This window comes from Lolium perenne, chromosome 7 (genome assembly GCF_019359855.2).
Source record: "Lolium perenne isolate Kyuss_39 chromosome 7, Kyuss_2.0, whole genome shotgun sequence".
Lineage (NCBI taxonomy): Eukaryota > Viridiplantae > Streptophyta > Magnoliopsida > Poales > Poaceae > Lolium > Lolium perenne.
In genome coordinates, this window is record NC_067250.2 from 133,647,133 (window position 1) to 133,718,922 (window position 71,790).

General features: G+C 42.1%; 2 protein-coding genes and 3 long non-coding RNA genes across 9 annotated transcripts; 3 read left to right on the forward strand and 2 right to left on the reverse strand.

Annotated features, from left to right (window-relative positions):
* Positions 1–7,579: 7,579 nt before the first annotated feature.
* LOC127301674 (lipid phosphate phosphatase 2) lies at positions 7,580–14,359 on the forward strand. Of its 3 annotated transcripts, none has more exons than XM_051331948.2 (9): positions 7,580–7,772; positions 7,902–7,990; positions 11,099–11,320; positions 11,419–11,506; positions 11,580–11,689; positions 11,803–11,896; positions 13,369–13,539; positions 13,651–13,710; positions 13,797–14,359. In XM_051331948.2, exons 3-9 carry the CDS (start codon positions 11,105–11,107, stop codon positions 13,967–13,969), a joined length of 912 nt encoding a protein of 303 aa, XP_051187908.1. In that variant the 5' UTR covers positions 7,580–7,772; positions 7,902–7,990; positions 11,099–11,104; the 3' UTR covers positions 13,970–14,359. The 3 variants fall into 3 exon arrangements, with proteins under 3 accessions (XP_051187908.1, XP_051187907.1, XP_051187906.1); XM_051331946.2 differs by having other exon boundaries at positions 7,582–7,772; positions 13,351–13,539; XM_051331947.2 differs by lacking the exon at positions 7,902–7,990 and having other exon boundaries at positions 7,581–7,772; positions 13,351–13,539.
* Positions 14,360–16,017: 1,658 nt separating this feature from the next.
* LOC127301675 (uncharacterized) lies at positions 16,018–20,533 on the forward strand. The gene is made up of 2 exons (XR_007852322.2): positions 16,018–19,751; positions 19,947–20,533. It is a non-coding gene; the product is annotated as an uncharacterized lncRNA (long non-coding RNA).
* An 8,379-nt stretch (positions 20,534–28,912) lies between these two features.
* Positions 28,913–47,625, reverse strand: LOC127301676 (protein ENHANCED DISEASE RESISTANCE 2-like). 2 transcript variants are annotated; one of them, XM_051331949.2, is made up of 22 exons: positions 47,265–47,624; positions 46,470–46,544; positions 46,312–46,365; positions 46,158–46,223; positions 45,128–45,183; positions 44,950–45,026; positions 43,087–43,212; positions 41,418–41,452; positions 40,638–40,738; positions 40,420–40,515; positions 38,635–38,699; positions 38,490–38,561; positions 36,358–36,522; positions 36,068–36,276; positions 35,900–35,966; positions 34,153–34,328; positions 33,639–33,740; positions 33,372–33,419; positions 32,009–32,152; positions 31,799–31,894; positions 31,425–31,526; positions 28,913–29,306 (listed from the first exon to the last, which is right to left on the reverse strand). In XM_051331949.2, exons 1-22 carry the CDS (start codon positions 47,550–47,552, stop codon positions 29,220–29,222), a joined length of 2,307 nt encoding a protein of 768 aa, XP_051187909.1. In that variant the 5' UTR covers positions 47,553–47,624; the 3' UTR covers positions 28,913–29,219. The 2 variants fall into 2 exon arrangements, with proteins under 2 accessions (XP_051187909.1, XP_051187910.1); XM_051331950.2 differs by lacking the exon at positions 33,372–33,419 and having other exon boundaries at positions 47,265–47,625.
* Positions 30,527–31,418, reverse strand: LOC127301677 (uncharacterized). Its single transcript, XR_007852323.2, has 2 exons — positions 31,056–31,418; positions 30,527–30,973 (listed from the first exon to the last, which is right to left on the reverse strand). It is a non-coding gene; the product is annotated as an uncharacterized lncRNA (long non-coding RNA).
* Positions 47,626–48,866: 1,241 nt separating the features above from the next.
* Positions 48,867–51,086, forward strand: LOC127301679 (uncharacterized). 2 transcript variants are annotated; one of them, XR_007852326.2, is made up of 5 exons: positions 48,867–49,262; positions 49,436–49,487; positions 49,605–49,770; positions 50,026–50,109; positions 50,986–51,086. It is a non-coding gene; the product is annotated as an uncharacterized lncRNA (long non-coding RNA). The 2 variants fall into 2 exon arrangements; XR_007852327.2 differs by having other exon boundaries at positions 48,867–49,487.
* The last annotated feature ends 20,704 nt before the right edge of the window (positions 51,087–71,790 follow it).

The window sequence follows — 71,790 nt, forward strand, 5'->3', positions numbered from 1 at the left end:
ATAGATGCATCCTGGATAGCGGTCTATGTACTTTGTCGTAATGCCCGATTAAATCTCACTCTACTCATCATGATATGTATGTGCATTGTTATGCCCTCTTTATTTGTCAATTGCCCAACTGTAATTTGTTCACCCAACATGCTATTTCTTATTGGAGAGACACCACTAGTGAACTGTGGACCCCGGTCCATTCTTTTACATCGAAATACAATCTACTGCAAACATTGTTTTTTACTGTTCTTCGCATACAAACATCATTTTCCACACCATACATTTAATCCTTTGTTTACAGCAAGCTGGTGAGATTGACAACCTCACTGTTAAGTTGGGGCAAAGTATTTGGATTGTGTTGTGCAGGTTCCACATTGGCGCCGGAATCCCTGGTGTTGCGCCGCACTACACTCCGTCACCAACAACCTTCACGGGCTCCTTGACTCCTACTGGTTCGATAAACCTTGGTTTCTTACTGAGGGAAAACTTGCTGCTGTACGCATCACACCTTCCTCTTGGGGTTCCCAACGGGCGTGTGCTTTACGCGTCAACAAGCTCTTTTTCTGGCGCCGTTGCCGGGGAGATCAAGACACGCTGCAAGGGGAGTCTCCCACTTCCAATCTCTTTACTTTGTTTTTTTCTTGCTTTACTTTATTTTATTTACCGCTTTGTTTGCTTTCTTATATCAAAATACAAAAAAAAATAGTTACTTGCTTTACTTTATTTACTGTCTTGTCTGCGTTCTCTATATTGAAAACACAAAAAAATTAGTTACTTGCATTTACTTTATCTAGTTTGCTTTATTTACTATTTCTAAAATGAGTAATCCTGAAGTTGAAGTTCGTTCGTTTAAGCAACAAGGGGGAGAATGTTTAAAAGATGCTTGGTATAGAATTAGTGATGCTCATAATAGGTGCACTAAGAAATACTCCACTATTATCCTACTCAGGAATTTTTATGTTGGTATCTCTAGCTGGAATAGGTATGTTCTTGATACTCTCGCAGGAGGTAATTTCCTAGGCACTCCTGCTTTAGAAGCTAGTTGCATTATTGAGAGTCTAGTTGGAATACCACCTGTTAATGAAGCTTAAATTGAAATCTCTCTTGAAGATGTCATGAAAAAGTTGGAGACCATAGAGCAAAATCTTCCAAGTATTAATACTAAATTGGGAATATTACTTAATAGCACTGATAAACTTCATAAATCTCTAGGTGGAATTAATGAGAGAATTGCCGTCTTAGAAACTTGTGCTACTCATGATAATCAACCCCATAGGATTAGTAAAGTTGAAGAAGCTATGGGAACCTTGGGTTCAACTTTTTCTTCTCTTAAGTTTAAGGAGAAAGCTTATGTGGGTAAGGAGCAAAAGTTCATGTATGTCTCTAAGGTGCCTAAGCCAAAAAACTATTATAGGCCTAAAATTGACAAAGCCCTTAGTACCACTATAGATAATGGAACATCTAAGATACCTATTGTGACAAGTTGTGAAAATTATGATGTTGATGCTTCATCTCTTGATAACACTTGATTCACACTTTCTGCGCCTAGCTGAAAGGCGTTAAAGAAAAGCGCTTATGGGAGACAACCCATTATTTTACTTATGTACTTTTGTTTTATATTTGAGTTTTGGAAGTTGTTACTACTGTAGAAACCTCTCCTTATCTTTATTTTATTGCATTGTTGTGCCAAGTAAAGTCTTTGATAGTAAAAATGATACTAGATTTGGATTACTGCGCAGAAACAGATTTCTTACTGTCACGAAATTGAGCCGCCCCCTCTGTAGGTAACTCAGAAAAATCTGCCAGTTTACGTGCGTGATCCTCAGATATGTACGCAACTTTCATTCAATTTGAGAATTTTCATCTGAGCAAGTTAAGTGCCCCAGAAAAATTCGTCTTTACAGACTGTTCTGTTTTGACAGATTCTGCCTTTTAGTTCGCATTGCCTGTTTTGCTATGTTTGATGGATTTCTTTGTTCCATTAACTTTCAGTAGCTTTGTGCAATGTCCAGAAGTGTTAAGAATGATTATGTCATCTCTGAATATGTGAATTTTTGATTATGCACTAACCCTCTAATGAGTTTGTTTTGAGTTTAGTGTGGAGGAAGTTTTCAAGGATCAAGAGAGGAGGATGATACAATATGATCAAGGAGAGTGAAAAATCTAAGCTTGGGGATGCCCCCGTGGTTCATCCCTGCATATTTCAAGAAGACTCAAGCATCTAAGCTTGGGGATGCCCTCAAGCATCTAAGCTTGGGGATCCCCTTCTTCATCGACAACTTATCAAGTCACCTCTAGTGAAACTATATTTTTATTCCGTCACATCTTATGTGCTTTACTTGGAGCGTCTGTATGTTTTTATTTTTGTTTTTGTTTGAATAAAATCGGATCCTAGCATTCCTTGTGTGGGAGAGAGACACGCTCCGCTGTTGCATATGAACACATGTGTTCTTAGCTTTACTCTTAATGTTCATGGCGAAGGTTGAAACTGCTTTGTTCATTGTTATATGGTTGGAAACAGAAAATGCTTCATGTGGTAATTGGTATAATGTCTTGAATAATTTGATACTCGGCAATTGTTTTGCTCAAATAGATCATGTTTAAGCTCTTGCATCATGTACTTTTCACCTATTAATGAAGAAATACCATAGAGCTTGTTGAAATTTGGTTTGCATGATTGGTCTCTCTAAAGTCTAGATATTTTTTGGTGAGGGTTTGAACAACAAGGAAGACAGTGTAGAGTCTTATAATGCTTGCAATATGTTCTTATGTAAGTTTTGCTGTACCGGTTCATACTTGTGTTTGCTTCAAACAACCTTGCTAGCCTAAGCCTTGTATTGAGAGGGATTACTTCTCGTGCATCCAAAATCCTTGAGCCAAAAACTATGCCATTTCTGTCCACCATACCTACCTACTACATGGTATTTCTTTGCCATTCCAAAGTAAATTGCTTGTGTGCTACCTTTAAAATTCCATTCTTTGTCTTTGCAATATATAGCTCATGGGAAAAATAGCTTAAAAACTATTGTGGTATTGAATATGTTGCTTATGTATCTTATTTCTTATAAGTTGCTTGTTGAGCGGTAACCATGTTCCTGGGGACGCCATCAACTATTTCCCCTTTGTTGAATATCATGTGAGTTGCTATGCATGTTCGTCTTGTCTGAAGTAAGGGTGATTTATCATGATCAAATGGTTTGAGTATGCATATTGTTAGAGAAGAACATTGGGCCGCTAACTAAAGCCATGATCCATGGTGGAAGTTTCAGTTTGGACACCAATCCTCAATCTCTTATGAGAATATTATCTGTTGTTGAATGCTTATGCATTAAAGAGGAGTCCATTATCTGTTGTCTATGTTGTCCCGGTATGGATGTCTAAGTTGAGAATAATCAAAAGCGAGAAATCCAATGCGAACTTTCTCCTTAGACCTTTGTACAGGCAGCATAGAGGTACCCCTTTGTGACACTTGGTTAAAACATATGTTATGCAATGATAATCCATGTAAATCCAAGCTAATTAGGACAAGGTGCGGGCACTATTGGTATACTATGCATGAGGCTTGCAACTTATAGGATATCTTATGCATAACACATATGAATTATTACTACCGTTGACAAAATTGTTTCTATGTTTTCAAAATAAAAGATCTAGCACAAATATAGCAATCCATGCTTCCCTCTGCGAAGGGCCATTCTTTTACTTTATGTTGAGTCAGTTTACCTACTTCTTTCTATCTTAGAAGCAAAACTTTTGTCAACTGTGTGCATTGATTCTTACATACTTGCTTATTTGCATTCATCATATTACTTTGTGTTGACAATTATCCATGAGATAAGCATGTTAAAGTTGAAAGCAACTGCTGAAACTTATATCTTCCTTTGTGTTGCTTCAAAGTTTTCTACTAAGAATCTATTGCTTTATGAGTTAACTCCTATGCAAGTCTTATTGATGCTTGTCTTGAAAGTACTATTCATGAAAAGTCTTTGCTATATGATTCAGTTGTTTATTCATTGTCTTTACCATTGCTTCGAATCACTTCATTCATCTCATATGCTTTACAATAGTATTGATCAAGATTATGATAGCATGTCACTTCAGAAATTATCCTTGTTATCGTTTACCTACTCGAGGGCGAGTAGGAACTAAGCTTGGGGATGCTTGATACGTCTCAAATGTATCTATAATTTCTTATGTTCCATGCTACTTTTATGATGATACTCACATGTCTTATACACACTTTATGTCATTATTACGCATTTTCCGGCACTAACCTATTGACGAGATGCCGAAGAGCCAGTTGCTGTTTTCTGCTGTTTTTGGTTTCAGAAATCCTACAAAGGAAATATTCTCGGAATTGGACGAAATCAACGCCCAGTGTCTTATTTTTCCACGAAGCTTCCAGAAGACCGAAGGGGATACGGAGTGGGGCCACGAGGGCCCGTACCCATAGTGCGGCACGACCAGCATGGGGCCCGCGCCGGCCTATGGTGTGGGGCCCCTGCGCCGCCTCCAACCCTGTCCTTCCGCCTACTTATAGCCTTCGTCGCGAAAACCTCTGTACCGAGAGCCACGATACGGAAAACCTTCCAGAGACACCGCCGTCGCCAATCCCATCTCGGGGGATTCAGGAGATCGCCTCCGGCACCCTGCCGGAGAGGGGAATCATCTCCCGGAGGACTCTTCATCGCCATGATCGCCTCCGGATTGATGTGTGAGTAGTTCACCCCTCGACTATGGGTCCATAGAAGTAACTAGATGGTTGTCTTCTCCTCATTGTGCTATCATGTTAGATCTTGTGAGCTTCCTATCATGATCAAGATCATCTATTTGTAATGCTACATGTTGTGTTTGTTGGGATCCGATGAATATGGAATACTATGTCAAGTTGATTATCAATCTATCATATATGTGTTGTTTATGATCTTGCATGCTCTCCGTTGCTAGTAGAGGCTCTGGCCAAGTTGATACTTGTAACTCCAAGAGGGAGTATTTATGCTCGATAGTGGGTTCATGCCTCCATTAAATCTGGGACAGTGACAGAAAGTTCTAAGGTTGTGGATGTGTTGTTGCCACTAGGGATAAAATATCGATGCTTTGTCTAAGGATATTTGTGTTGATTACATTACGCACCATACTTAATGCAATTGTCTGTTGTTTGCAACTTAATACTGGAAGGGGTGCGGATGCTAACCCGAAGGTGGACTTTTTAGTTATAGATGCATGCTGGATAGCGGTCTATGTACTTTGTCGTAATGCCCGATTAAATCTCACTCTACTCATCATGATATGTATGTGCATTGTTATGCCCTCTTTATTTGTCAATTGCCCAACTGTAATTTGTTCACCCAACATGCTATTTCTTATTGGAGAGACACCACTAGTGAACTGTGGACCCCGGTCCATTCTTTTACATCGAAATACAATCTACTGCAAACATTGTTCTTTACTGTTCTTCGCATACAAACATCATTTTCCACACCATACATTTAATCCTTTGTTTACAGCAAGCCGGTGAGATTAACAACCTCACTGTTAAGTTGGGGCAAAGTATTTGGATTGTGTTGTGCAGGTTCCACGTTGGCGCCGGAATCCCTGGTGTTGCGCCGCACTACACTCCGTCACCAACAACCTTCACGTGCTTCTTGACTCCTACTGGTTCGATAAACCTTGGTTTCTTACTGAGGAAAAACTTGCTGCTGTACGCATCACACCTTCCTCTTGGGGTTCCCAACGGGCGTGTGCTTTACGCGTCAACAAGATTATGTTTTCAGATTGTGTTGTAATCATTATGCCTCTGATCCACACCATGTTTGGCACTTGTGAGTAGTTCCCAATGTTTCTAAGGGCATATGATGATCTGGCTTGCTATGATTCTATATGATGTGCAATGAGTATTTGGTCAAGTTTTTTATCTTTTATACTGCTCTATTATGGTTTTGTGCGAACGTCAACTGCATATTACTTCACATATATGGGCTCATAGGACATCACTTTAATGTAACGATGAAGGTTGGAAGGGACAATGACAGAAACAGTTTTACAATACTTTGAGTTGCATTAGAAGGGTTTATGTCGAGGACCCATGAACTAATTGCTCTGATGTGACATTTATGTCTTAATGATTCCTACACTTTCTCATAAAATGGCTCTAGGATCCATCATAAGGGATGTACTTCCTCATATCTTTGGCTACACCTAATTTAGGCTCCGCCTCTAAGAGAATGAAACTTGACAAGATATTCACCATGTTGTGTAGAAATCTAAATGCTAGTAAATCTATGCCGTCCTCAGTAACACTTGTCAAATATAAACACGCGCGCACACACATTTAAGCTTGTCCTCTTGGTGCATAGAGGATTGAGCTTACTCTCATTGAGAGCATTTGTTTATTGCTATTTATTTTAAGTACTTATTTTATTGTAAACTATACACTCAAAACACCAAAACTATTGCATCATTTTTATTGTTTACTTATCAAACTTGCTAATCAATACATTCATCTTCTCGTGGGTTCGACAACCTTTCTTTTGAAAAGTAGTAGAATTGATCTTCTGTAGTTGGGAGCCATCATCTATCTTATTGGAGTGCGACTTAATCCTACGTTAAGAGAGTACACCGAGATTGCTAAATCCTAGTTAGGAGAGTATAAGGGTGTTGAGCATGAACCTTGGGTTGTCTATGACGACTTTCTAGAGGCGAAAGCAACCTACACAGAGACATCGGCCCAAGTCGTCGGCGACTCCTTGGGTCCAAAGCGAGGCTAGAGTCCATCGGCTCACGTGATCTCATCCTCACAATGAAACACACTTTCGATCCGACGTCGCACGTGAGTCCACCAGATAAGGTCTTTTTCAGAGGAAGTGATGTTTTGGCTCTTAGGTGCATATGCTTCCTTTATTTTGAAATGCATCTTTGATATATTTTGAAATGGTAAAAAGTTCCAAACGAAAAAATCGCATGTACATCTTCACATGATATGTGCGCACATTATTTCCATGAAGAATGGACTTATCATTTGGATGGTGCAAAAAGACAAAATTTAGTGCTAAAGTAACGCTTTTATGCGACATGTTTTTTCCATTTTAGATCGTGAAACCGAACGTACATAGGTTGATGAGATGTACATGCAGAAAAATTTATCAGATATTTTCAACAATTAGAAATACTCCCTTCGTCCCGTAGAAGTTATCCAAAATTTATCAAAATTTTAATATATCTAAATATTATTTGGTATATAGATATATTATATATCGACAAATCTCAGGTGACCTTCCTGAAACAGAACGGAGGGAGTATGTTTTTTAGTTGGAGGGAGTATATACAACCCCGAATTGAATTTTTCTCCCGTCGATAGCGAGACGCCTATGGTAACTTCGTCAATCTCAAGATCCGCTAAATCAGGTCTTCAACTGTCTTTTGGAGGTGCTCATAGGGATATGGTGTGCGTGTGTGCGTTCATAGGGGTGAGTGTGTATGCGTATGTATGAGCGTCTCTGATTGTAGTGTGTTTCGCAATTTTTTTTTCTCTTTTTCACACCTGTTTAAACATAGATTTACCCTAAAAACAAGTAGAGCAATTTGGTTCGGGTTTATCCTGAAGAACGTGCGGCTGGGACTGGTGTTTGGAATTGCCTCGGCTTCCTCCTGTTTCGAACTCTCGCTAGCGTCGCACTCTAGTCCTCACTCCCATCCCCTCCCGCCTTCTTTCCGTCTGTATCACCGAGCATGATAATGCGATCTATGCCCAGCACCGGCGCCTAGAAACCTCAGGATTCCAGGTTCGAATATGCAAATCGTGTCCCCATGAGCACGCGTTTTCCCTTCCAATTTATTTTGTTTTTATATGTCTCCGTACAAGATCCATCTTGCAAATAGCTTTAGGGATTCTTTTCTTTATCCCCTGGCAGACCAAGGGGCGGAGGAGGCGCCGATCTGTGGCGGCGCCGGGCGTGAGCTCGAGGAGCCGTTGGTTTCTCACCGCAGGGCGAATATACCTGTTAGTTTTTGATTTTTTTTCTGCTCCTTTTTTTTTCGAATTTTCGTTCTTCCATGCGAAATTTACGGGAGTTTTAGTGCTTGCTTCGTTTCTGTGGTGTAGTCGGCATCCATTTTTAGAATCATTTGGTGATTTTCCTTTGGGGTGGTTCTCTAGTACTACTTTTGTGTGTTGTGGTTTTCTCTTTCTGTTATTTATATACTGTATTTTCTTATTTGTAATACTGCTATAAGATAGTATAAGATGGATAATGATATTCACTTTTTGGTGGATGCGGTTTGGACTTGTGAGTGGGTGGATGATCAACTCTGTACTATATCCGTTATTCATATACTTCGATGATTCGACATTTTGACTAGTCTTCAGAGTAAAGATGTAATTCGTGTTTCTTAACTAATCCTGCTAAAAAATCGTGGCGCACTTTTTATTTTATTCATAATTCCACTAGAGAATGGCCAGACGGGATGGCACAAATTAAAGATGATGAGTTCATCTCTGTTTGGAACGAGAGAAAATTGTGACCAGCCAGGTGCATCTTGACATCAATTAATATTCAAATGTTAGTAGCTTGTTTAGGCAGTGAACTATAGGCTAGTTACCTTTGTAGCTTGTTTAGGCAGTGCATCTTGACCAATCTCACTTCTCAACTCCTGCCTGAAGCTTCTAACTAAGCTCCGTGCCGACCGCCTTCAAAAGGTGATTCTCAACATCGTCCATCAAAACCAATATGGTTTCATCAGAAGTAGGACAATTCTGGACTGCCTCGCCTGGAGATTTGAATTTCTTCATCAATGTCATAAATCCAGAAGAGAGATCATCATCCTCAAACTTGATTTCACCAAAACTTTTGACATGATTGAGCATGATGCGGTCCTAGCTATGCTAAAACACTATGGTTTTGATGACCTTTTTATTGGATGGATCAACTCAATTCTTTCTTCAGGCACCTCTTCAGTCCTACTTAATGGCGTACCAGGGAAAACTTTTCATTGCCGTAGGGGTTTAAGACAAGGAGACCCCCTCTCACCTCTCCTTTATGTCACCACGGCGGATCTTCTCCAAACAATCATCAACAAAGCCTGCCAGCTTAACCTTCTACATCACCCCATCCCGCCTGTCAATGGAGACTTCCCGATAATCCAATATGCAGACGATACCCTCCTTATTAGGCAAGCCTGCTCCCGCCAACTTCTTTTTCTTAAAGGCATCCTAGAAGCCTTTGCACAATCAACAGGCCTTAGGGTTAATTTCGCGAAGTCATGTCTCCTCCCCATTAATCTCGCTAATGAGAAAGCGGCTCATCTGGCTGGTCTTTTTGGCTGCAAGCTTGAGTCCTTCCCTTTCACTTACCTTGGACTTCCGCTTGGCCTTACCAGACCCCGAATTAGAGACCTTGGTCCCCTCTACTCAAGGATCAACCATCGCCTTACAGCCACTGCCTCTTTTCTTTCCCTTGATGGACGAATCATGGTGGCTAAGGCTATCCTTAGCTCTCTGCCCACCTTCTATCTCTGCACTCTTAAGTTAGCTGATGTAGCTATTGGAATTGTGGATAAGGCTAGAAGAATTGGCGTTTGGGGCAAACTGGAGAATTCCAATAAACCTAAATCCTTGGTGGCATGGGACCTTGTCTGTAGGACAAAATCCAAAGGGGGTCTTGGTATCACAAATCTAGCTGCCCACAATGAGGCCCTTATCAAATTCTTACACAAATTCTTCAATAAGGAAAACATTCCTTGGGTCCATTTGATTTGGAGGAGTTACAACAACTCTTGTCCACAAAGCACCAACATCTCTAGCTCTTTTTGGTGGAGAGACATTGCCAAACTCTGCTCAAAGTTTAAAAGCATTGCCTCCTGCTCCATTGCATCTGGTGATACTGCACTCTTTTGGAGCGATAATTGGACTTCAGATCTCCCAATGATAAGGTTCCCAAGGCTCCATTCCTTTGCTATTAACAAACTTGCCTCAGTAAAGAACATCCTTGACCTGAGTGACCCCATTGATGCTTTCCACCTTCCTTTATCAAACCAAGCTTTTGAGGAATTCCATGAATTTAACCACCTCATCGAACAAACAAGGTCTGCTAGGAATGCGGATGGTAATGACATTTGGTCTTATAGATGGGGCAATCATTTCTCTGCCAACAAGTTTTACAAGCTGAACTTTGAGCACATTCAAGCTCCAACTTTCTCTCCTTGGATATGGAAATCTAAATGCACACCAAAGATAAAAAATTCTTCTGGCTCCTTGCCAATGACCGACTAAACACGAAGGATATGCTCATAAGGAAAAACTACACTTTCGAAGACAATGGGCTATGTCAAATTTGTGACAACAGATTGTTGGAAACCAGGGATCATCTTTTCTGAAGCTGTACTTTCAGTAGGCAATGTTGGGCAAAAATTAACATCATGATCAATGACAGCCTTGAATTCCCCCAGATGATTACAGCAGCTAGATGTAACTTTGGAAAACCTTTCTTCTTTGAAGTTTTTGCCACAGCTTGCTGGAATATTTGGAAGAGCAGGAATGGTCTTATCTTTGATAATGAAACACCTTCTGTTAGAGCTTGGACCTTTTCTTTCAAGAGGGACCTCTTCCTCCTTTCTTACAGAATGAAGGATGATCTCAAATCCTCCCTGGGCTAAGCCCTTTTGTACATTCTTTACCTCTATCTTGTACTTATATTTCTTTTTTAATTAATAAATTTTACTGTCGGGGCCTCCCCTACAGTTTTCAGCTCAAAAAAAGTTACCTTTGTAGCTGGGTTTTAGACAAATGGGTTATGAATTGCTGGCTATGTTGAAAATTTTGATCTTTTGGAGAATTTTTGCCACCTTGAATTTTCAGCCTTTGTAGCTTTTTCAATTTTACTACAATTTCTAATTACCAAAGTCCTGCATTTGTTTTACCACTTCCTCAATTTGTCCAAGTTCTTTGGAGAGTGTGTGTTTATATGTTTCGTTCCAAGTCATAAGCACTAGCATTCTTCAGAGATTCACAATCTTTTAAGTTACAACCTTCATGGTTACTTGTACATATCTTAACGCTACTTGCTCTTTTTTTCCTTGCTGACTGTCAACTTCTTCCCGTTTCAAATGATAGGTGAGAATGGCTGATATTCAATTAGGCTGCCACACTGTGAGGTCCCATGGTGCCAAACTGGCAAGACTCCACATGTACGACTGGATAATACTACTCTTACTTGCTGTTCTTGATGGACTGTTAAACATAATTGAGCCTTTTCACCGGTTTGTTGGACGTGACATGATGACAGACTTGAGTTATCCCCTAAAGGGCAATACTATTCCATTTTGGGCTGTTCCAGTATGTCCCCACTATAGCTCCATATTTTCTTGTAAATTCATCTATCAAGTTACTTATGCAGTTATGCTTAATAATATATGTTCTTTCTTGACTTACAGCTCGTTGCGATTCTGCTACCCTGGGCCATCTTTGTTGGAATTTACTTCAAAAAGAAAAATGTCTATGATTTACACCATGGCATCCTTGGTATTTGTCATCCTTTATGTTTACATCTATAAGGGGACAACTTTAGTTCATGCTGACTGTAGAATTCGTACAGGCATTCTATATTCGGTGCTTATAACTGCTGTGATTACTGATGCAATTAAAGATGGTGTTGGTCGCCCTCGCCCAGATTTCTTCTGGCGCTGTTTCCCTGATGGAAAACCTGTAAATACTTTTGCTAATGCCATTTTTTCTCCCTACATAATAATTTCGACACATTAGTTGTTTGAAATCTCTTCCTCTGTACTATATGAGAAGTCTTTAGTTCTTTGTTTCAGAATTATGATAATATAACTACTGATGTCATATGCCATGGAGAAAAAAGCATCATCAAGGAAGGTCACAAAAGTTTCCCAAGCGGGCATTCATCATGTAAGAAATTAAATACTTTGGTACTTTTTGGTCCGATATATTCCTTGGGGTTATTTTCACAAGTTGAAATTTGTGATTATTTTGTTCATGGCTCACTTTCTTTTAATGCCTACCATGTTCATGATTTTTTGTATTGCTTGTGGTTGCTTGATTACATTAGTAAGTTCGTCTGGATCATTCTGATGAACTTGTCTTTTGTCTATGGCATCCCATCTTTAGTTTTTATTATGTACTAGTTTAATCAATATTGCCAGTATTTTGTTTTCTTGGAGCGCTCTTGTATTACGATTTCAGAGTAGTTTTCGTCAGACATAAACTCAGAGATTTATTATTGTCATCTCAAATCTGTTGCCAAACTAGGAGATAACTTAACCTATATATTTTGTGGAGTATTTGTCACATCGTGTTTGGTCAACGTATGCCCTTAGTTTTTCAAGGAAAAAACACGACTATTACATCATACATTAATAATTTTTCTTAGAGAAAATCAGCAGTAGAACAAAACATAGCAAGCACGAGGAAGAACCATCCGATGCTGCAGCATCAAAGCAATTGTGCTTATCATGTCTCCACTGAATATTCTGCTGAGCTTTTATGTATCTCTCCTTTGATTAGGGAATATCTTATTGTCTTCCATATTAGCCATCTTGGCACTATGAATCATAACGAAGGTACCTTGGTGCCTCGTCAGTGCTACTGTTCACTCTTACAGAATGTTCTTTGGGATCCATGCTCATGTATTCCTAACACAACTCTCCATTTTCTTGGGTGATAGCTACGAAGAATATACTATTAATTAGCCTCAGTGTCGCCATACTCTCCATTTTGATGGCACATCAAGTCTCTAGTAGTAAATTGTTTGGTGATAGTTTCTTATTCTGCACCACAAGTTCTAGAAGTATTATCCGTATCAGCTAACTCCACTCGTTTTTCTGAGTGGAAAGGCTGCACTCATCCACATTAATTCGCTATCTTAATTTCTGAGTGGAGTTGGGATCGGCCAAGCCAACGCCACAATATTTTTGATAATATTTAAAAAGTGCAATATTTGTGAAATTAAAGAAAAAATAACAATTTTTTAGCGATATAGCATTCTGCTATCTAATATATTCCTGGTAACTACGAAGAAGGCTGCAAAGGAAGCTAAGAAAGGGGAGTTGTTGGTAACACAAGTATTTTCAAATATACTCAGTTTCTTCTAACATGCATTACCATATGAGAAATTCATTCTCTGTAGGAGAATCTCTAATTCATTGCCCTATTGGCTTGTTCCCATAATTTATTGTTACTACTAAGGTCCTGCTTTTATTGAGTGTAATTTTTGTGTGTGCCCTGATATTCTGCTCTTGAGCTAAATACCACAGAGCACACAAAAAAAATACCCTCAATCCAAGCAGGCCATAATAGTTTTGACAGATATGATTCATCTGTTTCGATTCTCTCACACACTGCAGGGTCTTTTGCTGGTCTAGGTTTTCTTACATGGTACTTAGCTGGGAAGCTTGCAGCTTTTGATCGCAAGGGTCATATTGCAAAATTATGCATGGTGTTTCTGCCTCTACTTGTTGCATCACTCGTGGCAGTTTCTCGAGTTGATGATTACTGGCATCATTGGCAAGACGTATTTGCAGGCAGCATCATAGGTTTGCTGTTTTTAATGCCCTTTGGCAGCAACATTTTGAAGATATTGATACACATGCATGGATTTTGAGCACGTACATGGATTTTCTCTTGTCCTGTTTTCCCCTTTTCAGGTCTTACTGTTTCTTCCTTTTGTTACCTGCAGTTTTTCCCATATCCGTTTGATGCTGATGGTACCTTCCCCTCCTACACATTGATGATATCTCGAAGCTTGATCCATACATATTCTAATTTATTTCTGTTCCTTCGCCATTTGCAGGTATATGGCCTCATGCGTATTTCCAACAGCTAGCTGAGACCCAAAGCAACGGCATTGCAAACTCATATGACACGAGGCCAACAGCAATTGAACCCATTGATGAAGGCTATGACGCCATTGCTCTGAGAGATAGCAGCCTCATCTTAGACACCATGGAGTCTGGCAGGAGATAATAAAATATGTGATGGCGCCAAGTATTCCAAGCTGCCTATTCTCCTGTCTTTGAATCCTGACAGCAAGACTAGCTGTGCGAAGTACAGTTGTCTCTGCAACCTTCGTGTGATTGCTGTCATTCACAGTTTCTTGTCAATGGCCACTTCCCATTTTTATTCTGACATAACTTGTTGCGAATGTGTTGCTGTGAATTACATGGTGCAAGCTTGCATCTTTCAATAATTCTATGTATAGGTTGAGTTCGGATTATTCGTATAGGCTAGTGAATGTTTGACTTATTCCTGCTCAGTCTTGTGCTATTAAGTAAATATGTGTCTGCAAATCGGGAATCAGTGAAGTATGTAAATGTGTCTGGAACTCAGGAATCAATGAAGTATGTCATGATTTTACTTGCTATGTATTCATAGATTCTGTTCTGTTGATAGTCTGATAGAACATCGGTAAACCCTGCAGAACTCATACCCATTGTTTATTGCCTGAATTTGTGTTTCAGCTCCTTGGCATATCTGACACCGAACCATGTCTGGGGTTGATATTGTACTGTAGAATCAACACTAGGATGCTCTATGAACATTCAAGAGTCATGATAATGATCTGGGGTAATAAGCTAATGGAGAACATGGTTTAGAATTGGTTATCTCTTCGATGTTAATTTACTTGCACACTAGAAACATGCGTTTGCATTGATAAACTTCAAGTGTTGAATAAATCCAAAATTAAGCTAGGATTTGAGTGGAAATATTAGTGTTGGAAGTTAATAGTGCCATGTTGAAACTTGTACATAAAATTGTTAGCTAATCACTTCAACATCCAACAGCTCTTCAGTTACTTTAATTAAGCTTCATGATTTCTTTCAACTTACTCAAAATTGACTTGATTCACTTGAATAAAAACGAAATAACAGTTCATTATTTTTTGGAAAGGAGGTTAAACTCCTGGCCTCTGCATCGAAAAGATGCATCAATATTATTTTATTCAACAAGGGTCTGGCTAGATGACATGGGTATGCCATATCGGGTACTCAATATTACATCCCTGGTACGATGAAGAGGACGGAATAGGAGAAAGCCCACAAAGGAAACTACATGAAGTCGAAGCCCAATTGCTATATAAAGTAGGAAAGAGCCCATGTCGGGTAAATCGACATACACAATGTAATCAACCTTGAGGTGGACTCTGAGACTAGCCACTATATAAGGGCTAGGAGGAGACACCGAGGGTGGATAGATTGACAATTGGCGATATACTTGTAACCCTAGTTTTCTGATAATACTATCTCGGTGATTTTCGCCCTTGATCATACTTTCGTCAGCTGCCTAGTTTGGCTGACCGGTCTTTGAATTCATCAGCGTTTTCCTTACTCGAAACCTAAGTCCATCATTATAGGCATTATAGGCATTGATAAGGTTATCCCTTGTCACTAGAGCATACATCAAACAACCCGAAGCCAGCACGCCTACAAATAGAACAATACTAGCTAGGTACTGGGGGCATCATCGAGTCACCTAGGACGAAATCAGGAGCATAGATCCGGTCTAGCAGACCCTCAACGAGCACCTCATGCACATGCTCCAAAAGTCGTCATCGCCGTCAAACCACCGAGCCATCTTCAGGGCAGAGATCCGCATAGTCCTCGACAAGCTTGTTGTTGACGCCTCCATGGAGACAAACAACACCCCCGCCTTGCACGACTACATCATATCAATTATCACGCCTGTTACCGAGACCCCGCCACGCCATGCTACCGAGACCGCCATCGTCGACGCGGTAGATGCAACATCTCTCCAGCTCTTTGAACACCAATATCTGCCTATGGTCCCACAAGCCAGGCCCAACTCTTGCCCGCAAGGAGAACGGCGGTAGGCCCTGCCAATGTCTATCAAAATATATGTTTATTTTTCCAAGTCCCTTTTCAATTATTGTGGAGTCCAAGTTTTCCTATTGGGATTACTCAGTTACCAATATTTTTTTTTTCAAATGCTCTTTGTCGTGGAAAAATTCTCCCGTGGGGTCACGGTCTTGCCAGCATACTGTGAGAGCACGTGAAGCTACTCCTGGCTAGCGCTTTCGCTTTAGATATCCATGGACTTTGTTGCCTACTGAGCCATCAAGCTACAACTCCATGACTACCTCGCTTGGCCACATGCTCGAGGTGGTCTTCAGTTTCTTCCCCGGCTCCAATCTGGCCCTAGTCAATCGCGACTACCGCTTTGTCGCTTTAATCGAAAAAAAATTCCCCGTCGTCGAGTGCATCTCAGAGAGTGAGGGGAGCACAAAAAAGTCACCATCCTTCATGCGATTTGCGAGGTCTTTGCTGCATAGGAAGATAATGGAGCCTAATGGAGCCCCCGTAGATGACGCTAGAGGGGTTACGCCGCCTAGAGCCACCATATGCGCCCGCTGCCACCCTCATTGGCCCGAGCTGAGAAAAATCCCATCGGTCAGATGATAGAGGAACAAGTCAAGCAGTCCACTAAACAAGTAGGAGGAGGTGTGCCCAAGCATTGGAGCTCGCACGTGAAGAGCTCAAAAATAAGAGAAAAGAGATGTCCTTAGAGAGTCTCCAACAACATTGGTGTTTTGGACTGCTAAAAACTGGATATAGGAAGAGGAGAGAAGATTTAGCAATCCCAACAAAATTTTACTGAAACAACATCCTTATAAATTTAGCAACGGTCCACTTGTCAATGGAACAAAGGGCAAGCGATGATCAATGCTCAACCGGCCACTACTTTTACTCAGCTTCATATAATTTTGGGTTCACTTATAGCAATGCTATTGGAGCAAGACTTTTGCCTCAAATTGCCAAAATTGTAGATTATATAGATTGAGGGCAAGTACAAGAATGCTGTTGAAGATACTCTTATTTCATGCAAGTTCTGCAACTCGGTTGGAGACAAGTCAAAGACTGGATATCCTGGACTTGTATGCTTCCTCGACCTGTATGCGTAATGGACTTTTTTTGAACAGGGAAGGGTCCAAAGACCCTAGAAGCTGCTAGTATTACCAAGGCAGAGAGTACATTTTGCAGAAAAACCCCCACAGAACAGAAGAATTCTGGATAAGGACAGAAAATTTACAGAAAGGGTCCTAGAAAGATTGTAGGAAAAGCAATCAGGTCCTTCCTTGTCTGCTCCGCGCCTGCAGGTCGTCGATGCATCGCTCCACCACAGGAGAGACACCGGCGCCGGGGACGAACCACTTGGTCCGGCGTCGTGGCTGGAGCTGAAGGCCTTCCCCACGGACTGCTTGGTCTCTGGGAAGGAGATGGTGAGGAGGGTCGCCTTTCGACCATAAGATGCAGAGGCAAGGCGGCGATGGCCACCGGCATCGGTCCTCCGCTGAAGAACTCCAAGATCAAGGCCAAACAAAGTCGATGGCCAGCCCTTGGCCACCGTGTGAAAGCTCGAAGTAGCAGCAAGTGATTTGCCAGCTGCCACAGACTCCTTATCGCCGTCGGTGTCCTGCCCCTCGCCGCCACGGCCGGCCAAGAGGACACCAAGGAGAAGAAGAAGATGCAGCTACTGGAGACAGCGCTTATTGACCGAGCTCGTCGCAGCAACTCCGCTGGACGCCCACCATGGACGCAAGCGGCGAGCCACCCTGATTTGCTTCCCGATGCTGCGCCAGCACCTCGAGAAGCACGCTCCAACCCACCTTATTCGCCGAGATGCTTGCGTTGATATTGCGCCGCAGCCGCTGCCCACGCCACCGGAGCCACGCCGCCGCACCGCCCAACAACAGGATGCACCAGATCTGGTGAGAGAGAGCTGGTGACCTACTCCAAGACGCCACTACGGGACTACTACTACCTACACCTACGCCGGCGCCTTTCCGTCGCCATCTCCGGCCAGCAGAGCCGCCGGAGAGGGGTCGGGATCGGCCCGGAGGAAAGGAGGGGGCTCTCAGTTACTGTTCACGAGAGAGGAAGGGGGAAATGAGTATTTTGCTTACAAAATGAGCTTACGAGCTGATGCGGTGAGCAGCTCCGCATCATGATTTTATGGGAAAAACAACAAACGCCAATGCTTATCCAACTACATCAGTCCACGTTTACTAATAAAGAAAGCAATAGTGCCCAAGGCAATGCCCACCGTGGTATATGGGGAAGGTACCAGTTTGTCCTACCTTTTGATCTGCCAAAATTTATATGGTATTTGATCGAGAAGTCATATTGGATCCTGGGTACCAGTGCTCTTGCCAGATTAAAAAAATTCGAAAATTATATTTATATGTTTACAAAAATTATGTAACAAAATTCTAAAAGTACCTAATGATGTACCCCACTAACCTACAAAAATTATGTAACAAAATTCTAAAAGTACCTAATGATGTACCCCACTAACCTACAAAATATCAATTTCAAATGTTTTGTTTTTTCACCTATACAAAAATGACAAAATCTGTTTTCCTTTTTGTAGATTTGAATCACTATACTCAGATCTATGCATTTGTTATTTTTGTGCAGCCTAAAATATACATTATTTTCAGTTGAAAATTTACACGATTGTGGGATACAATACCGGCTACATCATGATTTATTTTCAGATTTTTATGAAGCGTGGAAATATGATTTTTAATTTATTTTTTGAAGTGAGATCACTGGTGCTCATGTGCACCAAATCTCTGTCCGTATTTAATCCATTTTAATTAGCTTAGATTTAACTTTATACTAAATTCAAGTCAATTAAAAGAGATCGAAGGGAGCATGACCTAAGGACATCGGTGCTCCAGCTTATGAGAAGTTGCCATGGACCTCAATGGTGATTGGTGAACCCCTTCCTATATATGAGCCTTTTTATTCCCTATGGATGGTATACTATTTGAGCATCTTCCATTATTAGGTTTAATTCAATAAGAACGGACACAAAGGAGGATGTTGAGGGAGCCCGAAAACCGAAGCCATCCAAGGTGGAACCATGAAAGAGAAGGAAGAAGCGATAACTTGAAGATGATGCCTGATTGTCCAACCCCTTGCAACCGTCTAAAGCCCAAGTAGCTAAAGATGCAAAGTTATACAAGTTTTATGGTGATTGGTATTTTTAATAACCGTCCATCCACCCCGATCTGATGGTGATAAATAGACGGAACCAATCTGACGGAACCAAAAATGTAGGACCGAAACCTTAAATGTATTTTCTGAAAATTATAAAAAACAAGTGTCCTTTTGAGCGGCCGAAACATCCAATGAAACTGCACGAATCTTAAAGTGATTGACTTTATCCCCTCTCCCCGCTCATCATCTTTTCTTTTTCTTGAACTGGCCCCTCTTCATCATCTCTGGTAGTATGTTTCCGACGGAATCCTCTCCCCGGCGATCCTCTCTCCACCAACCAGATCACATCCTAATTCCAATTTCTTGCCAGCGAGCGACCCTATCGGTGAACTCTCGATGACTGTGCGGCTGTCTCCCACATGGCTGTCGTCGGCGGAACCACCAAGTCGTGCACCTGCGCTAGGCGAGGAAGGAGGAGGGACGTCGGGGCCATATCCAGGATAAGCGGCAGGGAACCTGGGCGGCGCTGCCTCCTCTCGATTCCCCAATTCCCGGACCCTGCCTCTGCGCTCCGTGCCCGTTTCGTGTTCGACGGAAGGCTCGCCTAATCAGCGGAAGTCAGGGGAGGCAGGGATATACTTGGTGAAACTTGACGGGCGGCAGGAGGCTCTCCACTTCGCCAAGATCATGTTGCGGCTCAAGAAGCTCAGCTACGGCCTCAGCCAGGAGCACGGCGACCCTGTCCTCATCAGAATGTCTGCGCCAGCCTAACGCTGGCCTTACAGGTCTAGCTTGTATTTACACACGCTAAGAAAATGCTTATTCGGCACCAAAGATTTTGCTTCGTCTTCAATGAATTGACTAGTGGCTACTACATACTTACTACTAGACTAGATCAGATTTCGTGATCAAATTACTAACTGAGTCGTGTTTACTCACACGATGATAACTCTGCCTTGCGTGGTTGCTTGATGTTTTAGAGAGGGACACTAGCAGGTACTTCCAAGTCTGCCAGGACCAATATGGGCAGAAGATGACATCGGTGCATCATAGGCTCTCTTTGCTTGACAGCAACAATAGCAGCAGAGGTTGACACATTGATGATGATGATGATTTTAAGCTGGTGGTGAGATGCTTAAAAGAACGAAATCATCTGATCTCCCGTTAGTTGGGTTGGAAACAACTGGTTCTTGAGTTTGAATTATTCCTCCAATAATCCAAAAGTTAACTTTCATAGTTCTTAATTCATGGTTGTTCCTAGCAGCTATGGTGAAGTTTATGAAGAAGCTTGCTAGGATGGATATTGATATGAGGGTTGAAGAGAAGCATTCATTTTCAGTTCGTTTTTAAGAATACAATTTGTACCAGTTGTGCCCTATGTCGAAAAGATTATCGTTAAGTTTGTTTTTGGGCTCTCTAGCGCCATTTCCCCTTCTATTGTAAGAGTGGAGCATGTGACATAACACTTCTAAAGTGGCTCACACATTCTTATTGGAGAGCTAAGGAAGGTTACCTCATAATATGTTACTGCAGTTATATCAAAGTGGTACTGATAACTTGCCTAATAGATTTGGTGTCTATGCATAGCACAACAAAGCAAGACAGCTTTAGCCTGAATATTCAACTGTATATCCGCTCTCATTTCTACCGCAAATAACGAGGATAATGTTGAATGGTTGTTCATTAGGCTTTAAGTTCTACTCTTGTATCTTTGCTCAGTTCAGGAAGAACTGGCATGCTTAGTGTCATTTACTTCAGCTGTAGTTCTTAAAAAGGATTGAATGATGTAAGCCTTTTTTTTTTATCTATCTTTAATGTCGTCCTCCAGCCGGGCCTTGCTGCCACTTGTGCAATCTTCAGCTGCCAATATGCTTACAGCTTCAACAAAGGAAAACGCTGGCTTTCCCCCGGAGGAACAGCGTTCCGATCCTCCGGGTCGCGCGCCGTTAGATTAGATGGATCGCGCGCTGATAGCTCCGTGGCCGTGGCTTGCTACCACGTGCATCTGCGGGTCCCACACGCTACCGACAGCGCTCGTCCACTCGTTTTTCTCCCCGACCCCTACGCATCCTTATCCTTCCACTGGTTCTTCCCCAACCGCATAGCACAGAGCTTAGACCAGCTCCAGCTCGCGCCGCCGCGGCCGCTGCAGCTCGCGCGCCACCGCGCACTTGGCGTCCGGCAACGCCGCGGCCTTGGAGTCCGGCAGCCGCGCGCCCCTGGAGTCCGGCAGCCGCCTCCTCGAGCTCGCGCCACCGCGCTGTATTCACGCCGCCGCGCGCCCCTGGAGTCCGGCCGGCCGCCTCCTCCAGCTCGCGCCGCTGCGGCTGCTGCAGCTCGCGCGCCACCGCGCGCCCCTGGAGTCCGGCCGCCGTGCGCCCCTCGAGTCCGGCCGCAGCTGCTACAATTGGCCAGACTCCTCGCGCCGCACCCGTCCACGGCTGGAGGCGGAGGCGGCCGCGGCGGCGCCTCGCATCGACGACGACATGCTCCTGGAGGTCTTCAAGCGGCTGCCGCCGCCGCTGGCGGCGTGTCGCCTCACGCGCGGGCGCCGACACTCCGGTGCTGCGAACCAGCATGCCATGGCGGCGTCGATGCCTGCTACATGTGGCGTCGGCGTGTGCTACAACTCGCAGCGGCTGCTGCTACAAAGGGCGGCGGCTGTCTGCTACGGCGGGTGCTGCCAATGCATCGGGCGGCGCTCCAAGCGGTGAGCGACGTTGCTACAAGCCGCCGGCATCCCTGCTACAAGCGGCCACCGGCGCTGCTACAACCGCCAGGCGGCGTTGCTACAAGCTGCAGCCCACGTACGCTGCTATTGTCGTCGGCCGCAGCTGCTACAACCATCCGGCGGCGCTGCTACAATTGCCCGCCGGCGTTGCTACAATCGTCTGGCGCCGGTGCTACAATCGTCCGGCGGCGGTGCTACAATTGTCTAGCGCCGTTGCTACAATCGTCTGGCGCCGGTGCTGCAATCGTCCGGCGGCGGCCGGGCTTGCTACACACAGCGGCGGCGCTGCTACAATCCCCCGGCGGCGCTGCTACAATCCCCGGCGGCGCTGCTACAATCCCTCGTAGGCGCTGCTACAATTCTTCGGCGGCGCTGCTACAATCCTTCGAAGCTCCGACGAAGTCTTCTCCGGCGACCGGCGGCGCTCATGGAGGAGCGTGGTGCTGGACTGCTATACAAGGGCGACGATGCGATGCGGGATGGCCTGCCTTTTTTCCAGGAGCGTGGAGAATTTGTTTGTCTATGCATGCGCGTGTGGTGGTCCAGGTGGACACGTGTCAAGCAGAGGACCCGGGGGATTAGATTTCTAATCCCCCGGGGGACGCTCAGCGCTGCCCTTCAACAAAGTGGTTTGCAAGAACTACATTATAGTAGAAATAATACAGAATCGATCCCCTACTCAAACAGTCCAGAATAACTTAACGTAATCTGGATTAACAAATATTAGATCTAAAAGAATAACCAGTAACCATGTCCCATGTTTTGCGCAAACTACAGGCAGAAAGATAGATTGGTCAGCTACATCCTTGGAGCGCCTAACTGCTGGAACCTTGGCGCACCAGCCATGCATGAGAGAACAATTAAGATCTCAGTTATGCGTGAGCTGGTCGAGCATTGGTGCTCACTTAGGCGGACAGCGGATGCTCCTGGTGGTCGTACATGGTGGCTCAGCCTGCCGCCGACGCCCAGTTCCTCGCCTTGTCGGCCTCAGCATGTCGTACTGGCCAGTGGCCACCCACGAAGTCTATAACGGTCACGGTTGTCCTGCCCATGTAAGCGTCCACCCACCTGCCAGCGTCAAACCCGAGTCCAGAGTGGAAGCACGCCCTGCGCGTCTCGGGGCTTGATGGCGAGCACGATGCGAGATCATCATGTTCAAGGTCTCCACGTTCTTGGCCGGTCAGCCGGTGCCATCGCCCGAAAGCACTCACTCGCCGCGTCGCAGCACTTGCCGTACATGTCGAGAGTCACCCTGCGACGACGACGCGCCGGTACACCACCCTGGCCAGTGCAAGGTTCCCGGCGCCGACGCATGCCGCGAACGCCGCCGTGGCAGCCACGGCACAACCACGCCGTCAACAGCCATAGCCAGGAACAGGGCCGAGGCCTCTCGGAGCTGGCCTAGACACGTGTGGCCAGGAGACCACGTTCGGTGCCCCCAGCGAATAGGGCGTGTGCGACCCCGCTCCGGCCGTGGAAGAGCTCGATGAGGACGTCAGTGCGTCACGCACGCCGTGGTGGCAGCAGTTGATGCCGAACTTCATGGCGTAGGCGTGCAGAGCCGGGCGCGGTCTCGTCGGGCGGTATCAAGGATACCGATGGCTAGGCTCCGGAGCGCGCCGGCGTCGTCCGGTGCACCCTCGCGGCTGAGTGATGCCGCGCGCAGGCCTACAAAGCGCGGCCGTGGGCTACTGGGTTGCTGCGTGGGCGGATAAGGAGTGTCCATGGCGATGGCGTCGTAGTCGATGACGGCGCTCCGTTTGTAGCTTAATGGCGGCGATCTATTATGTTGTCCTTTGTAGGGTAAAGAGAAGAAGGTTTAATTTTTTCCCTTTGCTTTGACCTAGAGACGAAGGCTGATTGACCGCTGGGTTACACCTTTTCCCGATCAAAGCATTATACATATTATAAAAACGTATCAGCTCTTTTAATCAACGGCCACAAAAATTCATATTCAACCGAATAAGACGGAACCAAGGTTCCGTGCCAATCACTGTAAAAAAGCTCGCAAAGTTAATATTCTTTTTCTCCTTAAATGCAGCGACACATCACAAGTTTGCCTATAATCCCTAAAGAGCACTAAGAGCAAGTATAATAGATCCTACTCAGCAGGCTACAAGACATTAAATATTAGCAAAATCTTATGTGGAAGAGAGAGAAGAGAGGAGAGAGGAGAGAGTGGGCGCTTCACTTGTAGCCTGGCTATAGCACAAATTTCAAAAGGCTGTAGCCCGCATGTAGCCTAGCATGGATGATGTAGCCGGCTGTTCCCATGTTTTGAGTCTTGCATGCAAACACATTCACATGCAACCATTTAATACTAAAATATTTATAGAGCCAACCTAATAGCCAGCTTATTGTATGAAGTTTTATTTATGAAAGCTTTATGTGACATGGCATGACTATATAGCCGGTAGCTGGCTATGTTATTGTCCTTGCTCTAATAAGCTCCCAGGGTTCCGAGGCTCTGTGGTTGCTCCGGCTGTCGCTATCGCTGGGCCTACCTGGTGATTTTTTACCGGCTCTGCCTCTTTGGATTTGGAAAGGGTTGAGAGTTGAGACACGGCGCGACTCTGCTCGCAACCCTAGCTTTTCTGCTGCACGTTTGCGCCGCCGCCCGCTCAGCCCTCCTCTCGCGAATCCATCTCTGCATCCTCGTGCGCCGCAGGACGGGACGGTGGTCACGCCGCCGTCTCCGCGCCCTCCCTCACCGTCTGCTAGGAGAGGCGCACTCTAGCTGTCGCACCAGCGCATTCGACTTCAATCCACTCGACCGGAGCGCCCCGCCCCTGCTCTGCCTGATTCGACTCCTCCCGTCCAGTGACCAAGGAGCTGGCCACTGAGGCGTGGCTTCATCTCCCCTAGACCTCCTCCTCTCGGCATCTGTTCTTCCCTCAGGCGCGATGCCATCTACCCTGCCCAGTCTGATCTCCCGCACCTGAAACGGTGCAGGTAACTACCCCTATCCCACCTTGTTTATACATGGCGAAACTTGTTACTGTGTTGCTTGAAGTGGAGAACAACGGCCAGATGGGTAGAGGCGCACGAGCGGCGATGTAGGGTGCACTAGCTTGCTTGGATCGTTTTGCTCTGATATTTTTCAGAACCGATCTCAGTTAGAATGATCGGAATATCCCCCCATGTCCATGTATATCGGTGTATATCTCCATAAACTAATACCAGTAATCAGGTAATAGTATTTTCAATGAATAATAGGACTTCGGATGAACTAAGTATACTGCGTCTGCGCTTACCCTGCATTGTTTGTATGAAAGTAGCAGTTGAGAACATTGTACTCTCATTAGCTATATGTGATCCCTGAGAAACTTTTACTGAATTCTTGAATTGTACTAGGCTAAATCGAGTTTAATTAAGTACACATCATTTAGTCAATGGCTATGAATAGTAACTGTATCAGGCATACAAGTCGCTACATGGATAAATTCATTCCTTCTTCTACATGATACTTTAAGCAGTCTTACTTTTTTCTCTGAAATCTGGAAACAACTTGAATTGAGGCAAGGATCGGCCTGATGCCTTTCCTGACCCTGTTAGCTCAAAGCATATGTCTCCCTAATTATTTTTCCCCTCATAAGTTGAGGTCTGCCAAAATTTGGTTTCGTCATGTTGTTGGCTATAAAGGTGGAGGTGGTCTTGTGTGATGTGCTCATCAATGTAGCTATGCATATGAACAAATCTTCAGTTTACTCTTCTCAGACGCTGTAACAATCAAACAAGTAATGCTATTTTGTCTCCTATAAACTCTGAATTAATACTCACTGTGTCGATGTAGAATTATGGAACCTTGATTCATCTTAGTTTCAGTACTTTTGTTATTCTTTCTACTTTGTGAATATCTGCGGGTAAACCATGGTTTATTGTATATGGAATTATGGATCACGTATCCCTTATGCATGTTTTGTTAAGTTCTTCATTCTGTAGGTTATGGGCAAATAAGTTGACTTGCTAATGTCGTGAGATTATGCTTGAGATAAATGATGCTTAGCTGTTATGTAAACAAGCCTAAATTGTTCTCCATAATTTTAAAGTTCCCTAATTGTTTGTTTGAAATACGATGATTCTGTTATATTAGCCGTTTTTTCTGCAATATTACATTTCGGTTGGGTGATCGAATCAGATCATGACGACTTTGTCATATGTTTACACAAAATTAAGTGGTTGCATGTTTACTGTATGCTGGTTCGAAGAAGTTTAGTGGTTATTACTATGTGGTTTACCCATCAAGATTCTATAGTCGGGTTTAACCTATGTTCATGAAGCTATATGAGTTTGATAGTTCCTATTCTCCCTACTCTCTCTTTCTTATAACAAAGTTCGGCTATGTTACCTTTTTTATTTCCATCAAAGGGTAGAACTACTCCTAAATTTCACATAATGATGTTCAACTGTGATTGGTTAGTATGGTAGAAGTCTCATAGTTTCATTTCCTATATTCCCTCCGTCCCACGTTGGGATGTATCTAGACGCCCATTGTGAGATGCACCACAACACCGCCGACCTTCTTTCATGTGAGCTCGAGGAGCTGAAAGCCAGCCACCCCGTCCCCGTCTACTTTGTCGCGCGCATTCCTCACCGATGCGGGCAGCTCCTCCCCCTTTTCGGACTTCCACTTCATCTGATGCCAAGGTGAGAACAGATCAACTTTTCAATTGCTGATGTAGAGATGTTTCTTTATAATTGCTTGACAATATGTTCGTCTGAAAAGAAGAGATAGAGTCATACGTGTGTGCACAAACGATTTACGTTTGTTTATAACTGAATTAGGAAAACGAATGAACTGCGATGTGCTAGGAGAGCTAAAGGCTAGAAAAAACTAAATGATGTTCTTCCTGTACTATTAAAGGAATTTTGCATAAGGCGCCTGCTAGGAAAATATTAGTGAAAGCAAGTCACTAGCTATAATAAATAGCCCCGTATTCCAGAAAATAAATGTTCTTCATGTACTATTAAAGATGATTTGCTTTTAGTAATTGCATAGTTGTCCAGAAAATAAATACTCAACTAAGTTGATCTGTTCAGCTAAACTTGACCAACAATAACCACTTTTGTACTTTTAAAAGGTACGCAAATGTTATCTAGAGTTAAATGCCTTTTATAATTTGATGGTCAGAGTTAGTAAGGCGACGAGAATCAATAGTCACATTAGCACCATTATGCAATAACATAGTTGATAAAACAATGTTGCAGTTATCCAATTTACAACAAAAAAGAAAGAATCTGGCAGATATTGATATTAGGAGACTCGTAGAGCCTAACTTTAAGGCATAAAGCAATATTAAAAATACGAATAGAGTTATTAGCTATATTCTTGCAAAGAATCTTTTTTAATTCAAAGTCTGCATTCTTTTTCAGATAGTGCAGCTATCTTAATATGAAAAAATGTTCTATGTTGCCTCTTTTGCATTCCATGTTCTTGGATAAAGAACAAATAGAGAATGTCTTGTTCTCCATGCAAAATGCGGCTTTGTTTGACATGAATCACCTGAGATGTAAGAAAGATAATCCCGGCAATATAATTGTTGAACAATTTTAGCCGCCACTTCAGAGCTTTCCTTACCTTAAGCGTAGTTTTTCAACTGCTGGCTATATCCTCCTTTCAGTGAAATTGCCTCTAGCCTTTTGAGGTTTTACTTCTAAATATTATTAGCTCTATCTCTTAGTTACAGTTTTTCTGTACATCTTCCTGGTGAAAGGTTCCATCCAAACGTCTTCCTCTGCCAAGATCAGACCCCAAGGTTGATATGCTAATGTTAGGACTGACTGGTTCGGTTTCTGTTGAAAAGGTTATCTGGATACACATCTCTTTTTTGGTCATATATCGTGTGGCTTGGACCTCATATTTGGTCAAATAAATCTTAATCTCAGTTTTAGAATGTATATTCCGTCATGTTCTGATCTTAATTGGCTTGTGTTGCCTTTAGGTAGGTCAGATGACTCCTGGGCAAGTTGTTTTAGTTAAGCAGCTACTGGTGGAACATGACAGTTTGCTGTCCAGGTCAACTGATGCTATTTTGATACTGTTTGTATAACTTTTTTTATGTACTGCTCAACTACTCATTATCTCAACAATTTATCTAGAAAGAATACTACAATGATTGAACGTGCACCATAAAACTTGCCCGAGATAGCTATTTCATGCAGCTACAACATGTATGTCCTCATGTGGCCATGCATTATGCATGATATTTCTAGGATATTTTCAAGGTTCTCTCTTTTGTCAATATGTTAATACTTTTTTGTTATGCAACTGTTATTGAATTTGTACTGGGCCATATCCTTATGCTCTGAATGTTTACATATCTATTATAGTTTGACTTGAAGAGGATCCTTGGTGGTTTAGTCATATTGAGTTGTGAATGTTCGGATCATAACATAAGTTGAACGTTTTGTTACTATAAAGTTAGCATAACAATGATATTTATTAGTGTGAAATGTGATTTAGGGATCAAGCTGGTGAATTTTCACGGAACCATTTTAGGTTAAAAGAAATATCATCCTACGGTTGATTAAAGCTGCACAACAAACATTGGTCTCATAGCGTTGACTACTCGATCGATCTTCTTGAGGAGAGAGTCAATCACCTTGATGTGTTGCCCATTGAGAATACCTCCATGGACTATCTTGCATCTCTTATTACAAATGTGGCAATGGTAGGCTCTTTTTCCTCTATTTATCTTGCTCACATGTTTTGGATAGATCGTTGTCTCACAAGATGTATGCAACAAAATGCAGAATAGAATGCTCAAGTGCAGGGCCAAGATACATGCCATTGTACTAATTAGAACTTGTGGTTCTACTCATGGCCAAGTACAAAACCCACCAATCAAAACAGACGGCATATACACAACAACAAAATAGCACGCTGCAAAACCTAAACGCTATTAGAAGAGGATGGCGCGGCAGAGCGCGCTAGGTCCATCTAGTACCACTCTAAAAACCAAGAATTGGAGTCGGCCAAAGGAGATTTACATTTGGGAAAGATTGGGAGAGGCTGCCGCACGGGAAGACTAACTGGGGCACTACCCAATTAGATTATCCGATAGAAAAAAACATGGGCGTGTACAAAACAATTGTACAAATCAACCCAAAAGTGTGCCATTCTATAAAAATATAAGTTAAGAGGGGATTGGATATCTTGCTCACCTGGTTCTATAGTAGATATGGTTAGATGCACTAGGTAGCAAGTGTAAGACATCAAACGCAAATTGGTACTCGTCTCTTTGAAATTAACTCAGCAACACAGTCAGGTAGATATTTGAAGATGTTAACTTTTGAAGTATGCTTACTATTCTTCTATGTACGGTAGGCACAATGTGTATACTATGTACATGTAGATAGCTCTCGTCCTGTCGATTGGGATCATAACATTGTGACTACTTTCCTGTTTACAAGTGCTGTCTACCTCTGAGAATAGAAGAGGTAATGGAAAATTGAGCAGATGTTCCACCATGCGTCTCTTGGGTGGGAGAAGGGGTGAATGGAGCGAGAAAATGGATTGAACTTAGATTTGTACAGCAGCGTCAGGGTTTACACGGTTTAGACGAACAGTGCCAAGAATGTACTCGGGCAGCTCTTTCTCTTCCTTTGCCTGCAAATACAAACATGTTAGCGCTCAGGTTATTCATTGTGCAGGGTGACGTCTAGGTCATTGCCTCGGGTCCACAAAAAAGAAGAATGTATTTCTGGTTAAACTTGTCTAACACACGGATAACATAAAAAAAAAAGTAGGACCGAAGGCACGAAACATACACACCACATGAAAGACCAGATCGAAATGGAGAATAGTCCTACAAACTTTTGGAAGTGCAGTTCCCACTGGACTATTTCACAATGTTCAATATGTAGACTAACACAAATGGCTCCCGAGCTACATGTAGCTCGTTTTTTTTAGAAATTCAAAAATGGAATTTAAATATTTCAAAAAAATCAGAACAAAAAGTCTAGATGTAGACAATAATGAAGTCTACTAGTGGAAAAAACCAATCCAAAATTCATTGTATTTTAGTCTCAGCAAAAATGACAAATGTGTGGATCTGGGTGTGATGAACAATTCACATTTTCAAAACTTGAAAATTTGCCAGATTTGTCATTTTTGTGTAGCCTAGAATACAACGAATTTCCAATTGAGATTTTCCAGTGGTATTCCGAATGATGATTGGGATGTCATGCCCTCTACCTTGCTTGTATTAGTAGATACTCCAATTTCATAAATAATGTATTTCCTCTATAAAATTTGGCTCACCCACAAAAAAGTTTGTTCTGCCGGAACACTCCCTCTAGCAACTTGAGATGCTCCACCATGGTAGCCTCAAAATCTGATAAAGATGTCTCCGACACGCCGGACTTCAACCATATTTTATAGGGGTTAGGAGGGACAATAAACTATCAGTCCGCTTACCGAGGAAGAGATGCGGGTCCCAGGGCCGAAGCAAGTTGGGTTGGGTATAGAGCCGTAAGCGCGGTGGGGGTGACAGAGGATATGTGCTCCTTAGGTTCATAGTTGGGTATGATATTCAGTTCAACATTACCTACACCTGGATTTTAAAAAAACTTACAAATACCATTTTCGATTTTTTTTAACGGCCACCTGGAGCTCGGACTTCATTTGTGGTTTCTGCACTTCCACTTGACACCTATTTAAACGGCTCGTCTCGCCGCTACCTTATCCTATTTCCATACTTCTGTCGCTCCATCCCAATATGGGTGGAGAACCCGTCGCTGTCTCGGTTGTGATACCGGAGGCTCTAGGGAAGTCGGAGGACAGAGCACTCATCTTGGGGTGGGCTTACTACTTATATGCTTTCAGCAGTTATCCTCTCCGCACTTGGCTACCCAGCGTTTACCGTAGGCACGATAACTGGTACACCAGAGGTGCGTCCTTCCCGGTCCTCTCGTACTAGGGAAAGGTCCTCTCAATGCTCTAACGCCCACACCGGATATGGACCGAACTGTCTCACGACGTTCTGAACCCAGCTCACGTACCGCATTAATGGGCGAACAGCCCAACCCTTGGAACCACCTACAGCTCCAGGTGGCGAAGAGCCGACATCGAGGTGCCAAACCTTCCCGTCGATGTGGACTCTTGGGGAAGATCAGCCTGTTATCCCTAGAGTAACTTTTATCCGTTGACACCTATTTAAACGGCTCGTCTCGCCGCTACCTTATCCTATTTCCATAGAGTCAAACAATTGTGTTCATCAGCTTACCTCAACTTTAGGTGTTCATCAGCTTTCAATTGGCTAGCCTTTTTTTATCCTGTTTTACAAAAATCAATGTTTGAATAGCTTGATTTCTGTTGCCAACTTATCATTGAGATTACCGAGAACAGGGCGTCGACCTGTTGGTTAGCAGTGCGGGAGCGCCTGCTGCCCACCCGGGCTCGAATCCTCGGATTGACGGGTGTTCAGGGAGCTTTCTTCTATAAAGCTACGCCAGCCAAGGCTTGTACTGGCTGCTCGCAATTTTTTTTATCATTGAGATTACCAGATGTGAAAACAAAAAACATCCGATGGAAAAAAGCTCAGGCCTGCACAGTCTTGGATTCTATTGGTACATTACAGTGCTAAAAGGATAGCTTGAAGCACCCAAGTTGTTTGTGGAGTATTTATTCATCAGGACAACAGGATCTAGCATGTGAGGAAATTTACAGAAAGGAGAAAGGCAAAAAAAAAAGGCGTTCCAAACTTTTATTTGGATATGCTCATACCTCAATTAAGATACCAAGATCAACGACGATGCTTGTCACATATCCCAGGACTAGGCCAATAATGCTCCGTGCAACAGATGAGGAACCAATGTCAACATCTATCTGCAATGTAAATGGTTGTGCAGTGATTTGTTCAGATTCAACATAATAAAAGCATAAGTGATAACACATGAAGGTAGAGAAAAGACAGAAATGCAAAAGAAAAATTAATATAATTACTTCACCCTAAATTTCTTATATATGTGTGCAACTATCACCCTCAGATTCAACATAATATTGAAGGTTGACTTTGAATTTGACCTAAACCACCAGGTTTAGGGGGATGTGTAGAATATACTGTTAATCAAAGCCATAGTTTTATAGTAATCAATTACCTCCAGAAAGTTATCTTGCCGAAGATAATTGCATGTTACTGCTTTGCCAAGAAGGCAAGCTCTCGTCCCAACTGCACGCTTCACCATCCAATAACCCTGAGATCATGTGGCAATAGTGAGTTCACATGCAAAAATAATGACACACAACTACTCAAGAAAATAGTCAAATGCAAAGTAATATATATATCACGTCATCACTTAACAGTATACCTCAACAATACTTGGTATAAGTTTAAATCTGGCATCTCGGAATGCATCAGTTCCATCAATGAATCTACCCAACAGAGATTCTTTGTTCACTGGCTTCTCTGCTGCGTAGTACATAACCAAGTTATAGTTTGGTTTCGCTGGAACCTACATGTTGATCCAAATGGAGTTAATCAATCGTACAGCATAGCCGTCCCTAGAACAAAGATGACAACCTCTATGTAAGTCATGATTACATACTACCGTGCATATAGAACTAGTATATGAAATGATGTAGAAGTTGTACGACAAAAAATGCGTGCTTCGACATTTTATCTTTGTTTTCCAGTGGACAGGTCTTCTCACTCAATCGATTCGGATATGGGGAAGGTAATGCTCTATTGCTACACAACCATCACTACATTCTACCTAAAAAAAATCAGGAAGAACGAGAAAAACCTCATCTCCGGACTCCAGTTCTCCACAACACATAACGGCTTCTGTGCTATCATAGAACACCCTCTCAACTAGTGGCTGGGTTCACATTACACCCCAAGGCAAACTCCAAAGCATAAAAAACATTACCCCTAATTTTTTAAATCTAAAAAAAAGATAAACCTGAACAGATATCTTTATTTTTTTAAATCACCCCTACCCCCTCCTCATGTTACTTGCAAAGACAACCAAATTATTTTTTTAAGGAATATGAGTCGTAAACATGAGGAGGGTTCATGAGTGTACATGTGTAAATAATGAAATACTGCTGGGGTCAGGCGCACAGCTGTCCGGGAGAGGGTAGATAGATTGTAATTCTTCTTGCTTGTTATTTCATCTCTAATAAGTAAAACTATAACAAAGCCTTGATTAGTTCATCTGTAATAACTAAAACTAGGTAGCAAAGCAAATATCCTATCTCTAACTGGCTTTACTTCCAAGCTAAGGTCCCTAATTGACTACTCCTACTTGAAATGATACTATTCATAACTCTCAAGATAACAGGGATTGCATCCCCTAATTAGAGCCCACTAGAGCCTGTTGGGCCTAGCACGTGGGTGACAACTAGTAAGATCATGGATCAATTTTGCAATAAATCTGTATCAACGAATCCACACATATTTGTTTGGTTATCAAACATTTGATTATGATACTGTCAGGGCTTTCCCTACAGTTTCCCTTCAAAACTTATTTTTTGCGGGAAAGTTTCCCTTCAAAACTTGGAGCTGCCTAAAATAGAAAATGTGTTATTAAAGGTTAAAGGTGTAGAAAATGTGTTATTAAAGGTTAAAGGTGCTAAGAAGGCAGCAAGGTGGCACCTGCACCTAGGCACACACTATTTAAGACAGTGAATACAACTTAGATGATATAACAAATTAATAACTGTACTTACCTGCAAGTTTATAACCAGTATGAAGGGAATCTTCTTTGCAGCTTCGGACTGTATTTGAAGATCGGAAAATTTAGGCATACAGGAATATGCATGTCATGTCACAATAAAGCACTACACTACAGACAACTTCCTCTTGAGTTTGCACATAGCGCAACAAGGAAGCTCCCGCTAACCTATGCTAGAAAGCAATTTTACTAAGTTCCCTGTACTAAAGTGGTGTTAGTTTGCAACTGTGGGCTGCTGATAATGCTTATTCACCAACTTTACCTGAACAAGGCTTTTAGGGTGCAAGGCAACTGAGTCAAACCGCTCATTAACCTTGAACCAATCAACTGCAATAAGCTTTAGAAGAGGATCTCCTCCAGCAATCTGTTCAAATCACAAGTTAACATGACTGGTCAAACAAGGAGCTCGCAAAAAAACAAGGATAAATAAAAACATATGTAATTGCTTGCCAGGATAGGGTGTTTAAACGCATACTAAGGCTCAGCATCCTCAACATTACAAGTATTGATAAAAAAAAGGCTCTCAACCAGCTATCTGTGAAGTGGCATATCCAAATGCTAGGATCATATCTGAAAATGTATTTACCAGTTCGACAAGAACATCTGGCATTCAGGTAGTCAACATCTTTTTACAATAGAAATCTTATCTGTATAGCTCGTTCTTGTCTTTAACTAGTGGAGAAGTAAATAGGTAGTTTTAACAATTCTCTTGCTTAAGTTTTTTTCGAAAAGGATTCTCTTGATTAATCAGTAAAATGTAACTCTAATGCTCCCACCTTGGTGTAATCTGACAAGTAAGTCTTCCCTCTTATCATAAACTTCTCTCCACCAGGTGCACTCCAAGAGTTTGGGTCATCTTCGCTTTTTGCTCGTCGAACGTTGCCATGGAAATGGCTTGAATCAATGGCGACAGGAATGGAGTTTGTAACCAATTCACTCCTCTCAAGTGAAGCTGTTGGACAAAATATTGGACAAGATGTTCAACTCAAATAAGAAACATAAAATAAGTTTGAGAAGAATAGCGAAAAAAATGATATATCATTATATCAACCCAGAACTCTGGATTAGAGGACATATATGTACCATTATAGTGATTCTTATCACCCTTGAGTTACATTTCAGAGTAAACAGATAAAATTGAGAGGCATCCAGGTATCTATGTGTGCACCAACTATTGTTCCCTTACCCCATGAAATACAAGAGAACAACATGCTCCAACAATAAGTGATACTTGGATGCACAATACCATATCGGCTAAAATGAATTGTTTTAGAGCACATGCAAACAAGTGTTTCACATCATTTCATTTAGAGGAGAAGCAAGATAGTACAGGAATTCGGCAAAAGGATGCCCAGATCATAGATCAAACAACATATCTTCCTTCAGTTTGATTAAATGAAGAAATATCAATTGTTGCCCTGAAACATCTTTCTTTAGTTTACTCCATATATTTTGATCATATGCAAGATGAGTTATTATAAAACACGCAGGGGAGCTGCACATCATTGTATTAAGAAAAGGAAGATACAGGCCCCGTCCCTAGGGCAAAGTTTAGAACAAAGAAAAACACCACGGGAAAAACAAAGCTACGACTAGCGAATATGCAAAATGAGTTATTATAAAACATGCAGGGGAGCTGCACATCATTGTATTAAGAGAAGGAAGATACAGGCCCCGCCCCCAGGGCAAAGTTTAGAGCAAAGAAGAACACCACGGGAAAAACAAAGCTACGACTAGCAAATATGCACAATGAGTGAAATTAGCAACTTGCAAATGTATGCTAAGTGAAGACATTAAGTTTACATTATGGAAGGATGGTAGTACTCAGAATTAGTGTTTATGCGGACCAGTATCAGTACAGAAACACTGGAAAACCGCAATGCACTGAATCAGTACAAAGGTCGGTGAATAACTTTAGCCTGGTGTTAGGCCATGGTTACAGTTCACTTATCCTGAACAGCATTTTTAGTAAACATGCTGTTGCCATGTCAACCAAATGGCTCAGGTCATTGCCATTGTTTGCCTGTGCTTATTAGATGCGCGTGCATGCGCGCTCGCGTGCGCACACACACACAGAGAGCTGTGACTTTACCTAGAGTAATATAGCATGTGTCAGAAGTACAAAATATAAATACATGACATGTTCTCATACAATCCATAGTTTCTTCATTATATTCTGGGTGCTTTGTTTACAAAATTATTGATAAGCCTCATATTTTGGCAAATATAGCCAACTATGTTCCCTAACTAGCTGAATACATTGCAGCAAATACGCTTTACGAAATCCTTTCACTACACGCTATTTAAAATATGTCCCATTGGTGTTTGCCTATGTGTGTATGCATATCTCTGGCACACGTAAAATACAATGGTGTTTGCCTATGTGCTGGTGTGCATAAATGTTGGCATGCATCTTCATTCTATGGTTCGTAAAACTAATAGTGAAAATGCTTATATACCTATCGATATAAAACTCAACTGTGCTGGAAAACTGAAATATCGCATGTGTTTTATCATTATAACCTTTAGATCGCTTCATAGCTAAACCTGCAATAGCCCATGATACGTTCTTCAACTTCACCTTTCCAGCCTGCATAGAAATTAGCAAGGAAAATTGGATCTCCATTTATTACTGAACATAATTATGACCATTTCGAATACATAATTATGACTCGAAACTGCAAATATTACCTTTGAGGTCATAACATCATCATCGTCATCATCACTATCCTCATCTTCAAAGGATTCTCCTCTAACAAGCGCATCGTAGAACTCATCATTAGGTTCAGAATCTTCAAGTTCACTCTGGATGATCAAAGGTTCAGATGCCTTTGACTTCACTACTGTAGAAGGAGAATCAGATGTGATGGCTGGATTTGCTGCGAAGTATTCTCTTAGACCTGTACAATCAGAAAAAATATATATAGTCATCCTTGTGTTATCCAATTTGGTGATACAATATTTGCAGGAGAAAAACCAACCTGCTACTTGGCTGAGCAAAGCATATGCGATACTTCTATCAAAATTTGTGGAGGTCCTCCTCTTCCATCTGTCCCAAAAACTTGGAGAGATCTCCACCATACGAGTAACAATGCACTTCGGAGTTGACCCTGATGTGTTTAACCTCCTTATTTCCCATGTTGTGGCTGGAAGGACAATGAATGGTTAAGGCCCTTGAAAATTTAAAAAAATGTGAAGAAGACACTGGGCGAAATTCAGTATTGCAAGTAAGAAACGAATGGTGTCAGTCATTTGCAAACAGCTATGGTAAAAAAAAGCACACTCTACCCATGTTGATTATAGCAGATGCACTTTATCACATCTAGTCCTTCATGCAACTACTACAATGTAAAAGGGTAAGACATTCGTTCATAGCAGATCTGTTTAATCTCACTGTCTACTGCATTTCAAACATGGATTTTCTCCTCTTAAATAACTGCTACATGGGGATTCAGCTATCAGGCCGGGGAGGGTGCGTAACAGCAGATTTAAGTCCTTGGGACTAGAGTCATAGTTCCATGGCCTCAAGTCGTATTGGACTTGTTTAGTCCAGCTGTGTCAACGTATTAGGTATGGTCCCACTCGGGATTAACACTTCTCTTTTACACGACAGGTACTCGGTTAGGTATCCTAGAGTTAAGGGTTATGTAAACGACTCGCACTCTGTTTTAGGGGTCCTAGAGATAAGATGATTTGGGTACTAGATAACCCCTACAGGTTGTAGTCTACTGTATCAAGCAGTGAGATAAAAGACTATTCCTTCTCTTTCTATATCCTTGCTCGTAAGACTTCAAGACCTAGCAACACAATCAACTGGTGCCCTAGGGCCAATCAAACTCTCCCAAGCTAATCCTGCCTACAAACTCAGTTAAACTGGAACAGCTGCTCAAAAATTGAAGAGTAAAATTGCACTTAGGACCAGGTATTTGAACCTCACTTGCAACCACTAGCATATTGAATAATAAACGCTTTGGGCAACTGGACTTGCGGATTCAAAAAAAATCTGATTCGTAAAGGGCAAAAAGGCAGACCGCTTCAGTCGGTCGGGTCTAGTGTTAGTTGACACGTCTATGTCACCTCAATCGTTTATCTACCATGCCAGTTGGATAAACAAAAGAGTAAACAAACCTTGTGCATGCAATTTCATCAAACTGGTGTTGTGTGCCTGATCTAAGTCAATGCATCAGGGGGCGCCACTACAATGGACGCTGTCTGTCTGCGCTCTTGTTATGGCCCGCGGTGGTGGCAGCCAACCGATGTCCATGGTCTCCTCCCATGGCACAGTTTGGTGATGGAGCCATGCATGGAGTCAGAAGGAACTTGGTCTAGTGGGGGTGATGGATGCCACAGCGATGTGAACAAGAAGGGAGGCCGGTGGTGTAGCACCCTGGCTAGGCGCAAGCAATCACAGGTGAAGAGCGGAGGAAGAGGCCAACAGGGGCACCGAGGGTGCTATGCACCATGAACGCGCTGCAATGCTGCATGGCACAGGCAGCTGTGTGCCTGCTGCTGGCAATCGGGCCATGCATGTACCATAGTGACGCTGGCCTTAGGAAGATGGTCATGGCCCTGCCGTTGGCAGATTTGCTGTGTGCACGCTACGGTGACAGGGTATAACGCAGGCGATAGTGACGCAGCCAGGACAAGCCGCTCCTCAATTGGTCATTCCGTTCATGATCGAGTTAATTGTTTCTGTCAAGTCATTCATGGATGCTGTTGAGGAAAGTGACATGTGCATGAAAGGATTAGGAAAGAAGAGTCTACACTTTCAGTCCAGTATCCTATAGACATTACCCTTTAGCTGTACTTAGTTCTATGTAAAGCACCCATAAATCCTTAGCTTTGTTAATCTGGTCACTGCCTGGAAAGTGAAACACTGGCATGTTTCCTAATGAAACATGCCCTTATGTGTAAAGCTGGTAAGCGATCCAAGGAAAATTATGAACCTAGGATTTCTTAATGTTTTTTAAGATAAATATAATCCATAAAAGTAATACATGTTAAATGGAAAACAATACAAAAGCTACGGTACAGATAAAACAAATAGTTCAATGACTAGTTTCATACAAAAGTAATAAAACAAATAAACTAATCAAGAAAAGATTGATCTTACGGTTGATATGTGCACGTCCATAACCATGCCTTGAGGGTTTTTTCTTGTGACTAGCAGGACTTTGCAAAATGTCTGCGTATGAGGGAGAAAAGAAGGTTACATATCTCTTAACTTTGAACATATAGACAAAGATCATGTTACTTACTATATGCCCCATCCTGTCCACGAAACCATTGTCTGGAAAATACAAAATCCTTCTTTGATTTCCACCTGAGAACAGTCTCCATACTTAGTATATATTTTCACTACTGCTCAACAGGGAACAACAGTAGCTCTTAATAAACATAATTTCTCCATACTTAGAGTAGAAGTGATGTCTTTCACACACTGATCAAGTAGGAATAATATTGGACAAGACTATGTAGTGTCACCACATTTTAATCTTACCGTGCAGCACCACCCCCTCTCTCACACAAATGCATGCAATACCATGACATCAAAAAATCAATTCTTCAAATTAAATACTTATCTATTAATTTGTTGACCCGATTGGCGATCACTTAATAAACCTAACGTCTCCATACTTAGAGTAGAAGCGATATCTTTCACACACTGATCAAGCAGGAACAATATTGGACAAGACTATGTAGTGTCGCCGCGTTTTAGTCTTACCATACAGCACCCCTTCTCCCACACAATGCATGCAATACCATGACATCACAAAATCAGTTCTTAAAATTAAATACTTATCTATTAATTTGTTGACCCAATTGGCGATCACTTAATAAACCTAACGTCTCTATATTTAGAGTAGAAGCGATATCTTTCACACACTGATCAAGCAGGAACAATATTGGACAACACTATGTAGTATTGTAGTGTCGCCGCGTTTTAGTCTTACCATGCAGCACCACCCCTTCTCCCACACAATGCATGCAATACCATGACATCACAAAATCAATTCTTAAAATTAAAAAGTTACTATTAATTTGTTGACCCCATTAGCAATGTCCTTTCACCTCTGGCTTTGTTTTGGCGAGATCTTCAAAACTAGATCCCTTGTTGACATGTTTTAGTCTTACCATGCAGCACCACCCCTTCTCCCACACAATGCATGCAATACCATGACATCACAAAATCAATTCTTAAAATTAAAAAGTTACTATTAATTTGTTGACCCCATTAGCGATGTCCTTTCACCTCTGGCTTTGTTTTGGCGAGATCTTCAAAACTAGATCCCTTGTTGACATGTTTCGACAGCTATTCTTTTTTGTCAGTAGTTGCCAGATTATTGTCACTTGCTAGAATATAAGAAGGTTACACCCACTAGTTACCAGGTTCATTAACATCATTCACCACCCTTGCAAGACTTGCATGATACTACTTTTATCGAATGGGGTGTTTCATCTCTTAGTTGTTGGGAACATTTGAATACCCACTCACATTGATATGCCTACATATATATAAAATTACCTGGTAACTGTGCATTATTATTGTGGTAATTGTTCACAGTTAATCATTCAATCACGGTACTGTAATCTGGTAACTGGTGTAACAAAAAAAATTCGTCAGCCCTCGTTGACATGAACTCAACGGTGAAGACAAATTGCTAATCTGGTTAACTGTTTGCTAATCTGGTTAACTGCTTGTGATGCCAATTTAGCAATTAATGTTAATGATGTCAACATGAGCTGGCAGAACCCTGCATGCATAGCACCACAAGACTAATTTGCATTCATACGCTAGTCAGAATTTCCTAACCGTACTAACTCTTAAAACTAAACCAAGCATGCTTTACTAAGCTCAAGATCTCAAAAAGACGGCTACTTAATCGTATTTCAAAAATCACTCAAGATATTTTACAATTGTGCGCCATTTGTACCAAAAGCTTTACAGTTTTTTAATATACACCTAATAATCAGGTCATTGTTGCTAAAATCACACAACAACCAGTGAGGGAATAATTCAAATTGTAATGAGAGGAAAGTACCAGTTTAAATATTTCGGCTCATAGGTTCCATAAACCACATCACAGTACCCATCAATTGTTTCTACCAACTCCAAATCAGCAATCAACATATCCCACCTGCATGGAAGAATCTTGTTACAGCTAGGTGCCAATATATCAATGGTACCATGTATATGTTCCACCCACAAGGAGAAAGGGTAATATATTTGTTGTAAAGACCAAAACAACTGTTAGCTTACTCATATCGCTTATGCTTATCAAGACTGAGAACCATTTCGAACACTGTGTCGGGATTTGCGCCAACCACACCAACAGACTTGAGAAGTATCCCCTTTCCACCCTGCAAGAAATAGCAATTAATAAAGGTGGAACCTTTCTCTTTCAAAAACATGGAGATGATTGGATACCAGTTTCAAAGAATAAATCGCATGGTCGCGTATACCTAAAGTTGACCAATTGCTCCAAAGGTTAGAATCAAAGAAACTTGTCAAGGAATCAGCAAGTTGTGATTTGACCAACTTTCTTAGGGTGCAAAGAAGAATGGGATCTTGCCAAAAGAAAAATGGCAGCAAGACAAACACAAAATAAATGTGATCAATGAAACAAACTTCTAATGTCTTAAACTAGTCCTAAACCATAGGTCCACATCGTCCATTAGGAAATAAAGAAATTCATGGTTGTTACGATGGCGGCAGATACCCCGAAGCAATTAATGCAACACTTTAAGCATTTCATTCATTAAAGTGCATAGCTATTTCGCTCTATTTTACACTTCATGTTTCTGTTTTGTCTAGGTAAGCTGTAAAGAAACTAGTCTGGACAAGTATTAGCTAGCTGGTCATGATACTTATTGCTGATTGGCACGTACAAAATTGTGTGTAGCTAGCTGGTCAGCAAACAATAAAATAATGTGTCACAAGAAAGCAGTTAATTTCATTGAGCATCAGCTTAATGCCATCTAACAGAAAAGCTACAGCAATATCTTATACATTTGTCCTTAAAAAGCAAAAGAACTTCACCTTTGAGTTTGCAATATCTTCAAAAATTCTTATTCCTGGAACACGATAACAAAAATAGAGGTCAATAAGATCAGGAATAATCTGGACATGACTCAACAGAAGGAGCACTGTTCATATTTTCTCATTTTCTTCTAGGGATATTGTTGGAGAGTGTTAAAGTATGACTATATTGCTACCTTTTTTCATCATCTTAGAATATTGGCTGAAGTGATGCAACTCAATACAAAGTTAGTATTCGACACTGGTAAGAATTCACACTTGCTGTCTAATGAGAGAGTAAGTGCTAGAGTTTCGTATAACTCTTGGCAGTTAACATTAGTTTCAGTGGGACCCACGACAACTCCACTAATCTCTACATGTTACCAGAGTCCAGAGATTTATCTCTAAACTTAACCTTAAATCACCCGTCATCACCGCGCCGCTGTCATCCTCTGCTCATTCTTACAGAAGTTAAGGAATAGGTTCAGTTATTCTCGAATTGTTTGGCATCACTTCTTTTGTCGAAACCAAGAAAACTTGGTTGGGGTCACTTTTTTTATGAAAACGAGGCAAATTGATTGCATCATTAGAGGTGGTCAAGGTGATCATGGTGGACGTGATGGCACTAGTGGTGACTGGTGAGTATAGAAAAAGTGACACGGTCATGGCATCCGAAGCTAAGCTTCAGTGCAGTATCACAGTGGTCTCAGCAAGGGTATTGCAGTATGCAATCAGATTTTCCATGTGTCAAGCCCATGTCGGTGCGGAGTGTTGGACAATTTGTATTAGTCTATAACAAAGACCAATTGAACATTTAGTACTATAAATGAAGGGGATGAGGTTCTAGGGTACAGCACGCAGTTATTCCAAAACATTTCTGCAGATATGTATAATGGGCACAAGTAATGGTCTCAGGGAATGCTGGTATGCCGTGGATGAGTGAACAACCACGTTATCTCTTAATAAACACATGCTATATCAACAAACTCAATTCAAAAAAAATACAATCTTCATGTGAGAATAGCAAACTGGAGAATTGCTAGTATCAAGATTATATAACTGCAAGGTAGTAGGACCATCTAACTATTCTAACGAGATAGTGTAAGGTGGCCTTGCCATATAATAACATGTGTCATGTTTGCATCACTATGTTCATCAGCACAGAAGACCAAGATATATGGAACTGCAAACCTGAACTGTGTCTTATTAAGCTAAAAAAGCCAATAGCTCCAAACTGCCAGATAAACTAATTAAAAAGATTGCAGGGATAACTAATGAGATCAATGGGGGGTTAAATTGGTGCCAGATGTGTATAGCAATTCTCTTGAAATTTTACATGGATGATCGAGGGTCTTCAACTTTATATGATTCGTGATAACTTTATATGATTCGTGATATATTGTGAAAACCATTGACAGACTTACAAAAGATGAGTTAAGGCACAACAGCGGCTTACAAAAATGCTAAGTCATTGCAATAATTGTCTAGTCAAGCATAAATAAATACATAGCAGCATCATCTTTTCTCAGTAGGCAAAGCCACAAAAGATTTTGTGTGTGACTTTCATGAATGTTGATATAGTTGAGTAACCATCTGAAAGCACAACTTTGAAAAGAAAACTGAAGCGTAAATACAGGAAGGTGCACCATATTGCTTATGGAGTAGCAATCGGTGTAGCATAAGCATATACCATTTAATATTCGAACAAATCTCCATTCATGTGCTTCAGGTGCATCTCCGGCATCACCTCCAAAGTTTGTGTTAACACTTTCATGGCTTTGAAGATCTGAGGACTGCCGAAGGAGCATTTCTGGTCCTGTAAAGTACACATAATACAGGACCTTTAGACAAGCAAGCAATCTGCCACTTATTACTTAACTTCAACAATGTAACATGTATGGTAATATATTATAGTTTGGAAATAATAATATTTTACAATTGCATTGACTGAAAATATTTGGACAACCCACAAACAAATAGCAGAGTAAAACATTCAACATGGTATATGTGCACACAAAGTAACCCATTTGAACAAAAATTCTAAGGCAAACCAAATCACCTGGAGGAAATTTTCACTGTCAGAATGTTATCCAGACTCTAAGAGGATTATATTCGAACTGGTTGCAACATGGAGGTACTCCAGGTAACCTATATCTGGTGCTTAGGGGCTGTAACCTATATTTGGAGCTTCCAGAACATGTCGGCTGGTTTTAGGGTTGCACTGTGATTTCCTTCTACTAGGGAATGTTTTCATTCTATGTTGACGGTTTTGTAGCACTGTAGTGCTCACCCATGCGTCGCCAGCTATCACAAGTACCTTTGTATACCTGAACATTTTGAGAGCTTGGGGTATCCTCCCATGTGTCTTGGGAGCCAGCTATCACATGTACCTTTGTATACCTGAACATTTTCAGTAAAAGTGTATACCTGAACATTTTCAGTAAAAGCTTGGGGGTATCCTCCCTTTTATATGGCTGAAAAAAAATCTTAAGGCTAGCAGTATCAGACACCTTTAAAATTACTCATCCTCTGTGAGAAACACATAGTTTCTGTAAGTTTGAGCATCGACATGGTAGTTGTTTTAAGTTAGGACTGTTAGGTTATGACTATTAGAGTAAACTGCAAAAAAACTTATGAACTTTGGCATTAGTTAGTAAAGTTCGTAATGCCGAAAAATTGCAAAAAAGAAAAACCATTACCAACTAATGCCACAGAACTGCCAACTAACCCGTGTCTGAAAAGAATATAAGTTTTATGAGTTTACCGAATTGAAACTGGACTTGGGAACCATGCAGCAACAAGTCAACAACAACATCAAAGCCTTTTTCCCAAGCAAGTTGGGGTAGGCTAGATATGAAACCCAACGGAACAGTAAGGAAACCAAATCAAGGACAGAGAAAAAAGAACAAGTAAACTAAGATTCCAGCACATGGATCGGTGATTTCCATGCAGTCCTATCAAGAAACAAATCTTTAGGAACATTCCAGTCCCTCAAGTCTCTATTTACCGCCTCCGCCCATTTCAACTTTGGTCGTCCTCTACCCCTCCTAGTATTTTCCATACTCCTTAGAATTCCTTGTGGAGGCCTCTGTTTGATATGACCAAACCACCTTAGTTGGTGCTGGACTAGCTTCTTGTCGACCGGCACCACCCCTAGCTTATCACGTATCACCTCATTCCTAATCCGGTCCTTTCTTTTATGGCCACACATCCACTGTAGCATGCGCATCTCCGCAACACTTATTTGTTGGATGTGTTGTCTTTTATTGGGCCAACATTTTGCTCCGTATAGCATCGCCGGTCTGATTGCCGTCCTATAGAATTTACCTTGCTTTTGTGGGACTTGAGAACCATGACGAGGACAATATTTTTTTATAAAATTGGCCATTCATACTTTACGCGGCTACGGAATTGCCTAATCCCCAACTAAGTGCTCATTTGCACAGCGATAAGGCTACATTTCCAATCCCTATTCCACCCTGGCAAGGGCCTCTAGAGGTCCAATTTAGAACTGCGTTTGATACAAGTTAATATTGCAGATATATCATGTTACCTTTGCCAATACGCACAAGTTTCCCCAAGCCTTTTGCATATCTTCTTACACGAGGTCGGTGCCCATCAAGATTAAACCTCCAGGTGTTAACAGTTAGATGTCAAATTTTGACTAAAGAAAAGCAATTTAACATGAAAATTGGAAAAGAGATTATTGTTCTCATTGGAAATTCCCATACTCGTTTTCATTCTGCAATCTTTTCCAGTTAACCCCTCTTGTCAGGTCATGGTCAGCCTGTTGTAAAAGAATGTGTAAGTGAAAGCAACAAGAACAGATAAAATGGAACAAGTATTTGATTATTTCCGCATAACAAGAGGAGTCAACTTTTAAGTCTTAACTATACAAAGAATCACCCATGTGTATAAATGTGCAGTTCAATGATCCGAACAAACATTTTTTTACATTAAATCATGATACAGGTTTGTAGACGGTAAACCAACAATAACAGTTCTACACCAAGGGACAAGTGCTAAGCAATATGGTAGAGTATCAAATGTGCCTTTCTAGATGTTCTCTAGCACTTCAAAATTTCCAGAAACTTCAGATACCCGCCTCCCCTCTCACACCAGCAATCAGCTTTCTCGCTGGCAAGTTATATTTCGAGTGCAACTGTTCGGAGTGCCATATTAACATTTGCATGCAGAATGCACATCCAGTTGTGATGATTTGTGGGCTATTGGTAAATGGTAATACTGTAATACATATCTCTTAAGTGCATACAAAATTTTGAGATGACTAAACCGCTTCATTTGTACAACTTTTATATTTACAACAATATGCAGTCAGCACCCTTAGCATGTCTCATATATTGCAGATTTATGTTAATCCAATTGACAACAGTATTAATCATCTCATTACATAATAAATTATGCTACTGCGTATTCATTTTTTACTTGCACATCTCTTGCTATAGCATGGCACTTCATTTTTTCGATAAAGAGCATGGCACTTCATAGAGAAAGAACTAACAAGAACATTAACCAGTGAATTATCATAGTTCTATACTAATAACACAAGAGGAAACAAGGAAAACAATTATATCGGTAATTCGGTATATATACTTCAGCTGAAGTGGCTTAAAGGCTTTTAGCCTGTTAGGCTACAACATAATCCATTTGAACGATGGTGTTGGTGCATTGTCTCCCTAAACATCCAAACTACTTTATCTGGATACAATCAAGTGGTATCTGACAACGCTTGCATAATACCTGTTGTTTGGCCTGCTCAAATGCTTCAGTCCATTTCCGAGCTTCACCAGGAGTCGCGCATGCAATCTAGTAAAAAGAAAGCAACAAGAGATCTTTGGTTGCCATGTTGAGGAGGATTGTTTACAAAAACATAAGAGCGTAACAAGATGAGTACCTCTCCTTTCTTCGTTTTATCCAATCTATTGCACAACCTCAAGACATAAAAATCCTGGGTTTTCAAAATATAAATTGGTTATTTCTTAAGTAAGCATGAATCCATCCATGTCATTGCAATTGAAGTACTGACACAAAGTTGGACCATTGCGGCATTACCCCATGGTTGACCTTCTGGCGACCAAGCTCCTCCACCATAAGAGTGTGACTAACAAAACCCTTTCGGATAGGTTCCTACAGAAGACGTGTATGATAAAATCGTCCACAAGAAGGCCAAGAAAAAACTTGAGAGATACAATTCTGCAAATGAAGAAACGGTTGTGGAGTAATGCCCAAACATAGCTCTACCAATTTTTCTTGCTACCTAAATGGCCACACTGAAAACATCAGGCATAAATATTACTGAAGTTACAACTCGGAACAACCCTACATCACTGCATAAATATGGTAGACGTATGGTAACAACCCTAGCTAGCTCACTCTGTAGACGTATGGTAACAGCATAACTGCAAACATATTACTGAAATTACAACTCGGAACAACCCTACATGAGAATTGGGTTTTCTAAATCTGACAACACACATGAAGGACACGCAGACCAGGATATTGATGTCAAAATCCCCTCAACAAATTCTCAACTCTAAATTTCAACACAAACCCCTGTAACAGTGTACAGATTTAAAACGCATGCATCTCAGCATTTTCCCCACTTCCTGACAAGTCTGACCGCAAAATCCCCGGCAGAGAAATAATCACAGGCGCATATAATTTACAAACCAAATAAACCCCTAAAACTAAACATTCTAGCTCGCACAATTCAGTAGCTGTCGGGTCCCGTAAATTGCAGCCGGCTACATCCACTCTGACAAGCTGTACCCCGAAATCCACGACTACCAAAAGCGAACGATTCAGAGCCAATTCGGGCGGAGCGCGGGGAGGGGAATGGGGGCTTACGAGTCCCGGGTTCTCGTGCGGGTCGCGCTTGTACATGGCGACGCACTTGCCGCGGATGACGAGGAAGCGGAGGTGGCAGTACTCGTGGCCGATGGAGTTGACGCCGAGGTGGTAGACCCAGCCGGAGTACTCCGAGGTGCTCCGGCCGCTGCCGCTGCCGCTGCCGCTTCCACTGCTCCCGCTGCCGGCGTCCGGCGAGCCCGGCTCCAGGTCCTCCACCTCGATCACCTCGCCGGCCGCCTCGGCCACCGGAAGCGGCGCAGGCGGCTCCGCGGTCGCGGCCGCCATCTCCGACCGCGTGGTGTGCTGAATCCCGTGGGGAGGCTTCCTAGCCGGGAAGGCAGAAAAGGGAAAGAGCAATCAATAATTTCGGTCATACTCTTGGTTTCTCAGGTTATTATATTCTGGGGCGCTGGGGAAGTAGCCGTTATCTTCGAGGTGTCGGGTCGCTAATTCCTTTCCTCTTTTTCATATATTATTATTACTAAGAAAAGTCCTCGCATTGTAAATGTTTCCAAACAAAGTCCTTGGTGACGCTTGTCGGCTACCAGCCTGTCCTCCAGCTCCAGCTGTTGGCAAGTTACAGGACCGACATGGAGTAATTGAGGATTTAGGCTGAAATACTATTATGAACCATAGATTGACGGTCAGAAATTTATGCAGGAAAGGCGTGCCTTTGTGGGTCATCAGCACGTGACATGGGTGGTAACAAGTGATGCTAACTACCAAGAACAAGCAATTGCACACTTGGCCAAGTGTGGGGCAACTCATCTTTCATGGACTTTGCATCTGAAGGTATATATGATGCCCCCCTACGGGGGCCTCACAGCGCTCCACGATAGGCCAGTCGGCGCGCGCGGGCTGGGGCGCTCGCTCCGCTCCATGTCCACCGGTTGGGCCACGTGTCGCCTAACGATTGCCTTTAGCGGTTAGGTGTGAGACAAAACCAGAAACCCTACCCATTTGCACCTCACGCCCCCTCTCATCCCCGCCGCCACCTCCTCCTCGAAATCGTCCCCTCAATCCCCATCCCTTTGCCGTCCCTTCTGTCCCTCTCCTCCGTCCTTCCTCCTCCCCGCTGCTTAGCAGGAGGAGCACGATGCGCCGCCGCACTTCCTCGTCCTCCCGATCCCATCACGATTCTCCTCCCCCAATTGATCTCCGGCGACCGCCAGAGGAGGAGGCCGCCGCCGCTCGCCCGGAGTTGGGTCCCCACAAGCACAAGAGGAGGAGGCCGCCGTTACCTTGTCCCACCATGGGCCGCTGCCTCACCCAGCGAGCATCCTTTTCTTCTGCATCTTCGTCCACCGCGCCGCGTGAAGAGACGAGGCCCTGCCATCCGCCCTTTCTCGTATTATCAGGTTTGTATCTGGAGATGCTCCTCAGCCACTTCCTCCTGTTGAGTCTGAAGAGATGATTTTTGCGTGTCTTTTCACTCTCCATATTCTCATACCATTGGGTATTTTGTTCTTGGTTATTCTTGATTGTACCAATGTTGTCCTGATCTAAAGCGTGCAGCTATGTACTGTATTTGTTTAAAAGGATGTTTGGCTTCTGTCTAATCGTTAGGTATTTTACATCTCAGGTTGATTTGCAACGTGGCTGATAATCCACTTCATCTACCTGCTTTAACCATTTTCGGAGCCAATAAATAAGAGGTTCCTTTCATTCGGGAGATGCACAAGGCATCGGTGCTGGAGCTCTGTACGACAGCACGGGCGTTGGGGCAGAGGTAGGTCGAGTGGAGATTCTTTTCTAGCTTGGGCGACCCGTGCATCATGTAGGAGGAGGGAAAGCAGCATCAACGATTCCATGGTTCAAAGCTGATGACGGGGAGAGGAGGCGGTGTACGGAGGGGTAGGCAGAGGAGGTGACACCTCCGAGGAGCAGTGTTCAGCTTTCACCACAGCAAGTACCTAGCCTCATCCATGTCCTCTTCGTCGCTGAAGACGCCGACGAACAGTTCACGCCAACCCTCCTCTGCATCTTATTTTTAAGGTTCTTCTTTCTCTCTGTGTCAAACGTTCTATCCTAGAGGTTGAGATAAAAGTGGAGGCATACTCTTCTTTAATTTAAGATCCTGAACATCACGTTTTGGTTTATGGGAATCCGTTTCTAATGCTTGCACCGTGTTTCATAAAGTGACAAATTAGCTCATGTTTCATCTCCAGGTTAAACAAGATGCCAATATATTTTGGTTTCTCGGTTACAGTGGTCGGTTAGGTAATGTTTAATCTCTGCCTTTTAAATTTTCCTCACTTGTATTTTTTTGCATTCCATTCAGACCACATCCATTGCTTTGTCTCTGTTTGATTTTGGATATTTTTGTGTTCTCATCAGGTGTTATTGTGCCGCTGGGTTGCTCTCCGTGCTGATGCTTGCTAATATTTGACCCAAAATTCAATTTAACTGGAAGTTCTCGGTGGTGTCTACCTACTATTTGATACAAAAATCATGTTTTTCATACCGGAATATTGTGTGCCCGTGAAGGTGATTTTTTTGTTCTGTAAGTGGATTTTCCATTTAAATGTCACAGCAATATACTTTACTAGAATAAGTTGAGAGCCTCATATACTCCATGCAGTCAATTTTGTAGTTGTAATGTTTTTGGTGACTCAGATTATTTGGATATTGAATGTATTTTTTCTACTGAGAATTCAAGTAATATTTTCCATTAATATTTTATTATTATCTTGCTTTAGTTTATACCTACACAGTTGGCTTTGATGCTTTGCTAAATTATGGTTTATGATTATTTTAGGCAATATGATGATTGCTTCATATTTTTTCTAGCGCTGGATGCATGTCAATTATAATCACATGGGACTTCCAAGTTCCAACTCAGGTTTATCTCTTTCTACTAATCCAGTTGCATCTCCATAGTCATCTTCCCCTCCACCATTTTATTTTAATTCATAAAGGTCAAGGTGAGGTAAAAGTAGAGGCAATTTCCTCCTCTCTTATTTAGCCCCTAGAAGCTTGAACATCTCATCTTTGTTTATGCAAATATGTTTTGTCTATGATTAGGTGTTTGATTAAAATCCTAGCTAAGATATGTTATATTTATGCTCCACCGTACCAGGATGTTAAGGAGAGAGATTTCATATGAGCTTATATTCCATACTTGTATCCCTTTTCACGTTCTTCCTGGTTTAGCTAGGCATGAAGCACAATTATCTCTAGAAGCTTTTGGGAATGTGTTGGCCAGCACACGCCGCGATAAGATGTGACTAACTATCTCTAGAAGTTTTCGTTTATCTATTGAAGTAATTATCCTATTCATTTAATTCAAATATCTTTCTGTAATGTGCAGTTTTGATTTGCTTGAGATTTTTCCACTTCAACTGTTGTGCTAAACTTTTTGGCTGAGGGAATATTTTGGAAATATGTGCACGTTAGGTATCATTACTCTTTTTTATATTCTCTATACCGGTGCAATTTTTGAGACTTTTGAGATCATAATATGAATAAATCTTAGATGAACATGTAAGGACAGAGGTTTACATCCATTATGATGGGGAGGTTCTTACTAGGACAACGATTATTTCCATGTGTTTAGTTAAGTCATTAGGATCACTATTTTTGCGTTCATTAATTAGCACCTCATATTTCTAATTCAGGTTAACTATGTGCTACTCAGAGATTATGTATCACAGTGATCTCTGTACCTAGCTAGCACATTATGTCTAAATTTGAAGTTAATGTTGTAAACTTGGTACAGGTTCACCAATGGCAGGCGAGGAAACCGAGCCAACGAGACACACCACTGATTAGCATGTGCTTATGATTCTGTATTGTCAGGTGAGGAAACCAAGCCTGTCTCCGATTGCTTGACTGATTCCGTATTGTCAGGATTTACTCTTCATGTATTATTCGATGTCGACCTCGACAAAGTGTAGCATTGCACTGGTGCATATGTGTATATTAAATCTGCAGCAGGTATATGAATTTTACTTGGCATACCATTATTCCCTCTTTATTTGTTGCCCTTTGCTTTCTGTTGTATTGATTAAAGTGATACGAAATGTGAGAAGATGCTTTCTGCAATGGTAGTGGTCTGATGATTGAAGTGATTTTCTCAATAAGCACTTTTTGTTATATTGATTTCAGTGATATGGAATGTGAGAAGCCTACTGTTTCTTACGATGAAAACAATTATGTGATTTTTTTATGACAAGTCTGTTTAATTTACATGAAGTTGTGTATTTTATAATTTGATTGCCAAAGTATATGTATGACAATATGAGTTGATTACGACATGATAGTTCGAGGTTGTAGCTTCTTGCATAATTTATACTCTCATGTCTGGATGGCTTTATTTAAAATTGTAGTTGATCTATGTATTACAGCTGGTTGTTTGACGTTAGTGGGATAATATTTTCAACTTGAAGGTTTTATTTCAAAATGTAGTTGATCTTGCTATGTTTTAGGGGAAAATCTTAGGAGAATAGTTAATGGGAACTAATGCTTATTGCATTGTTCTTCCAGGTGTCAAGCTGAATCAGATTCTTTTATTCCGTAATGTTGATGTTATGCTGCTACTTCGATGCTGCTTATTTTCTAGCGTGTGCTTTAAATACCATTTTATGAGATCTGACATATTTGTGTGTGCTTTGAGTAGATGAACCAATTATAAACTCCACTCAAAATATGCTTACTAGAATTATTGACCATGTATTATAAAACAGAGAACATTAACTAAGAAAGTTATGTTTGTGTTACAACTAGCAGCTGCCTCCAGTTGTTGTGTTGGTTCAGTTATACTTGTTTGGGTCCGTGTACTTCAGCTTCACCAAACACTATCTAACTTGCTGGTTTAAAGAACAATATGCCTGGCGAGTCACCCTAGAGAAAAGTCGGGCCCCTTAGCAAGTGTCTTCTTAGGGAATTATGAGCTTTTGTCTACTCTGCTTTCATTTCCTATGCATATGTTGCAGTATCTTTGTATGTTTGATATTTTTATCCTTTACTTATCACTTCAAATGGCTTCTGGTGGCTTAATATGTATGAGGTTGTTGTACAATATGTAGGTCCAACATATTACTCTTAGATCTCTCTAAAATTCTTATAAAATTATACTGATGATCATAACATGTTGACAAAATGATCATATCAGCTTGCCACTGAAACAAAAATACTCTTACCTTAGTGTGATCCACTGCAAACTATTATATGCATTACTATTATTTTTAGGCATTCATTACTAAAACGGCTTTGTTAATAGTGCAAGGTCTCATTGAATTTTATGGGTTCTGCAAATCGTGAGGGTAACCGGAAAAGGAGTATATTCATGGTTGCAGAATCTATGATGAATTAAGTCGCTTTGATATAGTATCTTCATACGGAGTTACATACCCTACCAATGCTGAACAATGGGTCATCGCCAAATGAGTGGTATGCCATGATAGTTTATAAAAGGAGCTGCAGTAAGTATCTGTAGTTTCAGAAAGCTGCAGTAAGTATCTGCAGTTTCAGAAAGCCGTGGTGCTTGGAAGGATTTAAGATAATATGTTATGCACATCGAATTACTAAGTTCTTGTACTTTTTTAATTCTCTCTGGTTAGTTGCAACTGGATTAGGTAGACATTTAATGGTTCTCTAACGAACATATACAATGGATTTTCCCCTGGTTCTTCTCGTTTTGTGCTTCAAGGTGTTTATGTTTGAATTTACCGAAAGCCCTTTCCGGTTATTTTGGTCCCAGCTTGACCAAATAATTCTAATTTTTTAATGTTTTTCTAAGAGTGCTTGGAATGATTTAAGACAATATGTTATGCATATTGAATTACTCAAACGCTCAAGTACTTTTTTTTTTCTCTCTGGTTAGTTGCAATTGGTCAGGATTAGATAGACTGTTCATGAACTTTTTGTGGTTCCAACTAGGTAATGTTGTACTACTTTTCTAACGGCTACTATTACGAGTGTTCATATAGGTAGAAACAGAGCATTCACAGCCATAAGTGCGACTGTAAACTTTAAATGAAACTTTTACAAAGGAAAAGAAGCAAAAAAAGTTATTTGTTGAAATAGTTGAGTTTCTCATGCTAACTGATTGTTTTTTTTTGCAGAATTTGTTACATTCGGAGAAGAGAAAGAGAACAAAGTCCTAAAATATCAGTTCAACTTGGCTCTGTTTTTGTCATCTTGAATGCCCATGCTCAATCCTCACAATTTGCGTCATCAAACATGGATCCACTGAGAGCTACTACATGCAAAATCCCTGGAGCCAAGCAAAAAATGTAAAAAGGAAGCCAATATCACTGATGCTGCTTCAATATTAAGTTGTAGAAGAACAAGATGAAGAAGCTTATCTACTTTTACCCTAAACTGCAAGCTTATCTACTTTTACCCTATGCTTTTCAGTGCCAGACTCGAATGGCTGAGTAGTTGAATTTTAGTTGATGATGACAAACTATGAATGCATGCTTGTATGGCTTGAATTCTTTTGTTGAAATTCAGTGCTAGGCTATGGCTGGAGACATGGCTGTAACATAATGGTTTTCAAGTCTGAAAACATATATTCCAGTTCAGATCTAGAAAGCGGAAGCCTCAAAACATACGGTTCAGTTCTATAAGGGATCACACATTGGATGAAATTTCACATTTCATTGATACAATTACAACTTTGATTTCCAACACATCTACATAGATCGATGGTCACACACATTTACACTCCAACAAACCAAAACAAGATACAGAACCATGCATACACCCACGGGAGCAACTCTTTCTTTGTCAGACCGCCTTCCTCTGAGCCTGCAGCTGTTGTGGCATGGCGTCAACCGACTGTGGCGTGGTGTCAACCAACTTGCCTCGGTTGGCCGCAGATGTTGTGTGATGTGCCATCCTTGCCTGACTTCGAACTGACACCCTCTTCCGCGCTGCCACTTGCGACAGGAAGAGGTGATGCAGTGGACTAACGCTCACAGCTAGCCTTCGCTCTACACGCCTCAACTGGTTGTTGCGACATTGACATCAGTACATAACGGTCCTTGCGACGGACTGGAAGAGGTGACGCGACGAACTAGCGCCCACGACCACGACGGTGCTAATAAGAGGGCCGGTGGAGACCCCAGACCATGCAGGGAGCGAGCGGGACGACACAGTCGTCGAGAGCGGCGACAAATGAGCTTGCAGTGTTAATGTGTGGTGCCGCCAACAATTGGGCAAGACTTTTTTTAGGGAACCCTCGAGCAAGACTTCAAATCACAACAACCTGAACGCGGTAGACGACTCGCGGATTATTTTAAGTTTAACCAAGCCAAGGGAATTTCAGCAGTTTGGCTCGGTTTGGGTCGAGTACTTGGTTTAGGACAGGGTACCGGTCAGGGTTTTTCTTTTTCTTGGTACAGACTGCAGCAGTTTGTCTGGTATGCGACATTGCGACAAACATATACGTATATAGAATCAATTCTAACACTTATGTCCATATTTAATATATAGTAGGATAGTCCAAATGCAAATGTAGTTAGGGTTAATTATATAATATTACTCGACCTTATGCTACAAAAGCTTAGTGTTTGTAAGGCTGAGTACCTTCATGAATTATGCGACAGTGTAAAATTCGCGTGACTGCTTTTTAACACTTCTATATTGCCGCCCGAATGTGCTCCTTATGAAGGTCTGTCGATTATAAATTAGCAGAAGACTACATGTTGGAATGCAAATTTCCACGTTATTTTTTACATCGTTACACAAAATGTAAATCGGGATGTATTTTACGGGATCGTGCGCCAAGGCGCACATATATATCTAGTCTTTCCTCACCACCACAGCGTGGCAGGACTGGCCGCGATTTACGTAGTAAGCTGAAAGCCTGAAAGTGGGTACATCGATCAAAACTGAACAAGAGTGATGATAGATATCTGCTCTGCCCTCATCGCTGGCTGCCTACCTAACACGTAGATTTTGGGCTGCATAACAATATTGGGTTATGATGATACCGACTTTTGGACTTTTTCGGCATAATGCTATTGGAAATTCTCGTTTCATGTGTGCTGGCGCTTTTCTACTTGACGCGTCTTTTGGCTGCTAGACTGTTTGTTAGTATTTTATAAGTACTACAATATATGAGCTATCTGCAAAAGTTTCGGTGTTTTCTAAAGTGGTACCGTGGTGCCATGTTTTGGAAAAAAAAAATCCAGCACTCATAGGTATCAATGGAAAAAGTAGAGCATTTTCTCGCAAAGAAAGCATGGACGAGATATTCTTCCCTAATAGGGATCTCAGTTGCAGGAAGAAGTAGAAGCGGAAGTGGAAGAGGTCAAACTGCTCAACCATAGAAAGACATGAAGGATAAAGTGTAAAATCAATTGTTTGAAACATCTTGAAAATACCATTTGTTGTTAGAAGTTGTATTTTCGGTAGTTGAAGGGAAAGAAACATAAAAGAGGAAACCTCTAATCGTTAGGTGATGGAAAATGATGATAGTTTGGGAAAAACACCGAATGATCGTAGGACGATGGAAACAAAGAGGGAAATCTGCCATTAGCACTACATGGTAGTTATTGAAGAGAGGACAACGCATACCGGTTGAAAGATATGGCATACAATGGATCAATTTTTCGGAAACACTAGAAGGTAGTAGCATTTTCGTCGACTAAAAGATGCGCCGGATGGTGATTATTTTTGTTTACGGAGTTGCTATTGAAGAAAATCGTAATATTTTCTCCGATTGAAAGAGGCAATGGGTGATAAGGGTACCGTGGAAGAAGGTTATAATATTCTTCCCAAGTGAGAAAGGGGACATGCGGTGGAGTAAGTATATATTTTTGGTGGTACCGTCGAACAACACAACATTATTTTCGGCGGATAAAGGAGGTGGCGGATGTTGGAATTTTTTGTGATTACCGCTGGAAAATAATGACATCCACAAAATTACCATTGGCGTTGCAGAGTTTTCCCGAGAAAATGCTTTAGGGAAAAATATAGGTAGCTATCTCCTCGCGAAAAACTATTGTAAAATAGTTAATTAATGGACAAAATAGAATTACCGCGGAAGAATTATGGTCCGGTGATAAATTACTGTCGAGCAATTAAACTACTGTGGAATATTTGTACCAATGAATTACTATGAAAAGTTACTATTGAAACTTTGAAAAATAATTGTTGAAAAGTAAAAAAAAAATGAATAGAAGAGAGCGTATCAAAGTGGTGAATAGGTAAATAGGCCTAGTGGAAAAAATACTACAAAATAGTTAACGCGGCAAATTAAAACTATTACTGAAGAATTATGCTCTAGTAGAGAATTATTGACGCGCAATGAAAATGGTATAGGATTTTATTTTTGACACTTGTACAGTAGGGAAAAAACCCTACAGTGTCATTTTCTATTATAAAATTGGGAAAGTAATAACATGGTGTAAAGATTGGAGTTAACGGAGTTAAAATGGTATAAGATATTTCTACCAACAATTACTGCAAAAGTTACTATAAAAAAATTTAAAAAATATTAATGAAAAGCAATACAAAAAATGAAAATTAAAAAAAAGTGACATTGTTCGTGCCACATGAATAGTGCGCAAATGAATGAGGGAGCAGTAAAGGCCATCGGACTTTATATATGTAGAGTTATAAGGCCATTTAGGTTAAGGAAGAATAACATTTCACCATTTAGAATAAAATTTGTGTTTTTTGTTTCTTTTTGTATTACAAAGAATAAAATTTTGAACTTGATTAATACAGTAGTATAGAGTCGGTGTTTGTCGGCTGATGTAACGATTCCAGTAAGTTTCTGATGCCGTGGGTACTTAAGTGTGTTTGAAAATTTAACTGTTAACAATTAACACGAAAGCCAAAAAGGGTCATAATTGATTCCCGAAATATGTGAAACATTTACATGGTGCAACCCCACCCCACCCACCCACAGCATATTTATAGCAAAGAAACGTAGGACTACATATTTAGCAATTTTGAAAAAGAAATGGTTGTATGGTCATTTCTGCTTTTCATAAATTATAACGAGACGGCATTACCAAATGCAACTCAATGTGCACCATTAAAAGACCCCCCACTCGAGTACAAGAATGACGTCTGATCACGCATGTTAAGGTATTTTGTTTAACTACAGTATACACGTGTTGCAAAAGTAATTGACATAACATGGACCAATCGTGTCGATGGTAAAGTGTTCGTTGTTGACATTATTACATTGTACAGCACATCGGCTGGTCTCTATTGCCTTGGCTCCTGGCATCGCCCGCTGGACGTCGGCATAGAGCTACACGAAAAGTGTATTGAGCGTCCTTTCTTCTCCACAGTCGAGCTACGCGTTGTGCACACGGTTAGCACTTCGATCGTGAGACGGTTTAAGGTGGGTCAATGCGCTGAGTTTGTGATGTTCTGTCGCAGTCGTAACGAGCTAGGTGTTTTGCCTGGACTTTTCCGGTCCAGCGTTGCAATCGGCATACCGATCTGGCGTGGCTAGCTGTTTCCAATTTGAGTGTGCTAAAAGTACGGATAGTGACAAGGCGACTCGATGACACCAACCACCGTGACGGAGATAGTGAATCGTAGCATTTGTTAGAGCATCTTTACCACGGCTAGATCTCAGTTTATAAACGCGAGTTTACGGGCTGAGAAAAACGCGATTTGAAGCCTGGAAAAGGCCTCCGCATATGCGGTTATGCCGTTTGCTATGTGGTTTGCTATGTGGGGTCTGGTACCCCAAAATCGTACCAACCCTCCAAACTAAAGTGCAGATCAGGAGTTTTGCATATTTCAACACATCTACGTGACAAATACTGTATGGAAATGTAAAACCATGATAACAAATATAAACTAAATTTTGATAGTTTCAAACAGCAATACAATAACAATCCTTATTACAACAATAGTTCAAATATAAATAATTAAACAAATGGTTTAGAATACAAATATAATAGTTCAAATCACACCTCAATGAATATGTAATCAAATGAATTAAATAGAACCGTCACACTACCGGCCGATGTGCCTCATCCAACAGTGTTGAATTAGATCGAGCTAAATCTGCGTGCGACCTGACGTTCTCAATGGTGCGGTATGTCTCAAGAAATGCTTTGATTTCGTTCGGATTCCTTGATGGATTCACCCGGATACCGACATTGTCAAAGAAGAACTCTAAGTTCAAATCCCTCTCATCCTCGATGATCATGTTGTGAACAATCACACAAGTGCTCATGATGTTATTGAGAGTTTGTTTGTCCTGAAATCGATCGGGACCTCGAACTTGATAAGGGGTTGCCCGATCTTCTCGGTAAGCACGATGGATGGTGATGAACACATGATGAACACAGCGGAGATAACACGATGATGAAGTGGATGATAAATTGTATGACGCAACGAGTCTCTCGATTGCTCCCTGTCGCCAATGCAACAGCTCTCAACCCTGCAAGATATTCGCAACTCCACACACTTGCGCACGTAGCCGCCGACCACGAAGCGATAAATTGCAACATTCTAATTCCCAATGGAACAACAGATCACACAAAACTTTCAGTAGCAAAACACCAGATCGATGCGAATTATAGATTCAATAGAATTGCAATGCAATCAACTATGAACTAGGATTTATCTTAAACGTGGTCTAAACCTATTATGGGGCCGTCCTGGGCACTTATATAGGGGTTCAGGATGACCAGAAGTCGAGAAAATACAATAATAATTGACTCAGATCGGGATCTGGTCGAGACTCAGTCGGACACGGCCGTCTTGGGGGCCGGTCGACCGGGCCAGGACCAGCTTGTCCGTTTTGGACTGGGACAGGGACCGGGTTGTGACCGGGCCAAGGGGCGGAGCTCTCAGTATACCTGTCCGGATGGCACCGGTCCAGGAGCCGGCGGGCCCCGGGCTCACCCAGCGTGGGAGCCGGTGTGACCGGGCGTGGGACCGGGCCGGCCGGCGTGGCGGCCGGTCGCGCCGGGGGTAGCGCCGGCCTGGAATTCGTCTTCCTCCTTCACGCATGCCTCCCTCTCCTCCCTCGCGCGTCCATGAGGTGTCTTAATGTCCAGCACCATGTCCATCTGTTCTCCTCCTCCTCGCGATGCTTCCTTTATCCTCGTACCTAATCATACAGAAGTCAAAGGATTTAGGTAGTATAAAATTCTCATGGATGAAAGTATCGTTTAAGAACAAGTTCGCCTGTTGTTTTAGTAGCTTCGCACGAGCTCTTGTACTAGGTCCAATTCCGACTTCATTAGACTTGAGCTTCACATCAACATCTTCTTCATCTTGCAATGACAGAGTGTAAGGGTACATTGCCCCTATGTGTGGTTTTGGTAATTAATGATAATCCCTATGGACTAATGTTTTCATTGAGTTTATATGAAGGAATATTCCATAGGTACTACTTGTATTCCATGTGTTGGATTCGAGTATGGATGCCATGAAGATAAAGATACACCTTGTGTATTGGCATCAAGATCATCGATCATAGAGCATGAGAAGATACAAGGTTGACTGATACGTCTCCGACGTATCGATAATTTCTTATGTTCCATGCCACATTATTGATGATATCTACATGTTTTATGCATACTTTATGTCATATTTATGCATTTTCTGGCACTAACATATTAACGAGATGCCGAAGAGCCGATTCTTTGTTTCCATTTTTGGTTTCAGAAATCCTAGTAAGGAAATATTCTCGGAATTGGACGAAATCAACGCCCAGGGGCCTATTTTCACACGAAGCTTCCAGAAGACCGAAGAGGAGACGAAGTGGGGCCACGAGGTGGCCAGACACCAGGGCGGCGCGGCCCAAGCCCTGGCCGCGCCGGCCTGTCGTCTGGGCCCCTCGTGTGGCCCCCTGACCTGCCCTTCCGCCTACAAATAGTCTTCGTCGCGAAACCCCCAGTACCGAGAGCCACGATACGGAAAACCTTCCAGAGACGCCGCCGCCGCCAATCCCATCTCGGGGGATTCAGGAGATCGCCTCCGGCACCCTGCCGGAGAGGGGAATCATCTCCCGGAGGACTCTACACCGCCATGGTCGCCTCCGCAGTGATGAGTGAGTAGTTCACCCCTGGACTATGGGTCCATAGCAGTAGCTAGATGGTTGTCTTCTCCTTATGTGCTTCATTGTCGGATCTTGTGAGCTGCCTAACATGATCAAGATTATCTATCTGTAATGCTATATGTTGTGTTTGTTGGGATCCGATGAATAGTGAATACTATGTTATGTTGATTATCAATCTATGTGTTGTTTATGATCTTGCATGCTCTCCGTTACTAGTAGATGCTTTGGCCAAGTTGATGCTTGTAACTCCAAGAGGGAGTATTTATGCTCGATAGTGGGTTCATGTCTCCGTGAATCTAGGGGAGTGAGAGAAACCTCTAAGGTTATGGATGTGCTGTTGCCACTAGGGATAAAACATTGATGCTATGTCCGTGGATGTAGTTATTGATTACATTACGCACCATACTTAAGGCAATTGTCTGTTGTTTGCAACTTAATACTGGAAGGGGTTCGGATGATAACCTGAAGGTGGACTTTTTAGGCATAGATGCATGCTGGATAGCGGTCTATGTACTTTGTCGTAATGCCCAATTAAATCTCACAATACTCATCATATCATGTATGTACATGGTCATGCCCTCTCTATTTGTCAATTGCCCAACTGTAATTTGTTCACCCAACATGCTATTTATCTTATGGGAGAGACACCACTAGTGAACTGTGGACCCCGGTCCATTCTTTTAATTGAATACAATCTACTACAATACTTGTTCTACTGTTTTCTGCAAACAATCATCATCCACACTATACATCTAATCCTTTGTTACAGCAAGCCGGTGAGATTGACAACCTCACTGTTTCATTGGGGCAAAGTATTTTGGTTGTGTTGTGCAGGTTCCACGTTGGCGCCGGAATCCCTGGTGTTGCGCCGCACTACATCTCGCCGCCATCAACCTTCAACGTGCTTCTTGGCTCCTACTGGTTCGATAAACCTTGGTTTCTTACTGAGGGAAAACTTGCCGCTGTACGCATCACACCTTCCTCTTGGGGTTCCCAACGGACGCGTGCTGTACGCGTATCAAGCAGATTTTTCGGCGCCGTTGCCGGGGAGATCAAGACACGCTGCAAGGGGAGTCTCCACATTCCAATCTCTTTACTTTGTTTTTGTCTTGCTTTATTTTATTTACTACTTTGTTTGCTGCACTAAATCAAAATACAAAAAAATTAGTTGCTAGTTTTGCTTTATTTGCTATCTTGTTTGCTATATTAAAAACACAAAAAAATTAGTTACTCGCATTTACTTTATTTTTATTATCATGACTAGTCCCGCAGTTGTCACTCTATCACCAGAGGAATCAATCTTCACTTTTAAACGAGGTGGTGAAGAGAATTTTAAAGAAGCTTGGTCTAGAATTTTTTATTCTTATAGTAAAACTGAACCTAAAATGACCCTAAGTTTGCTTCTTAGTAACTTTTATTTTGGGCTTATTCTTCGCTATAGATATGCCTTAGATGCTGTAGTGGGAGGAGATTTCCTTCATTGTGATGGGGATCAAGCTTTTAATGCCATAAGGAAATTGATTACATCATTTAGCTCCGATAATAATTTTGATTCATCTCATGCTAGCATGCATAATAGATTAAACACTCTCGAAACAAATATATCATGTTTGAAAGAAGTGTACAACCAAATTCGCGAATTCTATGATTATGTTCCATTAAGCTTCGAACCTTCAATGTGGGTGCCTACCGTTAAAGTTACTATTGGTGCTGAAACTTTTCCTGCTCGTTGTGATATTATGTCTGAGTTTTGCCTTATGCCTAAAAGTATTTATGAATCTTTGACACTTTGGGAACTCACTAAAGGGGGAGAAGAAATGACTCTTACTGATAACTCTATTATAATTCCTAAGGGTATAGCTGAAGGTGTTTTCACAACCTTTCTTGGAAGGACGGTATCCACTGATTATCTCGTTATTGAATGTGTAGGGACAGGACAAATCACGCTTGGAAGATCCCTGCTGAAACTCATGGGAGCAATCATAGATGTGGGGAAAGGCACTCTAAATTTTACCTCTACACCCGGATGCGGTCATGTATTCCCTAGACCAAAAAGTAGGAATAAGAGTAAGAAGGGTAAGAGCAACGCCCCTGGTAAGAATGTCAACGCATCATCTTTTGATAATACTTGATATACACTTTCTGCGCCTAGCTGAAAGGCGTTAAAGAAAAGCGCTTATGGGAGACAACCCATGTTTTACTACAGTACCTTTATTTTATATTTGAGTCTTGGAAGTTGTTACTACTGTAGCAACCTCTCCTTATCTTAGTTTTGTGCATTGTTGTGCCAAGTAAAGTCGTTGATAGTAAGGTTCATACTAGATTTGGATTACTGCGCAGAAACAGATTTATTTGCTGTCACGAATCTGGGCCTAATTCTCTGTAGGTAACTCATAAAATTATGCCAATTTACGTGAGTGATCCTCAGATATGTACGCAACTTTCATTCAATTTGAGCATTTTCATTTGAGCAAGTCTGTTGCCTCAATAAAATTCGTCTTTACGAACTGTTCTGTTTTGACAGATTCTGCCTTTTATTTCGCATTGCCTGCTTTGCTATGCTTGATGGATTTTTCGATTCCATTGACTTTCAGTAGCTTTGTGCAATGTCCAGAAGTGTTAAGAATGATCATGTCACCTCTGAACATGTAAATTTTAATTGTGCACTAACCCTCTAATGAGTTGTTTTGAGTTTGGTGTGGAGGAAGTTTTCAAGGATCAAGAGAGGGAGATGATACAACATGATCAAGGAGAGTGAAAGCTCTAAGCTTGGGGATGCCCCGGTGGTTCACCCCTGCATATATCAAGAAGACTCAAGCGTCTAAGCTTGGGGATGCCCAAGGCATCCCCTTCTTCATCGACAACATTATCAGGTTCCTCTAGTGAAACTATATTTTTATTCCATCACATCTTATGTGCTTTGCTTGGAGCGTCGGTTTGTTTTTGTTTTTGTTTTGTTTGAATAAAATGGATCCTAGCATTCATTGTGTGGGAGAGAGACACGCTCCGCTGTTGCATATGGACAAATATGTCCTTAGGCTTTACTCATAGTATTTATGGCGAAGTTTCTTCTTCGTTAAATTGTTATATGGTTGGAATTGGAAAATGATACATGTAGTAATTGCTATAATGTCTTGGATAATGTGATACTTGGCAATTGTTGTGCTCATGTTTAAGCTCTTGCATCATATACTTTGCACCTATTAATGAAGAAATACATAGAGCTTGCTAAAATTTGGTTTGCATAATTGGTCTCTCTAAGGTCTAGATAATTTCTAGTATTGAGTTTGAACAACAAGGAAGACGGTGTAGAGTCTTATAATGTTTACAATATGTCTTTTATGTGAGTTTTGCTGCACCGGTTCATCCTTGTGTTTGTTTCAAATAACCTTGCTAGCCTAAACCTTGTATCGAGAGGGAATACTTCTCATGCATCCAAATCCTTGAGCCAACCACTATGCCATTTGTGTCCACCATACCTACCTACTACATGGTATTTCTCCGCCATTCCAAAGTAAATTGCTTGAGTGTTACCTTTAAAATTTCCATTCTTCACCTTTACAATATATAGCTCATGGGACAAATAGCCTAAAAACTATTGTGGTATTGAATATGTACTTATGCACTTTATCTCTTATTAAGTTGCTTGTTGTGCGATAACCATGTTCCTGGGGACGCCATCAACTACTCTTTGTTGAATATCATGTGAGTTGCTATGCATGTTCGTCTTGTCTGAAGTAAGGGAGATTTACCGCTAGAATGGTTAGAGCATTGCATAATGTTAGAGAAGAACATTGGGCCGCTAACTAAAGCCATGATCCATGGTGGAAGTTTCAGTTTTGGACAAATCCTCAATCTCATATGAGAAAATTAATTGTTGCTACATGCTTATGCATATAAGAGGAGTCCATTATCTGTTGTCTATGTTATCCCGGTATGGATGTCTAAGTTGAGAATAATCAATAGCGAGAAATCCGATGCGAGCTTTGTCCTTAGACCTTTGTACAGGCGGCATAGAGGTACCCCTTTGTGACACTTGGTTATAACATGTGGATTGCGATGATAATCCGGGTAATCCGAGCTAATTAGGACAAGGTGCGGGCACTATTAGTATACTATGCATGAGGCTTGCAACTTGTAAGATATAATTTACATGACACATATGCTTTATTACTACCGTTGACAAAATTGTTTCTTGTTTTCAAAATCAAAGCTCTAGCACAAATATAGCAATCGATGCTTTCCTTTTTGAAGGACCTTTCTTTTACTTTTATGTTGAGTCAGTTCGCCTATCTCTCTCCACCTCAAGAAGCAAACACTTGCGTGAACTTTGCATTGATTCTTACATACTTGCATATTGCACTTGTTATATTACTTTGCATTGACAACTATACATGAGATATACATGTTACAAGTTGAAAGCAACCGCTGAAACTTAATCTTCCTTTGTGTTGCTTCAATGCCTCTACTATGAATTATTGCTTTATGAGTTAACTCTTATGCAAGACTTATTGATGCTTGTCTTGAAGTACTATTCATGAAAAGTATTTGCTATATGATTCATTTGTTTACTCATGTCATTTACATTGTTTGGATCGCTGCATTCATTACATATGCTTACAATAGTATGATCAAGGTTATGATGGCATGTCACTCCAGAAATTATCTTTGTTATCGTTTACCTGCTCGGGACGAGCAGAAACTAAGCTTGGGGATGCTGATACGTCTCCGACGTATCGATAATTTCTTATGTTCCATGCCACATTATTGATGATATCTACATGTTTTATGCATACTTTATGTCATATTTATGCATTTTCCGGCACTAACATATTAACGAGATGCCGAAGAGCCGATTCTTTGTTTTCATTTTTTAGTTTCAGAAATCCTAGTAAGGAAATATTCTCGGAATTGGACGAAATCAACGCCCTGGGGCCTATTTTCACACGAAGCTTCCAGAAGACCGAAGAGGAGACGAAGTGGGGCCACGAGGTGGCCAGACACCAGGGCGGCGCGGCCCAAGCCCTGGCCGCGCCGGCCTGTTGTTTGGGCCCCTCGTGTGGCCCCCTGACCTGCCCTTCCGCCTACAAATAGTCTTCATCGCGAAACCCCCAGTACCGAGAGCCACGATACGGAAAACCTTCCAGAGACGCCGCCGCCGCCAATCCCATCTCGGGGGATTCAGGAGATCGCCTCCGGCACCCTGCCGGAGAGGGGAATCATCTCCCGGAGGACTCTACACCGCCATGGTCGCCTCCGCAGTGATGAGTGAGTAGTTCACCCCTGGACTATGGGTCCATAGCAGTAACTAGATGGTTGTCTTCTCCTTATGTGCTTCATTATCGGATCTTGTGAGCTGCCTAACATGATCAAGATTATCTATCTGTAATGCTATATGTTGTGTTTGTTGGGATCCGATGAATAGTGAATACTATGTTATGTTGATTATCAATCTATGTGTTGTTTATGATCTTGCATGCTCTCCGTTACTAGTAGATGCTTTGGCCAAGTTGATGATTGTAACTCCAAGAGGGAGTATTTATGCTCGATAGTGGGTTCATGTCTCCGTGAATCTGGGGGAGTGAGAGAAACCTCTAAGGTTATGGATGTGCTGTTGCCACTAGGGATAAAACATTGATGCTATGTCTGAGGATGTAGTTATTGATTACATTACGCACCATACTTAATGTAATTGTCTGTTGTTTGCAACTTAATACTGGAAGGGGTTTGGATGATAACCTGAATGTGGACTTTTTAGGCATAGATGCATGCTGGATAGCGGTCTATGTACTTTGTCGTAATGCCCAATTAAATCTCACAATACTCATCATATCATGTATGTGCATGGTCATGCCCTCTCTATTTGTCAATTGCCCAACTGTAATTTGTTCACCCAACATGCTATTTATCTTATGGGAGAGACACCACTAGTGAACTGTGGACCCCGGTCCATTCTTTTAATTGAATACAATCTACTGCAATACTTGTTCTACTGTTTTTTGCAAACAATCATCATCCACACTATACATCTAATCCTTTGTTACAGCAAGCCGGTGAGATTGACAACCTCACTGTTTCGTTGGGGCAAAGTACTTTGGTTGTGTTGTGCAGGTTCCACGTTGGCGCCGGAATCCCTGGTGTTGCGCCGCACTACATCTCGCCGCCATCAACCTTCAACGTGCTTCTTGGCTCCTACCAGTTCGATAAACCTTGGTTTCTTACTGAGGGAAAACTTGCCGATGTACGCATCGCACCTTCCTCTTGGGGTTCCCAACGGACGCGTGCTGTACGCGTATCATTGACCAATACAAAGAGTGAAGAATAGATTCAAGTTTGGTCAACACATGAAGCATGAAGAATGTGCCACGTGAAGTCACGTGGTATGACCATGAAAGGATGACGTCAAGTGGTGATCGTCATCAAGGTTGAGTTGGGCAAGTTCAAGTAGAGTATCTCGAGATGATCATATGCTTGAAGCTTGCCGTCCATTTGATGATAATGGACATGTGAAGGTGTACATCAATGGAGCTTTCCCATCATAGTGTATGGGGGAGCATTTGTGAGTCTTCACGAAGTAACAATGATCAAGTGTGCCATTCCGGCTTGAGTAGAGCTTGAAGAGTTATCATCAAGTTCAAGCGGGATGCGCAAGGCAAAGGTATGGCCTTGTTAGGTTTTCCTTTTACCGGTCTCAAGGTGGTTGATGTGAGACCAGATTATAGGATAGATAGCCGCACTATCAAGAGGGGCTTTCGGTTGGGTAACTTGATCACATCATCTTAGGGATCTAAATCCTTTGCATACTTTGCATATCCCTATTGATTATTGGTGTTTCTCTGTGAGAGGTTCTTGAGCTTGTTGCTAGCTTTACAACAAGCCCAAGTACATCGAAAACGGAATCTGCATGCATCTTCTATTGCGTTTTCAAGTTTGGACATCTTCGTCGTTTCTTGACGGTGGGAGACTCCCATTTTTGTTGGGGTTCTATTCGTTGTTATCTTTCCAATAAAATTGGTTTCATGTCAATCGGGGTCCGGACACAAAAGTTATCACAGTTTTTGTATAACATGTTTTCCTGCTCACCCGGTCGGACCGGCCCCTGAGCCGGCCGGTTCCGGTCTACCGCCCGGTCGACCAGGTGCACGGCCGGGCACCCCGGCGCCAACCGGCTCCTACACTGATGCAATCCGGGAGGACTACTGCGCCACAATTCTCAGTTCCGGTCTCGGTCTGGCCCCTGCCCCGGTTTGGACCGGCTGGTCCGGTCCATGGCCCGGTTGACCGGTCTGTGGACCGGATGGCCCGGTCAGTGGTCCGGTCTGACTGGTTCCTGAACCGGACGGCTCGGTCCCAGGCTCGGTTGACCGGCCTCCTCGACGGTTGTCTCAGCCCAACTTTTTCCCAACGGTTATATTTGCTCTTGGGCTATAAATAGATCTTCTTCCACCTTGGGCTGAGTCAGTTCTTCCCATTCTCTCTCCTCCATTGTTGCCTTTGAAGAACTTGCCCTCTCTCTTGTTTCCCCCCATGATTCTTGCTCATTCTTGAGTGATCTAAGAGAGGAGATCTAGATCTACAATCCCCACCAATCCATCTCTCCTCTAAGTGAGGGGAACCCTTTGGATCTAGATCTTGGAGACATTTGTTGATTTCCTCTTTGTTCTTCCTCTCTATTCTCATCCTAGCATTTGTTGCTTTCGTGGGATTTGAGTGTGAAGGATTTGAACACCTCTAGTGTTCTTGCTTTGCATCATTGCATAGTGTTGAGCTCTCCACCACGATTAGTTCGAGTGAGAGACCGTGAGCTTGTTACTCTTGGAGGGAGACCTCCTAATTGGCTTAGTTGGTGTCCCGGTGATCTCTTCGTGGAAGATTGTGAAGGGGCTCGGGCTTCTCCTTCGTGGAGCTTGTGAAGTGGTTGTGGAGCTTGCCATCTCCGGAGTGGAGGAAAAACTAACCATAAGGAAAGGGCCATTATCCTTCGTGGGTGTGGCTCGGAGAATAGGGTGAGCCTTCGTGGCGTTGGGGAATCCTTCGTGGGACCTCCACTCCTCCAAACGTGATGTACCTTCTTGCAAAGGAAGGGAACACGGGAATACATCCTCGTCTCCGTGTGCCTCAGTTATTTCTATACCGGAGCTCTTTTTTTTTGTGATAGCCATCGTGCTTGAAGTACATATATCTTGCTATCTCTTGTGCTACATATATCTTGTGCCTATCTATCTTAGCTCTAGTTGTTATATATTGTTACACTTAGTTGAGCTTAGCATATTTAGAGTTTGTGCTTGTAATCTAAACGTTAGTTTAATTCCGCATTCTTACAAGACAAATTCGTAAGAGTTTTTAATTGCCTATTCACCCCCCCTCTAGGCGACATCTCGATCTTTCAAAGGTAAATCTTACTGCTCCAAAGTGAATTAGTATGCTTACCAACTTGGATTGACGAACTAGTGCACGGATGTAGCGAAGCGAATATCAAGGGTATAAGAACAATCACATGAAAAAGTAGGATATATGTGGGGCTGTAGGTGGGCTACCTATTTGCACCAATAACAAGATCTAGCGCTGATCGTAGAACAACCAATGATACTCACATAAGGCGATAAATGTGGCAATGCAACTATATGGATGAAAATGTTGCAATGCACTCGAGAGACACTCGAAAAGCTCAACGAAATAGGCACAAGATTGCGCAACTACAGGTGCATAAAAGTAAACTAGGCCTTCACTTGATCTCTTCCTAGCACTTTACTTTTACTTTTTTGGATTTTCTTTTTATCACACACAACACTTGTAGCTCTTTTTTATTTCTTTTCTATTTTCTTTTTTTGTTGATTTTATGACTCTAATCTTTGTAACATGGCCAAACATAAATTGCAAAGGACCAAAACCCTAACGAGCAGCCTGTCGAGCGGTAAAACTAGTCTCTTGTGGGAAAGTTCCTAGTCACGTATATCGAAAGATTGTGTCTATGGTTGGGAAGAAGCAAATTGTATGCTATGTGGGCTCGGAGTAACAAAGACTGAAAACTAGATGATATCGAAACACAAACCCAAGACAATCTACTAGATGAAAGAAAAAGATACGCAAAAACAACTACGAAAAGCAACTAAAACTCGAAATTGATGCAATTTAAGGCTATGGAAAACCCTAACCATAATGTTTTTTGCCTTTTTCTGGATAGGAAACACTCACAACTCAACTATGAGGTGGATTGTGGATGGCTTACCAAGAAAACGTTGAAATCTGATACCAAGATGATAAGGGGTTGCCCGATTTTCTCAGTAAGCACGGTGGATGGTGATGAACACACGATGAACACGTCGGAGATAACACGATGATGAAGTGGATGATAACTTGTATGACGCAACGAGTCTCTCGATTGGTCCCTGTCGCCAATGCAACAAATCTCAACCCTGCAAGATATTTGCAACTCCACACACTTGCGCACGTAGCCGCCGACCACGAAGCGGTAAATTTGCAACCTTCTAATTCCCAGTGGAACAACAGATCACACAAAACTTTCAGTAGCAAAACACTAGATCGATGCGAATTGGTGTATAGATTCAATAGAATTGCAAAGCAATTGATTATGAACTAGGGTTTATCTTAAATGTGGTCTAAACCTATTATGGGGGCGTCCTGAGCACTTATATAGGGGTTCAAGACGACCAGAAGTCGAGAAAATACAATAATAACCGACTCAAATCGGGATCTGGTCAAGACTGACTCGGACACGGCCGACCTGGGGGCCGGTCGACCGGGCCAGGGACCGGCTGGTCCGGTTTGGACTGGGCCAGGGACCGGGCTGTGACCGGGCCAAGGGGCGGGGCTCTCAGTATACCCATCCGGATGGCACCGGTCCAGGAGCTGGCGGGCGCCGGGCTCACCCGGCGTGGGAGCCGGTGTGACCGGGCCGGTCGGCGTGGCGACCGGTCGCGTTGGGGGTAGCGCCGGCCTGGACTTCGTCTTCCTCATTCGCGTATGCCTCCCTCTCCTCCCTCGTGCGTCCATGAGGTGTCTTCATGTCCAGCACCATGTCCAGCTGTTCTCCTCCTCCTCGTGTGATGCTTCCTTTATCCGCGCACCTGATCATACACAAGTCAAAGGATTGAGGTAGTATAAAATTCTCATCAATCAAAGTATCGTTTAAGAACAAGTTCACTTGTTGTTTCAGTAGCTTCGCACAAGCTCTTGTCATAGGCTCAATTCTGACTTCATTGGACTTGAGCTTCACAGCAACATCTTCTTCATCTTGCAATGACAGAGGTAGTGGTTTGGTAGGGATGTCCTCATCAGAACTATTGCAAATCTATCTTGCAAAACCCCGAAAGCTTGCTCCATATCCTTTCGGGCTGCCTCTTATGCCTTTGCAAATTCATCTTAAGCTCGGCTCTCTGGATTCCTAATGGTCTTCACAAATGTTGTCCACTCCGGATATATGCCATCGGCCAGGTAGTAGCTCATTGTGTAGTCATGGCCGTTGATGGTGTAGTTGCATGCCGGAGCATCACCTTTAGCTAGCCAGGAAAGAAGGAGAGACCTATGAAACACATTGATATCATTGAGAGAACCCGGCAACCCAAAGAAACAATGCCAAATCCCTCAGTCCTCGGAAGCAACTGCTTCAAGCACGATCGTTGGATCGTAGCTCTTGCCACAATACATGCCATGCCAAGCCTTTGAGCAGTTTTTCCAATTCCAATGCATACAGTCTATGATAGCAAGCATTCTCGGCCAACCGCAAGCCTTATTCTGCGCCATCAACCTCATTGTGTCTTGTTTATTGGGGGCTCGAAGAAATGCAGGTCCGTAGGAACGGATTACAACCTTGCGAAACCGGCGGACGGAATCCATGCTAGTATATTCGCTAATGCAGAGATACTCGTCAGCGTAGTCAGCTGGAATGCCATAGGCAAGCAGCCTCATCACCGTAGAAATATTTGGTAAGCCTTAAATTCTAGCAATCCGGCTGCATTTCACTTTCACTTAAAATAGCGAGTTTCCACCTCGTAAGTTTTGGCGATCTCAACGAAAAGAGATCGCCGCATTCTGTATAGAGACGACGAAAAATATGCGCTGGTTATATGGGTACCTCGGCGAAATAGTTGCGCATGAGCGAGCTGTGGCCAAGCGCGTGTTTCAGAGGAAATGCATAGCTGCCCCACTTTGGATCCTGGACGCATCCTCTACTTCCTCTTCGCGAGCTCCTCTGTGGCAAGCAGCACCACCAACTTCCCCATGTCGTCATCAAGCAACTCGTCCAAATCGGAGTTGTCGGAGTCCAACGAATCTTCCATCAAAAACTTGGCAGACGGTCTATGGCATCTACAAACGCGAGAGCGAAATCAGTACCAATCTACGACAGTTTCTATAGTCGGATGCGTTGAAAGAAAAGGTAGCATACCTTGGCGGTGGTGGGCGAATCGCGGCGGCGGCGAATTGGGTGCGGTCGATTTGCCGAGCCCCAAGGCTACTTGTTGCGGCACGCCAATTCCTAGCGGCACCCCAACCTTTTCGCACACCGGC

What these genes read in the sequence shown, in the direction of transcription:
- LOC127301676 (XM_051331949.2), bottom strand. Translation starts at nt 47,552, where the DNA reads ATGGCGGCCGCGACCGCGGAGCCGCCTGCGCCGCTTCCGGTGGCCGAG. An exon ending in TTGAGCAGGCCAAACAACAG is followed by an intron (nt 45,184 to 46,157) that starts GTATTATGCAAG and finishes CTTTTACAACAG; the next exon opens with GCTGACCATGACCTGACAAG. An exon ending in GATAAGCATAAGCGATATGA is followed by an intron (nt 40,516 to 40,637) that starts GTAAGCTAACAG and finishes TCTTCCATGCAG; the next exon opens with GTGGGATATGTTGATTGCTG.
- LOC127301674 (XM_051331947.2), top strand. Translation starts at nt 11,105, where the DNA reads ATGGCTGATATTCAATTAGGCTGCCACACTGTGAGGTCCCATGGTGCC. An exon ending in GTTTCCCTGATGGAAAACCT is followed by an intron (nt 11,690 to 11,802) that starts GTAAATACTTTT and finishes TCTTTGTTTCAG; the next exon opens with AATTATGATAATATAACTAC. An exon ending in CCCAAGCGGGCATTCATCAT is followed by an intron (nt 11,897 to 13,350) that starts GTAAGAAATTAA and finishes CACACACTGCAG; the next exon opens with GGTCTTTTGCTGGTCTAGGT.